At 48.1% G+C, this 72,089-nt stretch overlaps 1 protein-coding gene across 1 annotated transcript; it reads left to right on the forward strand.

Annotated features, from left to right (window-relative positions):
* Positions 1 to 38,562: 38,562 nt before the first annotated feature.
* Positions 38,563 to 43,859, forward strand: LOC117191391 (segmentation polarity homeobox protein engrailed-like). The gene is made up of 3 exons (XM_033396274.1): positions 38,563 to 40,447; positions 42,581 to 42,678; positions 43,030 to 43,859. The coding sequence occupies exons 1-3, from the start codon at positions 38,785 to 38,787 to the stop codon at positions 43,276 to 43,278; spliced, it is 2,010 nt and encodes a 669-aa protein (XP_033252165.1). The 5' UTR covers positions 38,563 to 38,784; the 3' UTR covers positions 43,279 to 43,859.
* Positions 43,860 to 72,089: the final 28,230 nt, after the last annotated feature.

Raw genomic sequence — 72,089 nt, forward strand, 5'->3', positions numbered from 1 at the left:
CTGTTCGGGCTTATTAGCGTGCACAAATCAATTCTCAAAGGATTTGCACAACAAATCCCTGTATCCCTTTGATTTATGTCACGCGTCCTGGGAAAGTCATCGCCGAAGGGGCGTGGCGGCGGTGTTGCTATCTATTGTGTAACAGACAGCGGGGAGAGAGCGAAAGGGTTCCGTTCCGCTAACGGGATTGTGTTTGACTTTGTCTGGTCCGCGATAATGGCCTCGAAACAACGGGCAAACGATATCGAGATTCGTCAGGGCTCGAGTGGCTCGTGAAAGGAGCAAAATTGTCAGCCCCTCACGTACGGGGAGAGGCCTGGGAAGGGACCTTCCCGAAACCGCAGCAAACGAATGCCGCCGCTCCAAGAAGCGGTAAGGCAGCTTTGACCAGTAGCCTAAAAATTCAATTAAATATAATTAACTAAATTATGCGGGCCATATCTCTGAATCATAGCCAACGATCCAGCCATCCATCAATCGGTGGGGAGCGGCGAAAACCGAAACTTGAAACAGGCCTAATAGCTTACTTAGTCGGTCCAGAGAGGGACAGAGAGAGAGAGAGAGAGAAACACGCACTTAATCAGCGATCTACGCAGAAGAAGCAACCACAAAAAGCGATCTTCACTTGATTGAAAAGCAAAGCAACCTCCACCTCACCTCAAGACCGAACTAGGCGAGGGGGAACGTTGTGAGTTGCTGCGGACACCGCAACTCTACGGTTATACCCGTTACTAAGTCAGTATGGCTCTCCTCCGGCAGACGCCGCTAATATTAAACGACACGACAAAGAGTGCGTGCGAGAGAGACAGAAAATCAGTCTGAGCGTGACGTCGGGCGCTGCGTAGCCACTGCACATTGATTTGTTCCTACTGGCTATAAAAATGGTCTGATCTGATCCAGATTCAGCAATCTGATAGATATGGTCATTATCTATGTTTCTGCGTTTTTAGTTTTCTCGAATGTGCAATATTGTGGATGCAACAGATTTTCGTCCTTTGTGTGGGCGGAAGGGGGTGGGGCGAAATGCTGAGATATACGTTTTATAGTAAGATCTAACAGGAGTGCGGATACCAAATTTGATTACTCTAGTCTTAATAGTCTCTGAGATTTTTGAATATCCCCAGATTTTCGTCCTTTGCGGGGGCGGAAGGGGGTGTGGCGAAATTTTGAAACAAACTCGTCTCGGTCCGATATATTAGGAGTGTGGATACCAAATTTGGTTGCTCTAGCTTTTGTAGTCTCTGAGATCTAGGCGCTAATGTTTTACTCTAAGCAAAGCGGCCTATGCTACGTGTGTGTTAGAGAGAGACAGGGCGAGAAAAAATGAAATTGTTTTCTTGATGCTGGCTATAATAATAATACGATCCAATTCAGATTCTGCAGTCTTAAAGATATGGTCATTCTCTACAATTCTACGTTTTTGGTTTTCTTATATCTTTTAAATTGTGGATGCCACAGATTTTCGTCCTTTGTGGGGGCGGAAGTGGGCGGGGCGAAATTTTGAAATATTTTTGTAGCAGTGACATATCACAGAAGTCTGGGTCCAAAACATCGTTGCTCTAGCTCTTATAGTCTTTGAGCACTAGGCGCTGAAGGGGACGGACAGACGGACAGACAGACAGGGCTCAATCGACTCGGCTATTGATGCTGATCAAGAATATATATACTTTATGGGGGCGGAAACGATTCCTTCTGGACGTTACACACATCCACTTTTACCACAAATCTAATATACCCCAATACTCATTTTGAGTATCGGGTATAAAAAACCATTTAAAAATGTTGCTCTGATTGTAGCTGGAGCTTGGGGTTGGGGTTGGGGTTGGGGGCTTGGCTGCTGTGGAGGCTGATCATTATGCGATCAATGTTGATCAGTTTATCCCGCAGGCTGTTGACAGCCCCAGCGCATGGACCTGACAGCGCGAGTCAAGCGATCGGCGGAACAGCACCAGCACCAGCATCACCAGAGAGTACCAGAAACTGAGGCTGAGACTTATACTGAAATGATCCTCATCTTCATCATGGTGGACAGCAGAGCAGTAGGAGAAGGCAGCAGAAATGTATATAATAATTACCAGAGGAGAGCCAGAGATCAGAGCCCAGAGCCCATTCCAAAAAGACGGATCCAGTAACAATCCAGAAAAAAGTGCTTAATTTTCTTGTATCCGATGTGTCATGATCGGGGTTCGGGGCTCGGGGTTCGGCTTTGGGTCTGCCTGTCGTCTTGCATTTAAATGGGTTTGGTCCGTAACCGACATTTTGTTTCGCTGCAGAGCCCCCGTCCCTCCACTCGCACCCTTCCCTCTCCTGACTCGTAGCTCGTATAAAAATGCAAAATTATGTACAATCTCAAAACGACGTTGTTGTATATTGATCCTGTCTGGGTTTCGGGCCTGGTCTTGGGCCTGGGCCTGGGCCCCTGCCTGCCAGCTCCTTTTGGGCTTCTTTATATAGTTGTAGCTATCGGTGGCATGGCTGCACTTCGTAATATCCTCATGCCTCATCCTTACCCTCCTTTGAAGCTTCCACTCCAGCTGCTGGGGCTGCCTTCCTCATTTTTTATTTTACTTTACTTTTTTCGCATATTTAAGCACGATCGCCGTTCGCCCGTTTTTAAATAATTTCTGTATGTTTTTTTTTGTGTGCTGCTGCTGCTGCTCCTTTTCTTATGAACCAATCAACACACACTGTTGCAGATACAGATACTGCCACAGCGAGACGCAGAGACACGGACTCCGACCCCGACTTCGACTACGAATCGGTCTCCCACAGACATCGATGTTCGGGATGCTTGGGCTCCTTGTACGGTGATCTTCCGCAAATTGGCGGCCATAAGCATTGCAAAATTATCTCGTCGCTGTCTCTGTTCGATTTGGACAGACGACCAACGACCGACATCGGCTCGGGTCCCAAAAATATTCAGTAAAATGTCAGCCAGTCGCCGTGGCCGAGGCCGGGATCGAGGCCCAGACTCAGGTCCAGTTCCGAGATCCACTGCCAGATCCAGACCCTTAGCGAGCGATCTGCGCTTGAAGCCTGTTTACTTACTTTTTAATTGCTTCTTTTTGTTTCAAAATAAAGTGGAAAACAAGGGGCAAAGCTAAATTTCCGGCGAATCTTTGGTGAAAGCTCGGACTTGGGACAGGAAGGAGAAGGAGATCTTATTGTGAAAGCGGGCCCTCCGATGCGATGGGGAATGAAGAGCTTAGAATGACAGCTCAAACAGTGCAACATGGAACACAATGCTGCCAGGGTTTTCCATTAAAATGAAGTTGAAACTAAGGCAGTATTTGGCGTGAAATATTTCGAATGTGTATAGTATCCATTTTAGTTTATTTTTCTAAAGTCTTTGCCCTTGACTCTTGACTCTTTCTCTCTTTGATGTTTATTCTTATAACATAATCTAGGGATTCTTCTTTTACTAGAATGTACCTTCTTCCACTAACATCTTCCAAACACTTTGAGCTCTTGTGCAAACATCCCATTTCATTGCCATTGCCATTGCCCCCCATTCAAGTGCTATTCCCATTGCTGCCCATTCGATGGGGCAGCACTCTTGAGGGGCTCGCTGGAAACTCATTTCGGTATTTATGACTGGACATTACCAATAGTTTACCAATATTTTACTGAAATTGCAATGAGCGCGGCTCTCGGATGGCCATTAGCATTAATAGCGTTTCGCTTAGGGATAGTTCCGGTAGAGTCCAGCTGTGGGTCCGGGTTCGAGTCAGGCCATTGTAAGCGGCTTAGTGTACGCGGCAAAGGGGTGGCCATCAAAGGGAATTGCGGTGGACTGAGGCGAATGTAATAAAAGGCTTATGAGCAGCCGCAGAGAGGCCAATGGCTGTGCTTAGTGTCAAAATATTTGTGGCAGCCCAGCAAGACTTCCTGTAGGATCCATCGATCTAGCGATTGATCGAGCACCGATGACTTAACGCTTTAACCATGGGATGCCGCTGGGCAGTCAGTGTATCTTTGAGCATCGTTTGATGCAATTCATCTCTGCCGACAAAACACTTTCTCCCCCAGGGGCATATCATTGCCGATCTTCGAGTCAGAGTCCGAGTCCGAATCCGAGTCCGAGTCCGATTCCTGCCTCATTTTCCGAGAGCCGCTTGTGTAAGCGATCGCTTACCGCATTGAGGTCCTGGGCCCATTAATTTTTCGGCTGTTGTCAGGGTCCTGTATACAAGGCCTGCCCTCTGCCTGTGCCTGTGCCTGTGGCTGTGTCTCCCTTCCAGCATCCCCTTCGATTGTTTGTGTGCCTGGCTGTCACAACAATTAGGTCGGCATTTGGTCAAACGATCCAGAAGGGACACCAAATGTCAAAAGGATTTTTATTGACTTTTTATGCTGTTAACTGACCGACATAATGCCCTAATGTTTTGTGGGTGATTACCCGCAATGGCAGGGCAGGGCGGAGCATGGCAGGTCCTGTTCGCCTGGGTGGTCCCCTGTGCCCGGGAACAAGTGCAGGCTCCGACTCCGTCTCCGGTTCCCTCTTTCCCTCCGACTGTCGGCATCTTGGCCTCTGATGTTGCAGCACACATGTGTCCTGCGTCCAGTGTCCTGGCCATGATGATATATTACTTGTAATTGCCGAGTCAGTGGGTGACGTGACCTGACCCTCTCCCCCGACTCTCTTCCCAAGAGGATCTGGCGAAAGTGTCACTGGAACAGCAACAACGATATTCCCCCCTCCTCCACAAGCTGCGTTCCTTTCTCTGCCGTTAAGCGATCATTAATCGATAGAGCGCGTTGAAAGGCGATCGCGAAGAAACATCGACGACAACGACAATCAGCAGCAACAAACAACTGCAGCAGCAACAACCAACCAACAACAAGGGGCAGCAGGAGCAGGAGCAGGAGATGGCCGCGCAGGCGAAGGAGCAGCAATGGCAACGTCAACGGCAGCCAAAGTAGCAGAAAACAAATGCAACAATACAGTAAATATCCACCAAACAGTCGATAGCAGGACAAGATGGCTAAAGGAATGGGCTTTGAAGCCACGACCAAGGGATACTCTTCAGAAAAACGTAAAGATTGGAGATGAACTAATGGAAAAGGTGAAAGTAAGTGGTTCTGTGGTACAGGGAATGGTACGGTCATTCTTTGCCAACATGAATGCATCTGCCACTTATAGGTAGGCTTATCGATAATGTTCTATGTACCTTCCAACTGGTTGAATATTTAATGTCAATCTCTTCGCTTCGTAGAGTATATTGAGGACAACAACGGCCGGCAGTCGATTGCTGATCGTTTCTGATCGTTTCTCTTCCACTTCGACTTGCAATACCATTCCCGTTTCCCCCCGTACCCCTCCTGCCACCAGTGACAGTCCGGCTTCTGGGACAATCCTCAGCCGCGGAAGGGTTCTGGGCTCTGGGCTCTGGCGATGGCCCGATGCTATCAACGCATTGAGCATTGAATTACAGTCACACATAAACTGCAGTCCGCGAGGAAAGGAGTGGAGTGGATTCGAGTGGTTTCTGTGTGGTGTGGTGTGGTGTGGAGTGGAGTGGCCAGGCCCAGTTCCTTGGAGTTCCTTCGTATCGAGATCGGTGTCTTCGCTTTGCTTAAATACTCATTTAAAGAGATTTACAATGTATGCCACTTAAGTACAAGCCAACGGCGGCTATTAAGTCTCTTCCATACCCCTGCCCCTGCTCCTCCTGCTGCTGCTGCTGCTCCTGATAAGAAGGCATTGTTGCATTAATTTTGCTGTCCATATAGAAACACGTACACACGTCGGCATAAGTATTTTGACAAAGCTCTACGCAACGTTTAGCGTTGAATTTTGACGAATTGCTACGTGTTACAGCTCTCTTATCTGATTTACCGCTAACTACATGAATGCATAAAGTATATTGCAAATTATCTTCGTAGTTGCATTTTGCGTTTTGTTAATATGCTTCTTATTCTCATTCGTAATCTGATCTTGGCTGGACAAAAGTATTTTGTCAGAAATTCAATTAATTTGCATTGATCTGCTGTTGATAGAAAGCGAAACCATTATTACGGATTATCTCAGTTTAGAGATTGTAAATGCTGATAAAAATTGTTTTCGTTTAATAATTTGTGAAATATGAGTAACCGAAAGGAATTCAGTGAATCTCTTAAAAATGAAATAATAGTGAAGTTCAACTCTTTTATTTCAGTGCAAAATATCAGTAGATTATAGTATATTTCACGTCAGACAAACTGCTATAAAAAAACAAATTTAAAAAAACCAACACTGCAAAAAACGCTACACGTTGTGGCAGACCACGAAAGACAACTGCCAAGGTAGACCCTTTTAGTTTGCGGCAATTTAAGCAGGATGTCTTAAAAACTCCTCGATCGGTTGCCAATGACTTGAAGGGAACAGGAAATTTTGATGTCAGCGAACGGACAATACGTAGACGTCTTAAGGAAACTGATTTTGGAACATATATTACTAGAGCTATACTGCAAATAACACAGCGCAATAAGTCAAAGCGCCTTGAATTTGCCAAAAAATTGATCGGCAAATAATTTTAATTTTGGAAAAATTTTTTATGGAGCGATGCAAGTGCTTTTCAGTTTCATGGCTCAAAAAAAAAAAGTTTTCGTAAGAAACCTAAAATAACGTCGCAAAAAAGTAGCACCCATATGTGAAAGAGCGAGCCATGGAGGTGGGACCGTAATGTTTTGGGGATGCGTCGCCTACAATGGCTTGGGAAATTTAGTTCCTGTAGATGGCAGCATGAATAAAGAGAAATATTTGGAAGTGCTAAACCATCACGCTTTCCCCTCTGGAGATAATTTGATTGGGGAGTCCTTTACATTCCAACAGGACAACGCCCCGTGCCATAAAGCTAAAGTCGTTACCCAATTCTTGAAGGACATTGGGGTTAATACTTTGGACTAGCCGGCCCAGAGCCCAGACTTACACATTATCGAGAATCTCTGGTCTTATATAAAAAGAAACCGGACTCCAAATTTGACAAGGAACCGTGAGGATACAATCTCAGAGGTGAAATCACTCTGGAGAGAAATTCCATTGTCTTATATCCACAGCTTAGTGGAATCAGTTCCAAGACGTCTGCAAAAGGTGATAGAGGCAAAGGGAGGGTATATATTTTACTGATTCATTATGAAAAGTTACTTCGTTCCATTCGTTTTTGTGTTTTTTCACATTTTATAAAATGTCAAAATACTTATGCCACCGTCTGTTTACGAATAATTAATTTTCATTTCAGAATAAACGCACTTATCATACTTTTTGTACATATTTTTATAAGCTTAATATAATACCTATCTACGATAAATAAAAATACTTTCTACTTAAGAAAAACAAAAAGTTACAACCAAATATGCAGTGCATAATTTTTGTCAAAATACTTATGCCGACGTGTGTATGTACGACTGGAGGAGGAGAATAGATAGGGACAGGGACAGGGACTGAGAGACTGAGAGAGTCTTAGATTAATTGCTGCACTCATTAAAAGCGGACACCAGGCGATGGCATCTAATGCACGATCCGTCGATCGACGCACGTACATCAACATCAGCCTTGGTGCCTCTCCCTCTCCCTCACCCTCACCCTCACCCTCTCTTGGTTCTGTTCGTGGTCCTACTACGGGTCCTATTTGGGGTGCTGCACCTTTTGAGGGCGTCGGCGAATATCTTGTTATCCCGATTGCTCTCAATACAAAAGACCGCAGGCAGGCAGGCAGACAGGCAGACAGGCAGAAAGGCAGACAGGCCGCCAGGCGGCCAGGCCGAGGGAATGGCACATTGTAGGGGAGGGACGAGTGGCAGCTCCTGTTCACAGACCAGGCCCACACACACACAAACACAGACAAGAGCCAGGTTACAGGGAGAGGGACAGGGATCGGAATCGCAATCGGACCTTGTCGTCGAGTACATGGGCCTCCTGGCTCCGACTCCTTTGACTTTGACCGAAACTAATCATTGTTGCGCCAACAAGAAGTCAACTGCTTTGTGCCCCGGTGTCCTTTTGGGTGTCCTGCTGTGTCCGCCGGCCATGTGTTCCTCCTGCCTCCTTTCTTTACTAATTTTTTCTCTTTTTGGCCATCGCCAGGTGTCCTGATCCCGATCCCGTTCCCGATCCGATCCGTGTCCTGCCTTTTGGCAAATTAAATTCTCTGCGGCTTGCAACATAGCGTCTGCGGCTACAATTGCGGTTGTCCAAATGTTTAGCTAACCAGCAGCTCATTGTTAGTACGAGCCACAGCCAAAAAAAGGCTCTCACGTTCTGCTTTCCGTCCCCCGCAGCCACTGCACCCCCCTTGGTGGCAGCCAGGCCGCGCTTTTCGGCCAGCTTTCTCGGGCATCCCAAGTACTCTAATTGCCATTGGCTTTAATTAAAAAGCCTAAAGCAAATCCAGAGCCAAAGCTAGAGCTAGAGCCAGAGCAGACCCAACACTAATTAGATTGCCAACTCTCGAGCTCTGTCTAAATAAGGCAGCTCTCATTTGCAGTGGCAGTGGCAGTGTCTTTGGCTGTGGCTGTGGCAGTTGCAACTGCAATTGCCATTGCATTTGCCACTCGCATCGTTTGTTTAATGGTGTAGATTGTTGCACGCTAACAATTTGCTGCCTCAAACTGTGCAACAGCAACTGCATCTCGACAATTGCAACATCGACTGCGACTACGACTGGCAATTGGCAGCTGCATTTGGTCCACAGAATGTCGCGCCTATATTAAATAGATGGCAAATGGTTGTAAGTTGGGGCCTCTTGCCTCTTGCCCCTTGCCTCGGCATTCTCTTGTCAGTTTGCTAAAGGTTAGAAGGCGCCAAAGTGAAACGCCCGAATGCTGTGCGGAATGTGGAAGCCATAAATTGGGTCTACATTTGGGGGCATCTAAGCAAAAAGGAAGGCCTCTTTTTTCGGCGAGTGCTTATATGGTTAATCAGAGCTGAGTTTTGGCTTAATCGATGGTCGATATAGATAGCGCCTATCTATATAGCAAGTGGTGTATATTCAGCTAGAGATTCCCCAGGGAGCGGAGAGTTATGTCTGATTTGTACATGAACACAGCGAAAATCATTTCTTTTGAGAACTACTTGTACCAGAATTATTATCTATCAAAATAAAACCACATCTCTCTGGCAATATCCACTGGCATTCTTGTATTTGCACCTTATTGACTGAGTTTTGCTTTAATTAATACTAAAGTTGAGCACAAAAGATACAGTATTTAGCACATGTCGAAATGAAGCCAGGAAGAATTTAGTATATAAAATGCAATGCTACGACTACCAAGAGTAAAAACTAAAGCAGCCCCCAAACTATGTTTCACACTTGAGGAAAAACAAGAAAAACTATTAATGGACAAGGAAAAAATACGAGAAAATTTATATATATGAAATAAAAACGAGGGGGAAAGTTGTGAGTTGCTGCGGAGACCGCAACTCTACATTTATACCCAATACTAAGTCAGTATGGCTCTCCTCCGGCAGACGCCGCTAATATTAAACGACACGACAAAGAGTGCGTGCGAGAGAGACAGAAAATCAGTCTGAGCGTGACGGCGGGCGCTGCGTGGCCCCTGCAAATTGATTTCTTGCTTTTGGCTACAGAAATGATCCGATCTGATCAGCAATCTGATAGATATGGTCATTATCTTTGATTCTGCGTTTTTAGTTTTCTCGAATGTGCAATATTGTGGATGCAACAGATTTTCGTCCTTTGTGGGGGCGGAAAGGGGTGGGGCTAAATTCTGAGATATACGTTTTATAGTGAGATCTAACAGAAGTGCGGATACCAAATTTGGTTACTCTAGCCTTAATAGTCTCTGAGATTTGTGGATGCCCCAGATTTTCGTCCTTTGTGGGGGCGGAAGGGGGTGTGGCGAAATTTGGACACGAAACAGTCAAGGTCCGATATCACAGGAGTGTGGATACCAAATTTGGTTGCTCTGGCTCTTATAGGTTCTGAGATCCTTGAACTGATATTTTGCAATTGGTAAAACCGACCATGAAACCTGTGTGTTAGAGAGAGACAGAGCGAGAAAGAATGAAATTGTTTTCTTGATTCTGGCTGTAATAATTATACGATCTGGTTCAGATTTTACACTCTAAAACATATAGTCATCCTTTACGATTCTGCGTTTTCAGTTTTCTCGTATCTTTGAATTTGTGGATGCCACAGATTTTCGCTCTTTGTGGGGGCGGAAGTGGGCGGGGCAAAGTTTTGAAATTTACTTGTAGCAGTGACGTATCACAGAAATCCGGATATAAAACGTCGTTGCTCTAGCTCTTATAGTCTTTGAGCACTAGGCGCTGAAGGGGACGGACAGACGGACAGACAGACATGGCTCAATCGACTCGGCTATTGATGCTGATCAAGAATATATATACTTTATGGGGTCGGAAACGATTCCTTCTGGACGTTACACACATCCACTTTTACCACAAATCTAATATACCCCAATACTCATTTTGAGTATCGGGTATAAAAATGCACAAAATATATGTATGTATGTACATATATCGAAAGCACACACATACATATAAGCATCTCAAGAACCAAGCGATTGGAAACAGTAACTAATTGAATCACTTATCACTGATTTCCGCGATCTGCATTTTAGGCACGCGTACTATACCGAGGCTTTAATCGACCGCTTAAAATGATGGGCGGGGGGGAACTGAAGCTGCGATAAGAATGCAGCTGCGTGGGCGGCTCAAAGCTCGATCTAGAAATCTGCTCTCGGCGCTTTTCTTTTGTCTTTTGTCTCTCCCCATCTCACAGCAAAGAACAAGAGCGAAAGTTTGTGGCCGAACAAGAGCATAGTGTACATGTTTGTGTGTACGTGAGCTGTGATAAGAGTGCAGTAACGTGGGCATCTCAACTTCGTTTCTGCACGCCTATCTCTCCCTCTCCCTCTCCAAAAGGAACGAGAGCGAAAGTTTGCGACCAAATCGTCTCGAAATGTATGTATAGATCACATAGAACCGATGAGGCTAAGGCCTCTCTCACTCGCTTGCTCTCTCTCTCGCTATGTATTTAGTAACTCCGGTCTCTGCCCGGTAGCTTTCAGTGACGTCACATACATATTATACATATTGCAATAATAATTTGCCCGCTGGTGGCTGCTACAACAATAAAAGCTGGCTGCTATAAAATCATAAAAAGGTGACCACTATGACACTATCAATTGGTCTCTTTGAACTAGTCGTCAAATGGGACGGCCAGACAGACATGGCTATATCGACTCGGCTATTGATTAAAAGGTATATATTTTAGTATATTTTTAAGAGTAAAACGGTATACATATTTTATCAATAAGTCCGTAGCCTCACTGCAGGGCATGGGGGCACCAGCTGCTGCCATGGACACCGTTGATGAGGATCACTTAATCGATTTTAAGCGCCTGCAAACATAATTTCCTTTGCTGCCAGAGCAAAAAAAAAAAGCAGCAACAACAGCAATTGCATGGCTATCAGCGGCAATCAAACCGAAGTTAAGACACATGGCCATGGCCAGCTCTTGTACTCCTCGGACTGGTGCTGGTGCTGGTCCTGGTGCTGGTACTTCCTCCCGATGCTGAGGGATGGGGCTGGTAAATGCAAAATTAAAACATAAATTGTGCGCGCCATTATGGTTATGGCAAAGCAGCATGCCAGCATGGTTGCAGAACGGGGCAGGGGCAGGGGCAGGAGGCACGATTTAGTGGGGAAAGCACATGGTGGTGGAGAGGGACGGGCTGAAAAATTGCACTCAAAGTGCGCTCATAATGATCGTTCGATCAAGTGAAAGATGGCAGCAGGAGGGGCAGGGACAGGGCAGCCTCCCCAGTTGCCACTCGGAGGCAAGAGCGAAGCCATCAAGTGTAGAATTATATGTATGAAGGCAGTCGAGACCTGGTCCTGGACCATCCCCATGGCCCCTCGGCCATGTAACAGCTATGGCGGCTCATTGCGCATTGTTATTATAAATCCAGGCTCCGACCCCGACCCCGAACCCACTCTGCCCCACAGCCATGCCACATCTGCATCTGTGGCTGTGGCCAAATTGCCAATGATTTAATAATACGCAAGCCACCAACTGCAAAATGAAGACTCACTCACACCAGAGCCCCGGCTCGGGCGTGGCCAGCCAGTTGCTGGCCCTTGGCCCTGGAATAAAATATGGAAAATAAAACAGCTTCACAAAAAAAATTAATATATAAAAACGACAGAGAAAAATTGCCTAAGCTGCGTAGATCACGTGCTTGTTAAATAATTTATTTAAGCACCCAATTCAATTTAATAATAAAAATGTAGCCACGACAACAAGAGTTCCGTCACCCCGCACCAACAACCGCCAGCATAACCAGCACCCAGCACCCAGCCACCATCGCATCGTCTTGGCCAAGTTACCATCAAAGTGGTTAATTGCTAAGAGATTTTGTTGTTGTTGTTGCCAATATGCAATTTCCTTGTCGTCTGTGTGTGCCTCTTCTGCTGCTCCTGCACTCTGCTGCTCGTTGCAATTAAATGGGTGGCAGCCACATGGGGGGCGTGGCTGGCTGCATACGCGCCTTTCAGTTAACTCCTGACTGGTTTCCCTGGTGGATTCGTGACCCACAGCCGATTTTGGGCCTACGTACGTGACTCAGTTGCTGAAAATGCAGCTCATAAAAGAGAGAATTTGTAAGCGTTAAGGATCGGATCGGATCGGCAATCGAATGCCAGAGACAACCCCATAATTCAGTGATATTTCTCAAACAAATAATAATAATAACAATTTCCTGCTGCAGTGCAGCAAAGTACAGCAACAACCACCACGCAGTTTCAATCAATATCGTAAAATGCAATTTATGATTTGTGGCTTCGATTCGCCAAACAAATAGCAAAGGCTATTCCCAGCGAGGCAAAAAAAAGCCAAGGCACGAGAGGATTGAACAACAACGGCAACAAACGAGCAACATGCCGCATGCAACACCATGGAGACAGAGACTATTAGCAGCAGCAGCCACCAAAAGTTATGGCACAATTTTCACATCATTTTCCCCCTCTTTGCCGATATCTGAGTTATGGGATGAGATGGAGAGCCAGAGCCACAGCGGAGTCCAGGCCGGAGACTGGGTCCGAGTGCGGCACGTTTAACCTTAGTTTTTCGCCACTCGGGCCGGGCGGTGTCTGGGGGATCGCATTGTTGTTGTTGTTGTTGTTGTGTTTGTTGTGGTACTGTGGCTTGCAACTGTCCGAGCGTTGATTATGATGAAGTTGTGCGCAATTTGTTGGCCGTCTGGTTGCCCATGAGGACAACGGAAATTGGCGATGCGAGATGGTGGATGGAGGACGAAAGATGCAGGCCCCAAGATGGTAGATCCACCATGGAGAGCCGCACACTCAGAAGGGAAAGCCAGAGTGCTTTAGCCATGGCCAGATCGCTTAATTGGCCACCAACTGGAACTGGAACTGGAACCGAACGAAGCATTCATTCTAGACCAAACTAAAGTACGAACACGGATGGGAAGATGAGTCCGAGTTCCTCTTTCTTCACAGTTCGCGTTTCGTTGCGCCCAAGTACACGAGACTAATTAAATTGCGAACGTTTTAAGTTTGGGCCATAAATACAGAGGGGAACGGATCCCCCAAATGCTGGGGCGGGTGTTGGGTTTGAGCGCTTGTTTCATCCTTCAGATGAACATCTGCGTGTGGCTCCGCCCCAGCAATTTGACGGCAGCAGCCACCACCGGAGCTAAGGAGCTCTCGCGCTCTTGCTCCTTGGAGACTGTGGAGTGGAGACTTGGAGAGAGAGAGAGAGAGAGAGTCGCCGACTGTCGCTCTAGCCGTCTCTGTCGCGCCGGAAACTGGTTTTCGAAGTTTCGGATTTCGAGCTACCCCAACTTCGAAATGTATCTGACAGATACAGATGCGGCCCCTGGCGCAATTATGACTAAATGTTTGGCATTCGATCAAGAGCGGCAGAATGCGCAATTTCCTGTTAAATGATACGTGCTATGAACGTTTAATTTATGCCACCTTTGGTTTAATATTAGCTCTGTTCTGCCCCGCTGGCTCTCCGCTCTAGTGGCTGCTCCCCCCTCTCGGGTGCTCCTCCCAAATGTCCCGATAAGTCCCCACATTTCTTGGTTGCGGTGGGGGAGGTGGGGAGGTACTTTTAATGCGAGTGCTACGCATGCGCAGACCATAAATTATGTGCAACGTTTTCATTTCATTCCATTGCCACATGTGCCGCCCAAATGGGATCATGATTAAAGCGGATGATACCCTCCTCCATCTCGTGGCTTCCCTTGTCTAATTATGCTTAGACTCCAAGGTAACCAGGTCCAAGCCAAAGCCCCCCACCACCGCCGACTCTGCATCCGTATCAGCCGGCGGAAGAGCTTTTGCGGTACGCTGAACACCCAAATTGCCGTCTCAATCTGACAATCCCTCAGAGCTGTTGTGGGTGCCGCTGCGGGGTGGTGCGGGGTGTATCTGTGGGGGAACGCTTAACGCTTTTTAGTCGCTCGTTGGTCGCTGGCTTCTCTCTGTTTCTCTGGCAATTTAGGCGATAAAACAAATAATACATTCCACCTACTACTTATTTGTTCAGACTTCTTTACCTAACCCCCTCAGCACTCCCCTCCCCTCCCCACCTCTCTTCTCGTTTATCTGTTTTCATTGTTCTTCAGTTGTTTGCTGCTATTCTGCCTCGTTGTTGCCTGTTGTTTCTGTTGTTGATTTGTTTGCCAGTTTTCCGGCTGCGATAATGAAAAGGTGTAATATGTCAGTTTTGTTTGCTTTGCCCCCATTTTGTAAGTGGTTGTTGTAAGCGATGTTGCAGGTTGCAACTTGTTTGCAAGTGGCGCCAAGTGCTTGTTAGAGTGCTTAAGGAACAGATTCAGAACGTAATAGACACTAATAGATTGATAGAATTAGCCTTGAGTTGATTCCTTCCATTAGTATATCCATTATCGATCATCTAGCCCTCTAAACAGAAGGGTTTCTTATATGTATGAGCTATAATTAAATAAATTAATTATTTCTTACAAATTTTAGCCTGTTTACTCTTCCAGAAACCCCGTTTTTCCCGGGGCCCAGTTCTGACAACTTCCTCTAGGATATTCCTCATTCCTTTCGGCTCTACGTGCCGTCATGGGGTAGCTGCAAATTATCCATAGCCGGCTTTGCTTAGAGTAAAACATTAGCGCCTAGATCTCAGAGACTATAAAAGCTAGAGCAACCAAATTTGGTATCCACACTCCTAATATATCGGACCGAGACGAGTTTGTTTCAAAATTTCGCCACACCCCCTTCCGCCCCCGCAAAGGACGAAAATCTGGGGAGATTCAAAAATCTCAGAGACTATTAAGACTAGAGTAATCAAATTTGGTATCCGCACTCCTGTTAGATCTTACTATAAAACGTATATCTCAGCATTTCGCCCCACCCCCTTCCGCCCACACAAAGAACGAAAATCTGTTGCATCCACAATATTGAGGATACGAGAAAACTAAAAACGCAGAATCATAGATAATGACCATATCTATCAGATTGCTGAATCTGGATCAGATCAGATCATTTTTATAGCCAAAAGGAACAAATCAATTTGCACTGGCTACGCAGCACCCGACGTCACGCTCAGACTGATTTTCTGTCTCTCTCGCACGCACTCCTTGTCGTGTCGTTTAATATTAGCGGCGTCTGCCGGAGGAGAGCCATACTGACTTAGTATCGGGTATAACTGTAGAGTTGCGGTGTCCGCAGCAACTCACAACGTTCCCCTCGTTTTTATACCCGATACTCAAAATGAGTATTGGGGTATATTAGATTTGTGGTAAAAGTGGATGTGTGTAACGTCCAGAAGGAATCGTTTCCGACCCCATAAAGTATATATATTCTTGATCAGCATCAATAGCCGAGTCGATTGAGCCCTGTCTGTCTCTCCGTCTGTCCGTCTGTCCGTCCGTCCGTCTGTCCGTCCCCTTCAGCGCCTAGTGCTCAAAGACTATAAGAGCTAGAGCAACGATGTTTTGGACCCAGACTTCTGTGATATGTCACTGCTGCAAAAATGTTTCAAAACTTCGCCCCGCCCACTTCCGCCCCCACAAAGGACGAAAATCTGTGGCATCCACATTTTTAAAGATACGATAAAACCAAAAGCGCAGAATCGTAGAAGATGACTTTATCTTCTACAGTGCAAAATCTGAACCAGATCGAATAATGATTATAGCCAGAATCGAGAAAACAATTTCATTCTTTCTCGCTCCTTCTCTCTCTAACACACAGGTTTCATGGTCGGTTTTGTCAATTGCAAAATATGAGTTCAAGGATCTCAGAACCTATAAGAGCCATAGCAACCAAATTTGGTATTCACACTCCTGTGATATCGGACCTTGACCGTTTCGTGTCCAAATTTCGCCACACCCCCTTCCGCCCCCGCAAAGGACGAAAATCTGGGGCATCCACAAATCTCAGAGACTATTAAGGCTAGAGTAACCAAATTTGGTATCCGCACTTCTGTTAGATTTCACTATAAAACGTATATCTCAGAATTTCGCCCCACCCCCTTCCGCCCCCACAAAAGACGAAAATCTGTTACATCCACAATATTGCACATTCGAGAAAACTAAAAACGCAGAATCATAGATAATGACCATATCTATCAGATTGCTGAATCTGGATCAGATCGGATCATTTTTGTAGCCAAAAGCAAGAAATCAATTTTCCGTGGCTACGCAGCACCCGACGTCACGCTCAGACTGATTTTCTGTCTCTCTCGCACGCACTCTTTGTCGTGTCGTTTAATATTAGCGGCGTCTGCCGGAGGAGAGTTATACTGACTTAGTATCGGGTATAACCGTAGAGTTGCGGTGTCCGCAGCAACTCACAACGTTCCCCCTCGTTTTTTTCTTACTTCTGCTCGCGGAACACCTCCGTGCGTGTGGCCGACATCGCAATGCGGTACCGGGTACCCCGCTCGCTTACCAGCTTCTTCACCCTCCCACCCACGAGGCGAATCTGGGTCTGCGCGCGGACCACCGCCGCCGGCCACTCCTCCCGCGGGATCGCCGTACAGTGGACCGTGGCTGCTGGTGCCGAGCTCTGCCGTTGCAGGGCCGGTCGCTTCGGTCCTGCACAGGGCTCCGGGCAGGAGGCCTGCCGCTTCAGAGCCGGGCGCTCGGCCGCCGTCGACCTCTCCGGTGCGGGCCACACCCACGGTCCGCGCTCCCACTCCTCGAGTTCCACCTCCGTCGGTGCTGTCGCCGCCGTCGCCGTTTCCGCGGCCCGCGTCTCTGCTTCTGCCGCTGCCTCGGCCGTCACCGTCTGGGCCGCCGTCGCCGTTTCCGCGGTCTGCGTCCCTGCTGCCGCCGTCGCCGCATCTGCCGCTGCCTCGGCCGTCGCTGTCTGGACCGCCGTCGCCGTTTCCGCGGTCTGCGTCCCTGCTGCCGTCGTCGCCTCCACTGCCTTTCGCATCGCCGCCTCCGCCGTCGCCGCGGCTGCCGCTGCTTCGGCCGTCGCCGTCGGGACCGCCGTCGCCGTCTGGGCCGCCGTCGCCATTTCCGCGGCCTGCGTCTCTGCTGTCACCTTCGTCGCTTCTGCAGTCCGCATCACTGCCTCCGCCGTCGCCATTGCTGCCGCTGAGGTCGTGGGGGCGGGTCCGGGGTCCCTCCTCCGCGGGTCCCTGTTGTTGCTGCCACGTGGACTCTCCTCCCACACCCGGGCGCCGGCCTCTGGCTGGGCTTCGCTCGGGGCGGGCCCCGAGGCCCACGTGATGTGCAGGGTCTGGTGGTGCCACACCATCCCCTGGCGCACGGCGGTCCGCACCTCCTGCGATACATACGGACCCATTACGGCCGCCTCCGGTCCCCTCCACTGTGGTTGCTGCTGCCACTGCTCCTGCCCCTGCTGCTGGTGATGCGGCTGCTGGTGCTGCTGGTGCTGCTGCTGCTGGTGCTGCTGCTGCTGGTGCTGCTGTTGCTGTTGCTGCTGGTGCTGCTGCTGTTCTGGTGCTGGTGCTGCTGGTGCTGCTCCTCCTCGGCCTGCGGCTGCCGCCTCTCGGGGCCCTCGTCATCCTCGGCCGGTGGCGTAGGTTGCCACAGCTCGCCTTCCTCCTCCTCGGCCTGCTGCAGCCGCCGCTGCCACTCGGCCTCTGGGTTTGTAGCCTGCTTGCCCGTGGCCTGGGGCGGCGTTCCCTCGGTCTCCGCCTCGTCGGTCCGGGGCTGCATCGGCGGCAGCACCACCCGGAATGGTGGGGGTGGCGGCGCTTCGTCGCTCTCTTGGCCGTGCTCCTCCGTACTGGCGGCTCTTTCCGCCTGTCGCCGCCGCGCCTCCATCCGCTCGTCCCTCCGCCGCCTGATCGCCCGCGCCCTCTTCAGCACTTGGTGCATCCGGCGCTTCTCCTCCGGCGTCGCCTCCTGAAACCTCCGCCTCACCGCCTCGATTTTGTCGCGCAGGGTCAGCGGCCTTCCATCCCTCGCCTCCGGCTCCGCCCCTTGCTGCCGTCTCCATCTGGCCTTCTCCTGAGCGGTTGGCGCGCGCGGGCCGTCGGTGCATATGACCTCGTCGTCGTCCTCCTCCTCCTCATCCGATGACACCGTCGGCGACACCGAGTCGTGCCCCGATGGCGCCGGTGACACCAACGGCGAGGCCAGCAGTTGAAGGAACTGGGAGCCATCGCACCAATCCTCCTCGTCGCTACGCGAGAGCAGAGACGCCCGTCGCTGACGAGAAGTACCGGCGCGATAGCCCCCTTCTCCCACGATCGCCTGTTGCTCCTCAAGGAAGGGCCGCATATCATCCATCTTCTTCCTGCCATCCTCGTGGTTGAGCCCGCGTTTCATCTCCATTTTTTTTTTCTTGCTGCTTTTCTTGCGTTCTTTCTGGTGATATTTACCTTCAAGTGTTCGCTGTTCCGTTTTCCACCCGCCTATATACACGCGTTGCATTGCCAATTGTTCCCTATACCGGTGCCGGTGCTCCGTGTTTCGGTCTCTCCCGCCTGGTTCTAACGGTTGTTGCGTTTGTACTCATGGCCCTCAGCCTCGTCTCTCTGCCGGCCGCGCTCTCTAACGGCATCTTTCCCCTGATTGTGTGAGTGCCGTCGCGCTCTCCGCTCTCTATCCGATTTCGCCTTATCCCCTTTTTTTGGATACTGTTGTGTTCTCGCCGCGTTTCTCTGTTGGCTCATGGATAAAACCTTTCCATCTTTGATGGACCCACCCCCTTCCCGTTCATGATTATTTTGCTTTTTATTCCCCCATTTTATTTTTGCTTATTCACAACTTTTATTTAGCCCTTTATTCTTGTTTATTTTAATTGCTAATTGGATTGCTAATTATTTACTTTTAATTGTTATAAAAAATTGCTATTTATTCTTACATGCCACCGCCGACCTGTCTTCTTCATCCCGTGCTGCTTGGACCCTCCTTGGCCTGGGTGAGTTCTCCCGACCCGGATGGCTTTTACTCCATCCTTTCATCCTTTCCAGCTCGCCCTCTGCCCTCAATGCGGGCCGCTTGCCGCGATTCCGCTCGTGAACAATGGGTCCTCCGACCCTCCGCCCGGGCTGGAATCTTGGGCTCACATCCCAGGGCAACTCCTATGCGCCACCGGCCGGACTCTTTTGACAGGTGTCTCCCTCACACAGTGGCTCGGACCCGAGGATCATCCGACTCCTCGCCCGGTAGTCCACGCATGAGCGGCACCCGTCGTTCCGGCCCGACGCTCGTAGTTGCCCCGTGAGTCCGCGTTGAGGCGTGAGCCTGGCCCCTGGGTTTTTCCTGGTCATCCGCTGTCTGAGATTACACTCCCCGACCCTGGATTCGCCTCCCAGCTTTGGGTGACGCGTTTCCTGTTCAGGTTTGCTGAGCTTTTCCTCTTCTTGTTTTATTTTCCTTTCTTTTTACTAATTTTCGCTTTTTTTCAGATTTTTCCAACCACAGTCTTCCAGTTCGCCTTTTTTTTTTTGTAATCTAAGTGCACAAGTCCATCACCCTGCGTGCTGACGAGTCTCCTGCGTGTCCTGCGCGGCACCCTTCCCCAGTGTCCTGCGTGGCACTCTACCGTGCCTGGTCCTGCGTGACCCTTTAGGGCGACCTATTACAGCCATTCTCCTTCACCCCTGTGTCTCTCGCTCCTCGGGTTGGGGTTTCAGATCTCGTATGTGTGCCGTTCTCTTCTTCCTGTCGCCCTCCTTTCTTAGGTTGCAGATAACCGGGGATATAAAGTCCTCTATCCGGTATGGCCCATCGTACCTTGGTGCCAGCTTCGCGGCGAATCCCTCCGCTGCATTGGAAAGGTGGTGCTGTTTGGCCCACACGACCTCTCCCACTTTGGGTCTCCACGGTCTTCTTCTCAGGTTGTAATGCCTGGCCTGATCCTGGGCTGCCCTTTCCAAGTTGCGTCGAACCAACTGAAACAGCTCCTTTAATTTCTTCGCATTTTCATCCGGCGTCTCTATGCCTTGTCCCGTGCCTACCGTCTCCTCGTCATATAGGGCCTTTGGCATCCGGGGTTCTCTTCCTTGCACCACGAACGCCGGTGAATATCCCGTTGTATCCGACACTCCCGAATTCATGGCCAGCATCAGCTCCGGCCATTTTTCATCCCAACACCTTTGATCACCCTCGGTGAACTGAGCTATCATGGTCTTTACCGTTCTGTTCGTTCGCTCTGTCGGATTCTCTTGCGGCGTGTATGGCGCCGTAAACTGGTGGCGAACTCCTAGCTGCTCCAGGAATTTAAAACCCTTTCTCGGGCATATTTCGGCACACATAACTTCCACGAGGCGACTTCTTCGCTCCCTGCCCGGTGAGGAATGTGCCGGTACAAGTTTCCCCCCTTCTCCACATAGTCGGGGTACTTCGGGGATTCTTTTCTGATCTTTTCTACCATGCCCTCTAACCACTTGCAGGGCGGCTCGCCTACTGGTTGTGTTCCCTCCTCACTTCTTATCCGACGGCCTCGCTCCTCCACCGGTTGTCGGGAGAGTGCGTCGGCTACCACGTTGAGCTGGCCTTTCCTGTACGCGACTTCAAAGTCGTACTGCTGTAGCTCTAATGCCCATCTCGCCACTCTTCCCGACGGACTTTCTATGCTATTTAGCCATTTCAGAGCCATGTGGTCCGTGACCACCTTGAAGCGATATCCTTCCAAGTATGGCCTCAACCGGCGGATGGCCCATACAATGGCCAGACATTCTTTCTCGGTCGCCGAATAGTTCCTTTAGGGTCCATTCAGCGTCCTGCTAGCATATGATATTACCCGTTCGCCCCTTTCCGTCTCCTGCGTGAGAATCGCACCCAGCCCGTAATCACTGGCGTCTGTCTGCAGAATGAACTGCTTCGAGAAGTCGGGGCACGCCAGCACGGGGTCCGCCACTAGTCGTCTTTTCACCTCCTCGAACGCTTCTTGCCGTTCTTGTGTCCAGACCCATTCCGTCATCTTCTTGAGGAGCACGAGGGTGGCGAAGTCGGGCACGAACCTCCGGTACCATGAGGCCACTCCCAAGTACTGTCTCAGCTCCTTGACATTTGTCGGCGGTTTCAATTCGGCTATGGCTGCGACTTTCTCGGGGTCTGTACATATCCCCTTGCCGGTCACCTTGTGGCCTAGATACCGCAGCTCTTTCCTAAAGAACTCGCACTTGTCTGCGTTCAGCCGCAGGTTCGCCAAGCGCAGCCGTCGAAACACCTCTATCAGGTTTCTTCGGTGTTCTTCCTCTGTTCGCCCGATGACCACTATGTCATCCTGGTACGCGAACGCGTGCGGTATCATTTCTGGCCCAATCACTTGGTCTAACGCCCGTTGAAAGGTGGCCGACGCGGAGTGTAACCCAAACGGCATCACCTTCCTTGGTATAGCCCCTTTCCGGGCACCGTGAACGCCGTGATCGGCCGGCTGCTCTCGGCCCGGGGGATCTGCCAATATCCATCCTTCAGATCTAGGCTACTTATGAATTTCGCTTCCCGCAGTTGATCGAGGATGTAATCGATCCTGGGCATTGGGTACGCGTCCTTTACTGATCTCGCGTTAACTTGACGAAAGTCCACGCACAATCTCCATTTGCCATTTTTCTTCTTTACCATCACTATAGGCGAACTGTAGGGGCTCTTTGACGGCTCTATGCATCCCATTTCTAATAATTCGTCCACTTTCTGGTTAATCTCGGCCTGCATTTTGGGGTTCTTCGGGTAATACCTTTGCTTAATCGGTTGCGGGTCACTCATGGTGATTGTGTGCACCGCCACATTAGACACCCCCTCGATCTTGGAAAATGCCTCTAACTCTCGGGCTAAGAATTCCTCCACTGGCTCTTCCCTCGCCCCCTCATTCTGCTTCATGCCCGCTGACACCCCTCTGGCGGCCACTCTTAGGGTCGTGTCCGTTTCGTTGTCGGACTCCGGAGCCGTGTCTCCAGCTTCGGCCTTCGCCACGGACAGTCTTTCCTCCTGGTCTCCTCGTTCCCGATCTTGGGCAGGGATCACCACCCTGTGCCCTGCACAGGTCACCACTGCCCCGACCGCGCGGAGAAAATCCCATCCCAACCCTAACTCATCAATCACACCCGGCAATACGAGTAGCACCATTGGGATCTCCTTGTTCCCAAAGCATACCTTCGTTTCAATCTGGCACGTGACCTCCTGGCTATGGCCATCCGCCAACCTCACCCTTTTCCTTGCCGCCGCCTCCCGGCCTTCACCCTTTAGTCGGTCCGCCAGCTCGCGGCTCACGAAACTGCTGGTAGCTCCTGTATCCACCGTGGCTTGCAGCTCCATGCCCGCGACCTCCACTACTGCGGATAACTGTTCCTCCTCGCTGGTCAGCCTGCCGACTAGGCTTGAGGGACCGTTTCTTGCGACCCTGGCACGGCCCTCCGCGGCGTGGGTCGCGGGGCGTTTCCCGTCTTCCTGCAGCATTGCCATGCCGAGATGCCCACTTCTCCGCATCTCCAGCAGTAGGTGAGAGGTCGGCCGTTGCACTCCCGGCTCCAATGATCCGCGCTCCCACAACTTCGGCACGCCTGGGCCGGATTCTTGACATATCCGTTCTCGATATTGCCGTTGGTCGGTGTCGGCATAATGACACGCGCTCCCCTCTCCTCCCGTGCCGCTCCGTCCAGCGGGCCGTCCTTGCATCGCCGACATGCCGTCGTCTCGGCTGGCTTGTGGAAGGGATTCGCTGCCCGGGCTTTCACGGTTGGATTCTCCCGTTGGAACTCTAGGCGGTCCCTCTCCAACGCCTCGAACTCGTCTGCCAGTTCCATCATGGTGTCGAGGTCCTTGCACCGGTGCGGCCTCATATACGCTCTCAGATCGGGCATGCTATTCTCACGAATCAGCTCCGTCTGATCCTCTTGGGGACATTTCAGGGGTCGCATGAGTGTCTGCATCTCTACCATATACTCTTTGAATGGCTCGCCCCATTTCTGTTTCCGCATCCTCACTTCCTGCAGCAACTTCTCAAAGTATCCCCGCGGCAGAAAGTAAGCCTGGAAGCTCGACGAGAACTCTTTCCACGTTCTCCACTGTCGATTGTTCGCCACGAACCACATCAGCGCCCGCCCTTTTAGCAGCTCCGTCATCGCCCTTGGGATCAGATCCGGATCCAGACCGTACGTCTCGGCGGACCACTCGACCTGCTCCAAGAACTCGAGAGGCTTCGTCGTCCCGTCGAACCGGAACGACCACTCTCTCACCTGTTTCGCCACTCTAGCGTTGTCCAGGTGTGCTGGCCGTATTGTGGCTGGTTCGGTTCTCCCTCTTTCGGTCTCTCGGCTTCGATTCCTTCCTTGGTGGCGGGGCCTGCTAGGCGTCCCCGTGTGCGAGCGTTCCGGTATTGGCACTGAGAGACTCGCTATCAATTCTCTCTGTATGTCGACTGGGGACCTCCACAGCGCCGCCGCGGTTGCGCCGGGTGGGGGTGCCAGGGGCTCGTACGCGGCTTGTTTGTAGTCCGCCCGGGGTGTCGGCGAGGACCTGTCCGCCCGACACTCCCATACCTCAATCAGATCGGCCCACTCCGACTCATCTTCGTGTTCCCTTATCCACTCCTTAAATGTTCTTCTCATTTCGTCCACTGTGCCCTCCAGCCGCACGCCGAAGGCGTGGCCGCATTGGACAAGCTCCTCCTTTCTCAACCGGTGGATCCATTGTCCCTTCCCCATTCTCTCGTCTATATTTCTCCTCCCTTTGTCCTACTATTTGTCGTTGTAGGCCCCACGTTGGGCGCCAGTTGTAACGGACCTGCTTCTTGGTTCGCTTGAGTTTGCTGGGCTCGCTCAGCGGTCGGCCGATTCGTCGCAACGTATTTTTATTGTTGCCCCCAACGACAAATGATCAGACCTTCCTTTTCTTTGATCGAATCTCTCTTTATTCGTACTTATATTAGGACTTAGGGCTAGATGCTACAATTCAGCTTATCTATGGATCTCCACCACGCGTGGGCTCTCGTCGGGTGTGGCAGCGTTGAGGCTATTGATTGGGGCAGTTTGACCTCCGCTATTGCTTTGGCCCGCCACGCAAATCCGCACTCTACGTCTCGCACTCCCCTCTTAGCTTCCGCCGGCAACTGTGGATCACCTCTTAAGTTAGACTCACTCTGGGGGCAGGCGGGGCCTGTCTTCCTGTTGCTATTCACTTCACTGCACTTCTTCGAACCGTACCGGGTATTACTCTTACGTTTCGGCGGGGTTTCAACGTGCGCGCGCGATCACTTCTCCACGGAAAAAAAACTCCGCTTCGTTGCCGCAGCCTCCTTTTATAGCCCCTTGACGGGCCCCGGCTCGGCGTTGGTAGGTTTCCATCGCCGTCTCCTGGTTTCCACGGCCTTCGTAACGGGGCCTGGCCGGTGGCGTGATCCCATATTTGGTCATGCGTCGGATCGCTGCCGGCCCGATCCCGCCGTCTCCTCTGCCTCTCGCGTTTCTCTTGCCCCGAGAGCGGAACACTTCTCCTCTCGGGGCCCTTGGCCTCTTCGCCGCATCCGGATATCCGTGGGTATCTGGGCTGACCTTCGCCTTATCCAGCCAGCCATCAGCCTTTATCCGACCGTCCCACCGCCTTTATCCGGCTATGCTTTGGTCGAATTCGGCCTGTGGGAACCACGGTTCCTCACAACCAAAAACGCAGAATCGGTGAGGATGACCATATCTTCTACAGTGCAAAATCTGAACCAGATCGTATTATGATTATAGCCAGAATCAAGAAAACAATTTCATTCTTTCTCGCTCTGTCTCTCTCTAACACACAGGTTTCATGGTCGGTTTTGTCAATTGCAAAATATGAGTTCAAGGATCTCAGAACCTATAAGAGCCAGAGCAACCAAATTTGGTATCCACACTCCTGTGATATTCCTCCTTCCGCCCCCACAAAAGACGAAAATCTGTTGCATCCACAATATTGCACATTCGAGAAAACTAAAAACGCAGAATCATAGATAATGACCATATCTATCAGATTGCTGAATCTGGATCACATCGGATCATTTTTGTAGCCAAAAGCAAGAAATCAATTTTCATTGGCTACGCAGCGCCCGACGTCACGCTCAGACTGATTTTCTGTCTCTCTCGCACGCACTCTTTGTCGTGTGGTTCAATATTAGCGGCGTCTGCCGCAGGAGAGCCATACTGACTTAGTATCGGGTATAACTGTAGAGTTGCGGTGTCCGCAGCAACTCACATCGTTCCACCTCGTTTTTAATTCCATTTAATTGCTCGTATTTACAACTTATTTTATACTTAAAGCAAACTTTATTAAAGGTTAGGCTATGCAAGCCCAACATGTGTGGTACGGCCGTGAAGCAATGCTTCGCACATGTGCAGCTCGTCGCCTCCCAGTTTTCCGGGGACAGGAGCATGCACGGCACCAAGCTCTGCTTGACTACGGCTCCACCCAGCGCTTCTTCTAGCCGCTGGCGCTGCGCTGCGAACCTGCCACTCGAAAATATCGCATGCTCGGCATCCTCCTCCACGTAGTGCCCGCACCAAGATCATTCTGCGGAGTCCGCGTGCCCGAAGCGATGAAGGTAGCTTCGGAAGCAGCCGTGACCACTGAGGAGCTGAGTCAGGTAAAAGTTGACCTGCCTGTGCTTCCTGCTTACCCACGCGTCGATGGACGGGATAAGCTGGTGGGTCCAACGCCCCTTAGTGGTCGTGTCCCAGCGCTGTTGCCACCTTCTGAGACTCTCCTGTTTGCACGCCATGCGTACCTGCCTTTTCGCCGCTGCGTCCATTCCTCTGCCATGTGTTTCCTGGTAGTATGTGGACCGTTCCTCCGATAGGAATTCCAGGGGTGCTATGCCCGCGATCACGTGTGATGCCTCGTCCGAGACCGTTCCGAAGGCACTGGTGATCCGAATCAAAGAGAGGCGGTGCGTGGCCGCATATAGCATCACCGATCTCGTGACACTCGTTAGCAGTTGTCGCCGCCATTGCTTTGGTCCTCGGGTGTTCAGAATTAGCCTCGAGAGCGCACCGTTGGTGGTCGCCGCCTTCGTGCCCATGTAGGCCAAGTGCTCCCGATAGCAGAGACGTGTGTCCACCAGGACACCAAGGTATTTGATAGCGCGCTTAGACGAAACCAGGGTACCTGCCACTGAGATGTTGGCCGTCTCGACTTTCTTCCGGCTGGATACCAGCACTGCCTCTGTTTTGTGGGGTGCGAGTTCGAGCCCGACCAGGTCCAGCCACTGTTGAATGCGCGCTATCGTTTGGTTGCAGGTCGTTTCCACGACGGACAGGTCTTTTGCCACCACTAGGACAGCCACATCGTCTGCAAAACCCACCATGTGTACTCCGTGGGGGAGGCCAAGTGGCCAAGAGTGGGGCCAAGCACTGAACCCTGCGGGACGCCTGCCGATACCTCGTATTCCTCCGTGCCAGCCTGCGTGTCGTACAAAAGCAGCCTTCTCTCAAAGTAGCTTTGTACCATCCGCTGCAGTTACCTGGGTGTGTCGAAACTCTCCAGCGCCCTTAGGATGCAGCTCCACCTCGCCGTGTTGAACGCGTTCTTAATGTCTAGAGTGACCACTAGGCAATACTCTTTCCCGTCGCGCGCAAACCAACTTCTCAAGCAGCTTACCCGCGGTGTCGATCAGGCAGATAGGCCTATACGACGACGCTGTCCCCGGCGGCTTGCCTGGCTTGGGAATAAGCACTAGCTTCTGTATTTTCCACCTCACAGGGAACACTCCTTCCCGAAGGCGGTCTTCAGATCCTTCCTCGCCGCTTTGTAGGTCTTGCTGCATCGGGCCAAGCGCGGTGTGCCTCTGGGTCGCTGGAGCAGCCTTCTGGCCCGGTGGCAGGTTCTACGGAGAACCGCAATCGCTTCGCTCCACCAGAAAACTGGATCCTTGTGCTTCCGGAACGTCCCTCTCGGTAGCATGCTCTGGTCGCAGGCGCCTTCAAGTGCGTCCGCCAATTTGGTCGCCATATCGTTGGCTCCGTCTGCATCGTTTGCAGAGTAGCTCTCAAGGGCGCTTGTGAAGGCTTGGGCCCTCAGCGTGTCCTGGCGGTACGCCTTCCCATGCCGGAACGGGGTACCTCTCGATCGGGCAAGGGTGCCCAGGGTGCATAGTATGGCCTCGTGGTCGCTGGCAGTATATACGTCGCTGATCCTCCATCAGGCGTGCCGGGCCAGCGTGCTGCTGGCATAGGTGAGATCGATGATCGACCCTACACCTGCCCTGCTGAAAGTTTGTTGGGACCCTTCGTTCAGAAGGACGACGTCCAGAGAGGCAAAAGACTCCAACACCGTGCGGCCTCTGGCGTTTGTACGGGAGGACCATATGTAGAACCATATGCCGCCTACATACCCTCGGACGAACCCGTCTGCCGACTTGGTGTCGCGCAATTGTGGCGCGTTGACGCCACAGAGCCACAGGGCCGCTTTGCCAGTAAGGTCCGTGGCCCAATCGCTGCTGCTGCCCACCGTATGTGGTTCGCTGAGGAGTGCCACCTCAGAGCCAAGCTCGCGCACCGTCTGCGTCAGGAGATCCTGTGCGGCACTGCAAGTGTGGGCCTCTGTGCGAGTATCTGTGTGCAATAAATGCGCAAATAAAGTCACAATTAGAGTTGAACTGGTGGGAACGCTGGCCAGCAGCGACAACGACAGCAACAGCAACAGAAACGACAACGACAACGACAAGGAGATTCTTTTGGCATACACTTTTGATTAATATTTTCGACTCTTGAGTGGGTCCAGGCCTCCCCCTGCCCCTTGGCTGGGGTGCCTGCTCCTGAGGCATATTTTGAGATGCGTGAAGAATGCCTCCATCTGCAGATCTGCAGATCTCCTTGGTGCTAAAGTAGAAATTCTTGTAGATTCCATCGATTCGTATTATTCTTTGGGATCTGGGGAGGTCTCTTCTGTTTCCCTGGACGGGGTCATTGATTTGTTACGAATTTATTAGCCAGAAGCCCAAAACTCAAATAGAAGGAGTATCTCTTGATGGGTACTCCTTTTCTGGTGCCTACTTTTGGGCTACCAACCCGACCCGACCGGACCGGACCGGACCGGCTCCCATCTTGTCATAGCTTGTCCACTCATTTTCCACTATCTAAACTGTTTCACACGCTCCCATCCATCGATACATCGGTCCATCATCCATCGCCCATCGTTGGCTGTTCCGCAATTAAGCCAAATGTATCTAGATAATTGCAGCCATGTTCTCTCACTATCGCCACCTTGGTGGAACCGTTGGAGAAGCAATTAACCAGAGCCCCTGCTCATCCCCAGGCCCATCCCAACGTCATTCCGATTGCAATTCGACTGCTCCATTGATCTGGAGCTGGGGGATGGAACGGACCAGACCGGACCGGATCGGATCTGATCGGATCCCCGTTATCATCTGGCTGGCGATAATTGCCTTAGCCAATTTGTAAGATACTCGTATGACAGATGCACGGGGTATTATATTGGAAAGATCTATGGCTCGTACCGCAATTGCAAGTGAATAATGCAAGCCAAATGCATTTATTTTCAGTTAATACGATTTGCCGTCAACGATGCCAGTCTTGGCCTGGCCGAAACATCCATTACAAATCACCGTTAATGAAGTTGACTCCATCGGATCGGAGTCCACGATATGATCTGGCAAAACATGGAAGCTGCTGGTTGCTGAAGTCGTGGAATGTCCGGTGGATGAGCAGAGATGGAGAAGCTGTTGATTGGACTGCCGCCGCCGCTGCCGCTGCCCCTGCTGATGGTGCAGATTTTCTTCTTTCGATCCAAGGCTTTGACGCCGTCTGAAGGTTGTCAACGCAATTGACTTGAGTTTATGAGCAATTAGAAGGAGATCGTACTGCCACGCGTTCGACACAAAGGACACTCGACCTGCGACCTCGCTCCAGGACCTGCCTGATTCCCTGCCACGCGTGGCACGCGCATCAGCCCAAGGACTAACAGTAGGCAACAGTCGCGTTGTTGCCCATTGCCTTGAGTAGGATTCCATGGATTTTTATGGGTTTACGAACTGGCCTTGCCTGCCCCGTGGGGGAGTCTTGGGAGCGGGTCTCACCTTGGACCCAGACAAAGAGATGCTATAGGAACATGCTCGAATATTCAGAGGGAAATCAATAAGTCACAGTAGTAGCATGTGAGTAGTTGTTCCTCTTCCAGGAAGACTCACTGTAGAGTCCCCTAAAACACTACTGAACACTGAGGATAAAGATGGATAAGGCAATCTTAGGGGAGCGATCTGAAAACGATTTACAAACGGAAAAACAATCACATTTCGATGTTATTTCCTTCGACTTTATATATGAATTTTTTACGTTTCGAAAAGCTTCTGCTGTTCGCTTTTCTTCAGTGTACTCCCCCCAATCTCCATTTGTTTGCTGTGCTGTCATTGTTTGTCTCAATTCGTTGGCCTGGGACGACACTAATCCAGCTTATAATTTTTTTGTATTATGCCTTCGAGAGGCACTCTGTGTGGGTATCCGCATCTGGCCCCCGGCCCCCTCTCGTGCTCCAGCCACAGTAGCGAAATGCTCTGACACGAGGCTTTTGACAAACGTAATTCATCATCGCCACGAGTGGCGTTGGGGCTTGGATTGCGCCCCAGATGGAGTCCGAGCCTCGGCTTAGTGTCTGGCTGTGATGCCTGATCGTTTAATTAGATGTCGACTACTTGTACTGGTGCCCTTTCCCTTAGCGGGGAGGCGGGAACACAACTCAATTGCTTGCTAGCTTCCCCTGGAAACCCCCGGGAACCCCTGGGAAAATTAAGTTTTCATTCGCGGAATAGCTTTTCTAAAATTGAATTTTCGCCTGGCTCAGGTGTGCATTCCTTCTGGCTTTATCGGGGCATGCGATATACTTTATGACTCAACAATCGAATCGCAGTCGAAGGGAGGGAAGAGGCGGTTCGGTTCGGGCCCGGGCCTGGGCCTCCAAGTAGAACATTTCCAAGGAAATATCCACGGGAGCCGTCGGTTGTCGGCTGTTGGCTTTTGGGGTGTTCGTTTTAATAATTTAGTTGCTTATCGCTTGTGTTTACGTTCAAAATGGTTTTGGCCTGGCCCGTACAGTGGGCAGGGGCACGGAGGAGGGCAGGGCAGTGTGTGTGTGTGTGTGCTATCCTCTTGTCTGTCAGCGCTCTGATAGCGAAATAGTTGCCGTCTCTGGCCAATTAGCGGGCACTTGGCACTCGGGAGTGGGCAGTCGGTACTCCAGTTAGGCATTAGATAGGCATTGCCGCCTAATTGGCAGGCGTTGAAATGGACTGGGGCTTATCAACCAGCAGTTCGATAACTTCCAGCAGACAATGGCAGGATGGTCAGAGGGGGCAGAGGTGGCGGGAGGCAAGCGGAACGAAACGAAACGGCCCTGGGACGAGACCACACACGACGCATGCGCAAACGAGATTTAATTGAGTAGCAACTCTCTCACGATTCTGAATTTCAGCGAAATTCAGCCAGTGGCAGGGGCAGTGGCAGTGGCGGTGGCGGTGGCAGCATCAGCAGTTGCAGCAGTTGGAGGAGTTGGCTCTGTGGGCGCATGGAATGCCACGCATTTCAGAGATACTTTTGGCACCTCAGCGACGATTAAATGCACACGCACGAACCCACAAAAGGCGCGAGAGAGAGAGAGAAAGAGAGAGGGGGCGGGGGAGAACGATCGATGGCTGAGGTAAGCGGCTTTACAGGCCCCTTTTCTGTCCTGCTCCAGCATCCACTCCCTTTTAATTGCCAAGTACAAGGACCACACAGGCCGATACGGGAACCGATTAGAAGGCATTTTAAATGTAAATCGACAGCAGCAGCAGCGGCAGCGGCAGCGGGACAACCATTTGTTGTCACAACAGAAACAGAACCCATGAAAAATGACCCAAACAGTCAACAGGTTGAGGCACGCCGATAAGATGACCTGACCGCAAAGTGCCCCCAAAATGCAACCGCAGCAGCAGCAGCAGCATCATCGGAATCAAAATCAGGGAGAGCCCCTGGTCCCTTATCCCCAGCCCCTGCCACTGCCACTGCCCCTGCCCCCGTCCCTGCCACTGCCACTGCCCTCGTCCCTTGTTCGATGTGACACTAGTGTCCTGTCCAGCATTTGTCGGCGGTGTCGGCGGCATCTCGTTTGTCCACTCGCCGCCTTATCGGATCTTTCCACAACAAATGGAAAAGAAGAGAAGAAAACCTCTCCTTCCCCTCATAATTTACGATTAACCAGCAGGGGGAAAAATCCCGGTGGGGGGAAAAACTCCAAGCAGAGAGGGGGCCCAGTGCGGAGAGCACAAAGTGCTACCGTTTCCTTTCTTCTGATTGTAATAACAATATTTTGCTTTCGGCTTTCGCCGCATGATTAACAGAAAACTCGATCGGTGGCTTGTCGGCCCGGACCCCAAGCCGATCCTATTCGAGATCCTAACCAAAGAGATTCAATCCGAGACGAATCGAACCGCATCGATGCCGTGCTGAAGTCGAAATGAAAGCGCGAAATTCGTTAATTTTGCAGTGTTTCAATGCTCGTTGGTAGGCCTTCCGGCTGCTCGTTCGACTGTCCACGGAGTCCATTCGACTGTCCGCTCTGGCCGCTGATTGAGCAAAGTGCGCCGAGAGTGGACATGCCAGAGAGCTTGTCTATCGTGTTGCTGGCGTTGCCTGTTGGTTTCTGCTGTTGGTTTTAGCCGCTAATCAGCGTTTGCTGCTTGACTGAATCAATTGACTTGGCCGGGATTGGGGCTGGGTCTGGCACTGGCACTGAGGAGCCTTCCCGTGTGGCCCCCAACCTGCTGTTCACTTTATGCTTGATTTGATAAATCAATAGGAGGAAGATAGAGAAAAACCGTGCACGGCCTGCTGCCAGTAAATATTTGCACTGCACTTAGCACTCGGGCCCCTTCCCCCCTGCCTCCCCTCCACCACCCAGCCAACTGAGACGGCATTTTGAAAGCTTCAATCAAGCTGGAGCTGTGGCAGCCACAGCCACAGTCCGAGCCGCCTCAGCGGTTGCAATTATGTGGAATGAGGTGCTAATTTATGGATTTGAAAACTTTTTCCTCCGAGCCCAGCAATTTTTATACCCGATACTCAAAATGAGTATTGGGGTATATTAGATTTGTGGTAAAAGTGGATGTGTGTAACGTCCGGAAGGAATCGTTTCCGACCCCATAAAGTATATATATTCTTGATCAGCATCAATAGCCGAGTCGATTGAGCCCTGTCTGTCTGTCCGTCTGTCCGTCCGTCCGTCCGTCCGTCCGTCCGTCTCTTCAGCGCCTAGTGCTCAAAGACTATAAGAGCTAGAGCAACGATGTTTTGGATCCAGACTTCTGTGATATGTCACTGCTACAAAAATATTTCAAAACTTCGCCCCGCCCACTTCCGCCCCCACAAAGGACGAAAATCGTAGAGGATGACTATATGTTCTAGAGTGTAAAATCTCAACCAGATCGTATAATTATTATAGCCAGAATCAAGAAAACAATTTCATTCTTTCTCGCTCTGTCTCTCTCTAACACACAGGTTTCATAGTCGGTTTTGCCAATTGCAAAATATGAGTTCAAGGATCTCAGAACCTATAAGAGCCAGAGCAACCAAATTTGGTATTCACACTCCTGTGATATCGGACCTTGACCGTTTCGTGTCCAAATTTCGCCACACCCCCTTCCGCCCCCGCAAAAGACGAAAATCTGGGGCATCCACAAATCTCAGAGACTATTAAGGCTAGAGTAACCAAATTTGGTATCCGCACTCCTGTTAGATCTTACTATAAAACGTGTGTCTCAAAATTTCGCCCCACCCCTTTCCGTCCCCACAAAGAACGAAAATCTGTTGAGTCCGCAATATTGCAGATTCGAGAAAACTAAAAGCGCAGAATCATAGATAATGACCATATCTATCCGGTTGCTAAATCTGGATCAGATCAGATAATTTTTATAGCCGAAAGGAACAACTCAATTTGCAGTGGCTACGCAGCGCCCGACGTCACGCTCAGACTGATTTTCTGTCTCTCTCGCACGCACTCTTTGTCGTGTGGTTCAATATTAGCGGCGTCTGCCGGAGGAAAGCCATACTGACTTAGTATCGGGTATAACCGTAGAGTTGCGGTGTCCGCAGCAACTCACAACGTTCCCCTCGTTTTCATTTCGGACGTTTTCAGGTGTCGGAGGGAATGTTCTCCCAACCAAAAATGGCCGCTGGAATTTGGCTCCTTTAAGACGAGTGCGAGGGAAAGCAATTTGCAGCCAAGGACAAGCCACCCAGGAGGCTTCGGAGGCTTCTCCATTCTGTAGCTGCTGCCGCTGGTCGTGTGACTCTGGTGTCCTTGACTGAAATCAATGCTTCATTAGCAGCCCGAAAGCACTGCCATTAGACCAAGGACCGAGGAGTCAAGGCCGCTGTCGGGATCGGTGGGCACCCATTTGCAGTTGCTGCCGTTCGCAGCTTCCGTAGCCTTCGTCCTCGTTTTCGTCTTCGTCCTGCCAACCACACAATCATTTGGCAGCCTGAAAGGGCCGACCTCCTGTCGAGTGCGTTGCCAATTGCCAATGCACTTGCCTCGCTGTGAGTCCTTGGCCAACATCTGTGCCTGCCTGTGTCTGTGTCAAATGGGATATCCTTAGTCTTGAGTCCTGCCTTTCATGCTTTGCTGTTTAATCGAATTTAGAGATTTGCCAGCAGTTATCCCTCGGACTGTTTGCAAACACCGGCCTAAGACGTTGCTTAGGTTTTTATTGGATTAACCGCACACAAAGCAAACACCCAAAAGTGTCTTAAGTCTATCCTGGCTGCTTATGCAATTGGGCTACGGGGATTTTCTTGGAAAATCCCAGCAACTATTGCCCAATTAAGGGGGCGTCGAACAACAGACTTAGGACACCAGCAAAGGTCAAGACTGCCATCAAAAAACTTTCAACAGCCGCGGGAGAAAATGGCAGACAATTTTCGATTTAAACAAAAGTGAAATTTAGACAGACGCAGCAGACATTAATTGCAGTGAAACCGCGCCAAATTGTTTAAACAATAAAATAAGATATTAAACACTTATGGCCAATTAGAGAGAAGAGTCAAATGCCACAACAGCGTAGGCAAATTAACAAATTAGCTGAGAAAACCCATTTGCGGCGAGTGGCAAATTAGATTTTCTTCGATGGCCAGGCCCAGGCCTAGGCCCCTCCGAAACGGGCAAATAAAGTAGTCAAATTTGTAATCAACAAGTTCATTAACATTTAACCCTAAACGTGGTCCACTCCACAAAAACAACCAAAGGCGACAACTCAGCGAATGAGCAGCGGCAAGCAGCCAACCAACAAAAAAAATGTATTTTTAACAATTTAAAAATTGTTTTAGGTCCCGAGGCATTGTGCGTGCTGTGGCAGGGAGGGCGGCAGAGTGGAGAGTGGATCTGGGGGCCAACAGGAGGTGGTAGTGCGATGGTGGACGGGTGATAGGAGGGCATCCCCATCACTGACAAACGATTTACGAACAGAGTTAAATTTTAATTAAAGCCAACGCTCAGAGCTGGAAGATGGAAGGATGAACGGAATGCCACAGCCTTGGAATACCCTATCCACCTAACCTGATGGCTCAAAAGAATGTTTCCCACTAAGAAAATACTAATAATAAATTAGAAAGGAAACTAAATCGGATTCCTTCTAAATCTAGATAAATGTTCCTCATAAATCATGCTAAATATATCAAATATCCGGAAACCGTTCATCTTCCTAAGTGGAGGCACTTGCGCCATCGGTAACCCTGCTGCTTTAGATAGTATATCTTTTTCGTCTCGTCAAAGTTTCCGATTACACCGTTAGACCGTATAGTCCCGTAGTTCCCAGAAGCAGCAGCGCAGTGCAGCTTCCCGGAATTTGTAGGGTATGCAAATGACGGAGAGAGACCCACTCATTAGTCTCGCGAGTGGCCAGGGGGGCAATGGAATACCCCATATTATATGCGGACTCGCATGTGTGTCCATTAATAACTCTTACCCGCCACTCGCCGCCACTCAGCACAAGCGCACATCGCACGGATTTAGGCATTAACGCATTTTGCTGTGTAAAATATGAATTTTAAATTACCACAGTCCCAGTCCCAGTCCCAGTTGCAGACCCAGACCCCGAACAGTCCGCCAGAGTCAGTTCCAGTTCGAAGTCTGAGAGAAAGAGGGAAAACTGTAAAGCGGAGATAAACCATTTCGTTTGGGCTGAATGTCCGACGTGAGGGAAGGGAGATGAAGCGCAGACAGACATGTGTTTTCGTCTTGCCTCCAGCTCCAACTCCAGCTCCAGTGGTGACCCCGACAATACATTTACTTAATTACGTGTATGTCCAGTGCCCGTTACGGTCCCAGTTCCACTTCCAATTCAACTTACATTTCCAGTTTTTGAGAGCGACCTGCTACAGATACAATTGAGTTGTACGATGGGAATGAGATGTAATTGCAATCGCACAGGATAAACCACAAAGGAGCAAGGAAGCAGCTTTCGAAGGGAAAACCTATCTAACAGTAGACGAAGATGATTTCCTTTTTTTTCTCTCTGATATGTTTTGGCACTCTATCAAGTTTGTTTCTTCAGTCTTTTGTGTGCCCTGCAGCGCCTAGACGTGGAAAATCATTAGCAGGGGAAAAGAAACAGTAGCCAAAAACGGGTGGATGGATGGGCAAAGCTCATTAGCAGTTACCATTTTATCCAAACAGAGGGACGGACAGACGGACGGCCGGACGGATACGATCATTATCATTAAGGGCAAAGCCAGCCCAAAACTCGAAACACAATCAAAAGCGGCAGCCGTATAGCAGCGGTAAAGAGCAGAAGGCAGTGGCAGTGGCAGAAAACAAGTTGAAAACTTTAATTAAAGCACTTTTACGCAACGCAACGCAACTGTCGGCGGGTCTTAGCCCCCCCCCCCCCTCCCCCCCCTTTCTGCGGTTTGCAGTCGCGTCAAATGCTGAACAAACAAAATCATGGCAATCAAAGGGGAAAGCAGGGCGCTGCAAGGGCGTCGGGTGGGCTGTCAGTTTGGTTGGGCGCGTTGAGCGGAAAAATCAACAGCTGCCGACGGCATTGGAGCGCAACAGAAACAGCAACAACACCACAGTCGAGAAGAGCAGCCATTGATGTCATGCGTGAGAGAGCAAAGCGAGCATGACGGATGTAGTGAGCGAGAGAGACAGAGGGTTCTGTGCAAGCGGGACAGCTAGCCACAGCAGTGTTCGAATTTCGAAAGGGGAAATGAACAGCTCCAGATCGGGAGAGAAAGCGCGAGAGAGCCGCGTTCCAGTTCCAGTTCCGTTCCAGTTTTCCCCAGTTTGAAATTCAAGGGCTCTCGGCTGGAATGTGTGAGAATGAGACACAAACAAAATATTGTAGTATTCGAGTATATTGTTAAATATTTATTTATTTATCTAAAATTTTAATGAAAATGCGCATATTATTGGCATAAATTGTGGCCATTCGAAACAGGTTCGATCGAGCGATTGTCTGCTTCAAATTTGGATAGGATAGCCATTGATTATGTCACCTGGGAATATGGAAAATGGCAACCGGAAACGAGTGGGCTGGCGGGGGAGTGGCTCCACTGATTATTCTATAATTAAATCCTTGCCACTTATCCGAAATACTTGCGCCATAACATGGATAGACCGTAAATCACATGCCCACCACGGATGGCATCGCCATCTCCATCGAATCTCAATCGAGGCTATGCTTTTATTATGCAAAATTAACACCACAAATAATTCAAGTCGCAGCAATCCCAATGGGCAATTCATTAGCGATTTTAGTATTTGAATTGGCTTTTATGTGATTTATGTGCCATATATCAGGGGATAGATACACGAAATCTGGCAGCACATGTTTCGCATTTCGTATATTCGGCGGCTGATTAGAGCCCCGCGACGCGACTCCCATTGTGGCGGCCCGATCCCAATGCCAAATGGCGTTCATTTCTAACACCTTTTCGAGTCGGTTTTGAAGGGTAAGCATAATATAATATGTTCATGTATTTCCGATAGTTTTTGTAGGTTCACGTTGGATTGGTTTTCGAATTGATTTTCAATAGCAGAAAGCTTCAAAATATCAATTAAAATTCAATTAAATACCAATCAATGGCCAAATTGCGTCAGTCGCCTACGATGAATGCCGAGATGGAACATTAAACCGTTTAATTGTTGCCAATCATGATTGTTGCAAGCATACCCAAATTGATAATATTTTTGGCATGTTTTTGTGAGAAATCGCAAGTGATTTGTGGCCTGGCTGGACAGGGAGGGGGTGTGACAGGGCTCCTATTTAAATTATAACAATTAGTGCCTGCCACACCACACCGCATTTCCCCTCTCACGATGCCACTCATGGGTGTCGATAAAGTTGTAGGCCGCCGCCGCTCGTCGACGCAGATTGAACCGTCGCGGCCGAAAACAAAATAAACAAAAACTAAATACTTATGAAAGGTCTCTCTCCCTCTCGCGGAGAACGAGGAACAAGGACAGAACGAGAGAGAGAGATGGAGAGAACAACTGACCAATCAACTAAGAAAACAAACAGTCAGCCATTTTCCTTGGTAAGCAGCACAGCTATACACACGCTCCGTGGCAACGCCCCCGCGGAGAGAGAGCGAGAGAGCAGCGCAGACGCAAACGCTGGCGACACAGTTGTCAACCGCATGACAGCTCCAGCGCGCGCATAATAATAAAGTCATATCGGGGCCTAACAAGGCCTCAGAAAAGCATAGAAGCGGGTGTGTGTGTGTGTGTGGGGGGGGGGGGGGGGGGGTGCTGAGTTGCTGTGGGGCCGAGGGGTGGCGAAGGCGGAGTGAGCGAGCCAGCGAAACCGGTTAGCTTCGCGAGCATTTGCTGTCGGTTTGCTCTGGCAGGTGACAACGGGCCCGTGGCCAGCATCGACATCAGCATACGCCGCTCCGAGAGAGAGGAAAATCGATCAGCAGTCCAGTTCAGAGTCTCTATTCCACCGTGTCTCTTCATCGTCACTGTGACACAGGGGCTGCTGTCTGTCACTCACTCCTGCACCACTCTTCTGCTGCATAGTAGTGCTCGCTCTGTCTCGCGCACGCCATGGCCCGCCTCGGACTGACTCTCTCTCGCTCGCTCCGACCTGCGCTCAGCTGACAGTTCAATCGGTTCGTCGTCGCTCGGCCGCTGCTCGTCGCTGCTTCGTCGCCGAGCCCGGCAGCAGTGATTAGTTAATTTTCTCGTTGCGCTCAAACAGAACAGACGTGCGGTGCGCGTAGCAGAGTGTAGAGAGTGTACGAAAACAACAAAGAGTACGAAACGAAAACAGAGCCAAGTGCATCGCGAATTGTGGCTAAAGCAGTAGACAGTGCGACTAGAGAGACAGTGCAGTGTCCAGTCCAGCGACAGACAAGTGCGTGGCTCCGTGGTTCCCAACAAATGGCCCTTGAGGATCGCTGCAGTCCACAAACAGCGCCCAGCCCACCAGGTTGTCACCCGCACTACGCCGTAACCAGCATCTCAGCCACCGCCCTCGACATGAGTCTGCAGCACCATCCCCAGCAGAGCCCGCCACCAGCGCCGGTGGCCGCGCTCTACCATCAGCAGCAGCAACAGCTGCAGCACCTGCACCAGCTGCAGCAGCTCCAGCAGCTCCACCAGCAGCAGCTTGCTGCCAGCGCCGGTGTCTTCCCCCATCCGGCAGTGGCCTTCGAGGCAGCGGCAGCCGCCGCCCACGCCGTTGCACTGCAGCAGCGCCTGAGTGCCAGCGGATCGCCTGCTTCCTGCTCGACCCCCGCCTCGTCCACGCCGCTGACCATCAAGGAGGAGGAGGGCGACTCCATCATGGGCGACGGTAGCTTCCACAACCAGACCCACACCACCAACGGCACGGCCACCGAGGACGTGGAGGACGACGACATCGATGTGGATGTGGACGATACTGCCGCAGGACGCCTGCCTCCGCCGGCCCACCAGCAGTCCACGGCCAAGCCCTCGCTGGCCTTCTCCATCTCGAACATCCTCAGCGACCGCTTCGGAGACGCAGCACCCAAGCAGCAGACACTAAAGAAGCCAGGATCGCCAAACGCCTCGCTGGAGTCCCAGGCCAGCATTTTCCGGCCCTTCGAGGCCAGACGAGCAGCCGCTGCCACGCCCTCCGCCTTCACGCGGGTGGATCTTCTGGAGTTCAGTAGGCAGCAGCAGGCAGCGGCTGCTGCAGCCACCGCCGCCATGATGATCGAGCGGGCTAACTTCCTCAATTGCTTCAACCCGGCCGCCTACCCTCGCATCCACGAGGAGATTGTCCAGAGCCGTCTGCGCCGGAGCGCCGCCAACACGGTGATCCCTCCGGCCTCCAAGATGAGCGAGTCCTGCGCTGAAAAGTCCGCCCTGGGCTCGCTCTGCAAGACCGTCTCCCAAATCGGCCAGCCCACAACGACCACGACCTTGCCCCCGCAGCTGAGCAGCTCCAGCAGCCTGGCCAACAACCTGGCCAGTCCACCGCCCGCCATGATGATCGAGCGGGCTAACTTCCTCAATTGCTTCAACCCGGCCGCCTACCCTCGCATCCACGAGGAGATTGTCCAGAGCCGTCTGCGCCGGAGCGCCGCCAACACGGTGATCCCTCCGGCCTCCAAGATGAGCGAGTCCTGCGCTGAAAAGTCCGCCCTGGGCTCGCTCTGCAAGACCGTCTCCCAAATCGGCCAGCCCACAACGACCACGACCTTGCCCCCGCAGCTGAGCAGCTCCAGCAGCCTGGCCAACAACCTGGCCAGTCCACCGCCCGCCTCCAATGCCTCCACTATCAGCTCCACCTCGACGGCCACCAGCTTATCATCCTCCAGCTCCTCGGGCTGCTCCTCGGCCCCCAGTTCGCTGAACTCCTCGCCCAGCAGTCGCCTGGGAGGCAGTGCAGCGGCCAACGCCAGCAGTCCACAGCCCCAGCCGATTCCACCACCCTCTGCCGTGAGCCGCGACTCTGGCATGGAGTCCTCGGACGACACCCGCTCCGAGACGGGCTCCACGACCACCGAAGGCGGCAAGAACGAGATGTGGCCCGCCTGGGTCTACTGCCCCCGCTACAGCGATCGTCCCAGCTCAGGTTAGTAGCTATATCTATAAAGTGTGAAGAGGGGGAACTGCATAAAGATGGTTCCGCAGTCCACAAAGGAATATTAGATTCTATGCGACACATAAGAACGGGATCACCCCCAAGGAGCGGCAGTCTTTTATCCAGCATTGTTTTGGGTCATAAATTCGAAGGACACTGCAACAATTAGGAGACACGCGGAGAATGACAATGACTTCAATTTCAACATCGACTTGGACTTGGACTCTGAATCCGAATCCGATTCCGATTCAGGGCCGCACGCAGTGCAGCGCTCCGTTTGAAGAGACGACACTTTATGTGACAACATGGGGCGCAGGCAGCGTTTGCTTATCGCCGACAAGGAAGCGGAGTAAGAGTGGGAGTACACTACCAGAAGATCGTAGTTCGAAGGTCTGCTGACGATTGACGGGGACGGGGGCACACACACACAAAAGAGGGAGAGACGCAGGAAAACTCTACTCACCCTCCATCTCCGCTTTTCCCGATTTTCCATTTTTATACCCGATACCCGATATTGTGGTATATTAGATTTGTGGTAAAAGTGGATGTGTGTAACGTCCAGAAGGAATCGTTTCCGACCCCATAAAGTATATATATTCTTGATCAGCATCAATAGCCGAGTCGATTGAGCCATGTCTGTCTGTCCGTCTGTCCGTCCGTCCGTCTGTCCGTCCCCTTCAGCGCCTAGTGCTCAAAGACTATAAGCGCGAGAGCAACGATGTTTTGGATCCAAACTTCTGTGATATGTCACTGCTACAAAAATATTTCAAAACTTCGCCCCGCCCACTTCCGCCCCCACAAAGGACAAAAATCTGTGGCATCCACAATTTTAAAGATATGAGAAAACCAAAAACGTAGAATTGTAGAGAATGACCATATCTTTGAGACTGCGGAATCTGAATTGGATCGTATTATTACTATAGCCAGCATCAAGAAAACAATTTCATTTTTTCTCGCCCTGTCTCTCTCTAACACACACGTAGCATAGGCGGCTTTGCTTAGAGTAAAACATTAGCGCCTAGATCTCAGAGACTACAAAAGCTGGAGCAACCAAATTTGGTATCCACACTCCTAATATATCGGACCGAGACGAATTTGTTTCAAAATTTCGCCACACCCCCTTCCGCCCCCGCAAAGGACGAAAATCTGGGGATATTCAAAAATCTCAGAGACTGTTGAGGCTAGAGTAACCAAATTTGGTATCCGCACTCCTGTTAGATCTTACTATAAAACGTGTATCTGAAAATTTCGCCTCACCCCCTTCCGCCCACACAAAGGACGAAAATCTGTTGCATCCACAATATTGCACATTCGAGAAAACTAAAAACGCACAATCATAGATAATGACCATATCTATCAGATTGCTGAATCTGGATCAGATCAGATCATTTTTATAGCCAATAGGAACAAATCAATTTGCAGTGGCTACGCAGCGCCCGACGTCACGCTCAGACTGATTTTCTGTCTTTCTCGCACGCACTCTTTGTCGTGTCGTTTAATATTAGCGGCGGCTGCCGGAGGAGAGCCATACTGACTTAGTATCGGGTATAAATGTAGAGTTGCGGTGTCCGCAGCAACTCACAACGTTCCCCCTCGTTTATGAGTGGAAATGGCTTTTTAATTTGGTGTGGATGCAATCGATGGCATCCCATAAACGAGGCGTTGATAGCCAGTCAGATTATCGCAGAGTGGAGTGCCTCTGCCGCTCGAGAGGAATTAATCAAAGCATCATCCCGCTTCGAGTCAATTTAATTATAATTTACAATGTGAGGAAATCTAATAAGCACTTTGACAGTCACTCTCCATATCTATCTATCTATCTATCTATCTATCGTGGATGGTTCGCACTGCCAATTAGATTGAGAACCGAGATCACCACTAATTGGACGGCTGAAAATTTGCCTAAAATATGCCTGCCTGCCTGCCTGGCACATTCCCGGACTCGAGGCCGAGACCCGAGTTCGTTAGACCCGCCCGGGAGCCCTCTGACAGCTGACAAATTGAACACTTCCCCGCCATCACGCAAGAAACTGGGAAATAATATCATTAATATTATTAATCACATGTGAGACATTTATGCAAATGCGTCCAAAAACTAAACTCCGTTTTCTCTTTTACTTAAAGGACCCCGCTACCGCCGCCCCAAACAGCCAAAGGACAAGACCAATGACGAGAAGCGGCCACGCACGGCCTTCTCCAGCGAGCAATTGGCCCGCCTCAAGGTAAGCATCACACACAAGCACACACACAGTCCCATGTGGAAGCCATAGATCCCTTGTTGTGTCATATTTGCACCAAAATATTTACACATATTTTCCGAGACCCCCGCGGCGTTTGCATCCTGGCAAACGCATGTCCTGCCCCGGTCCCCGGTCCGTACTTAACCAATTAGACACGCTCATATCTCACCCGGACTTCCATCTACTGGCAGTCTGTCTTCGGGGTGCCTCTTTCAACTCAAACCGCAAATAATTGATTTGCCTTACCTACCTACCAGCCTCCCATAGTAGATCCCATCCGTATCTGTGCCTCTGTACTCATCCCAGACTCCTCTCTGATCTTTCTACTTGCAGCGGGAGTTCAACGAGAATCGCTATCTGACCGAACGGCGACGCCAGCAGCTGAGCGGAGAGCTGGGCTTGAACGAGGCCCAGATCAAGATCTGGTTCCAGAACAAGCGGGCCAAGATCAAGAAGTCCAACGGCTCCAAGAACCCTCTGGCCCTCCAGCTGATGGCCCAGGGACTGTACAACCACAAGACGGTGCCACTGACCAAAGAGGAGGAGGAGCTCGAGATGCGCATGAACGGCCAGATCCCCTAAAAAGGGGCTGGAATCGGTCGGCCAGCGAACAGAGCGGGAGTGTGTGCAACAAAAATGGCAGGGGGGGCGGAGGAGGGTACAAAAGGTTCTCATGTGATATAATTGTAATATATTATCATCTATTATACATTAGCATATAAACCATAAGTATCTCTAGCGAATTCGATGTGTAAGTTGCTGGCGTATTTATTTAACCATCCGAAGATAGAAATCGGAAAGCGGCTATCGGATATCCCGTATCCGATCGATCCGAAATTTTATATTCTTCTAACACAAAAGCTTCAACTTTCAAGCGTTTATTCCTACACATAGATATAGTGGAAAATTACTTTATATATATGCTATATTCAGTTCTCTATCGCCTATGTAATCTCTGTAAATTAAGTAACTTAACTGTTCCCTAGCTTAAATCCTAGTTTAAACACCACAGCAGTCCCCTGAGGACTGCATTGCTATGAAAGAACAGAGTATTTTTAGTCGTTAAGTCTGCAAAGTGTTATGGATCCAATAAACGCACAGAAAAGATACAAAATACTTAACAAAAAATACATGTGCTAAAATCAAGAAAAAAAATCACAAAAAAACGAAATAAAAAAAGATTTAAAAAATGTTAAAACTGAAAAAAAAACCGATTTATTTTATAGGGGGAGTTTCATCCCAGACCTATTTCCCCCATTCCCAAAGTGTCAGATCAAAGGCCGGCGGTATTTTGAATCATGTAAATCCTGTCACCAGACCAGAGGGGGGGTGACGGGGGGAAGCGCGCGACTAACTAATGCCGCTAATTGCACAATCAGTATCAAAATCGGGGTCTCGTCTGGCTTGAGTGACGGCAACAGCATTGGCCACTGCCATTCCGTTTAATTAAAGACAAAATTTTCATATAAACAAATATCTGCGAGAAGACAACAGAGAACAAGGCCCCGCCGACGCGACGCGACGGACCATCAAAAAGAGGAAAAGCCGCAGGGAGTCGACATCAAATGATTTATTAGACCGCTGTTCTCGCAGTGAGCGGCGTTAATTTGCTGAAAATAAATGCAGAAAACGCGAAAATGTGCATAGATCCCGGGGATCTCGCGGATCTCGGGGATCTCTGGGTAGATGGGCAGCTGACATTTACTGGCAAGCGTTGATGTATATGCCCGTCGATCCGATCATCGCTGCCTGCCTATGCCAAACCAAACGCTAATTGCAGCAACTTAAGGATCGCCCAGAGGAGGGCAAGAGAGGAGCTTGCATGTCTCTCAAGGCGGATTTAAATCAGCCGTATTACAGAGGCGCAAATCCATTTGTGAACGTAATGAACCAATTAGACAATTTACCCATTAGCAATACACACCCCACACACACACACTAGCGCTGCCCCAATCTGTCAGACTTTTTATAGATATTCGTGTGTGCGGCAATCGTTTAGCTGCGAATCGAATCACATAAATGCGGGGATCCATTCAGATTTGGCTTTTACATTGAATACCCTTTTCTTGGGGGAGTTATCAAATTTCAAAGTACTTATTCAATGAATTTTAATAGCCATCCCCTCTAATGAATCATTTAGCCTAAGTATATTGATTCATCGGTTTGATTGTGGGGTAACCGCCGCTCACGACTCTATCTTTCATGGGACGTAGAGTGTTTAAGTGAGTAATCGCATAGGTAATTGAGTGTATTTTAGTTGGGCCATCAAAGCAATGACCAATTATCTGTATAACTTCAATCGATTTCGTATTGTATATAGATATCATAGTACAACGATGGGGTCAACAAATCGCTGGGAAAGGTAGAACTTTCTCTTCTGTCGGATGGGAGCTTAGGCTGAAGGGTATTCGGCTGCCTCTCTCATTAGTTTTTGTTTGTTTCGATATCAAAGCAAACACTTTCAACACTTCTAATTAGCAGAAATTGCCAAGTGACAGACTAAATTTCGCTTTCAGACAGCCAAAAGGAATGGCATTCCAATTGCGCATACAATGTAGGGAGCATTTGGCTCTGGAGTCGCGACTGAAGATGTAGATGGATATATGGAGATGCAGATGGAAGTGGAGTTATGGTAAGGGGATGCGATCGATCGAGCGAGCTATTAACGAGGGGGAACGTTGTGAGTTGCTGCGGAGACCGCAACTCTACAGTTATACCCGATACTTAGTCAGTATGGCTCTCCTCCGGCAGACGCCGCTAATCTTAAACGACACGACAAAGAGTGCGTGCGAGAGAGACAGAAAATCAGTCTGAGCGTGACGTCGGGCGCTGTGTAGCCACTGCAAATTGATTTCTTGCTTTTGGCTACAAAAATTATCTGATCTGATCCAGATTCAGCAATCTGATAGATATGGTCATTATCTATGATTCTGCGTTTTTAGTTTTCTCGAATGTGCAATATTGTGGATGCAACAGATTTTCGTCCTTTGTGGGGGCGGAAGGGGGTGGGGCGAAATTTTGACACAAAATGGTCAAGCTCCGATATCACTGGAGTGTGGATACCAAATTTGGTTGCTCTGGCTCTTAAAGGTTCTGAGATTCTTGAACTCATATTTTGCAATTGGCAAAACAGACCATGAAACCTGTGTGTTAGAGAGAGACAGAGCGAGAAAGAATGAAATTGTTTTCTTGATTCTGGCTATAATAATTATACGATCTGGTTCAGATTTTGCACTTTAAAAGATATAGTAATCTTCTACGATTCTGCGTTTTTCGTTTTCTCGTATCGTCGAAATTGTGGATGCCACAGATTTGCGCCCTTTGTTGGGGCGGAAGTGGGCGGGGCAAAGTTTTGAAATATTCTTGTAGCACTGACATATCACAGAAGTCTGGATCCCAAACATCGTTGCTCTCGCTCTTATAGTCTTTGAGCACTAGGCGCTGAAGGGGACGGACAGAAGGACAGACGGACGGACGGACAGACGGACAGACAGACATGGCTCAATCGACTCGGCTATTGATGCTGATCAAGAATATATATACTTTATGGGGTCGGAAACGATTCCTTCTGGACGTTACACACATCCACTTTTACCACAAATCTAATATACCCAATACTCATTTTGAGTATCGGGTATAAAAAGTCACAAAAAAACACATATGCTCCATAAGTCAGAGGCCTCCCCAGCCGCATGCCCCTGCCCTGCCGTTCCGGCCTGTGTGTGGGCGCATCCCCTGCCGCAGCATCCATGCAGTACGTGATTTATGCGCCTTTGACGTTGACTACATATACAAACGAGGTGGAACGTTGTGAGTTGCTGCGGACACCGCAACTCTACAGTTATACCCGATACTAAGTCAGTATGGCTCTCTCCGGCAGACGCCGCTAATATTGAACGACACGACAAAGAGTGCGTGCGAGAGAGACAGAAAATCAGTCTGAGCGTGACGTCGGGGGCTGCTTAGCCACTGCAAATTGATTTGTTCCTTTTGGCTACAAAAATGATCCGATCTGATCCAGGTTCAGCAATCTGATAGATATGGTCATTATCTATGATTCTGCGTTTTTAGTTTTCTCGAATGTGCAATATTGTGGATGCAACAGATTTTCGTCCTTTGTGGGGGCGGAAGGGGGCGGGGCGAAATTCTGAGATAAACGTTTTGTAGTGAGATCTAACAGAAGTGCGGATACCAAATTTGGTTACTCTAGCCTTAACAGTCTTAGAGATTTTTGAATATCCCCAGATTTTCGTCCTTTGCGGGGGCGGAAGGGGGTGTGGCGAAATTTGGACACAAAACGGTCAAGGTCCGATATCACAGGAGTGTGGATACCAAATTTGGTTGCTCTGGCTCTTATAGGTTCTGAGATCCTTGAACTCATATTTTGCAATTGGCAAAACCGAGCGAGAAAGAATGAAATTGTTTTTTGATTCTGGCTATAATAATTATACGATCTGGTTGAGATTTTACAGTCTAGAACATATAGTCATCCTCTACGATTCTGCGTTTTTGGTTTTATCGTATCTTTAAAAATGTAGTTGCCACAGATTTTCGTCCTTTGTGGGGGCGGAAGTGGGCGGGGCGATGTTTTGAAATATTTTTGTAGCAGTGACATATCACAGAAGTCTGGATCCAAAACATCGTTGCTCTAGCTCTTATAGTCTTTGAGCACTAGGCGCTGAAGGGGACGGACGGACGGACGGACGGACGGACGGACGGACGGACAGACGGACAGACAGACAGGGCTCAATCGACTCGGCTATTGATGCTGATCAAGAATATATATACTTTATGGGGTCGGAAACGATTCCTTCTGGACGTTACACACATCCACTTTTACCACAAATCTAATATACCCCAATACTCATTTTGAGTATCGGGTATAACGAGGGGGAACGTTGTGAGCTGCTGCGGACACCGCAACTCTACATTTATACCCGATACTAAGTCAGTATGGCTCTCCTGCGGCAGACGCCGCTAATATTGAACCACACGACAAAGAGTGCGTGCGAGAGAGACAGAAAATCAGTCTGAGCGTGACGTCGGGCGCTGCGTAGCCACTGAAAATTGATTTCTTGCTTTTGGCTACAAAAATGATCCGATCTGATCCAGATTCATCAATCCGATAGATATGGTCATTATCTATGATTCTGCGTTTTTAGTTTTCTCAAATGTGCAATATTGTGGATGCAACAGATTTTCGTCCTTTGTGGGGGCGGAAGGGGGTGGGGCGAATTCTGAGATATACGTTTTATAGTGAGATCTAACAGAAGTGCGGATACCAAATTTGGTTACTCTAGCCTTAATAGTCTCTGAGATTTGTGGATGCCCCAGATTTTCGGCCTTTGCGTGGGCGGAAGGGGGTGAGGCGAAATTTGGACACGAAACGGTCAAGGTCCGATATCACAGGAGTGTGGATACCAAATTTGGTTGCTCTGGCTCTTATAGGTTCTGAGATCCTTAACTCATATTTTGCAATTGGCAAAACCGACCATGAAACCTGTGTGTTAGAGAGAGACAGAGCGAGAAAGAATGAAATTGTTTTCTTGATTCTGGCTATAATCATTATACGATCTGGTTTAGATTTTGCACTGTAGAAGATATGGTCATCCTCACCGATTCTGCATTTTTGGTTTTATCGTATCTTTAAAAATGTGGATGCCACAGATTTTCGTCCTTTGTGGGGGCGGAAGTGGGCGGGGCGAAGTTTTGAAATATTTTTGTAGCAGTGACATATCACAGAAGTCTGGATCCAAAACATCGTTGCTCTAGCTCTTATAGTCTTTGAGCACTAGGCGCTGAAGGGGACGGACGGACGGACGGACAGACGGACAGACAGACAGGGCTCAATCGACTCGGCTATTGATCCTGATCAAGAATATATATACTTTATGGGGTCGGAAACGATTCCTTCTGGACGTTACACACATCCACTTTTACCACAAATCTAATATACCCCAATACTCATTTTGAGTATCGGGTATAAAAAATACAGAATACAGCATCTGAATCTGAAGGCGCTGTCTGAGATGGGGAGTCCCTCCCCCCCTTGGATATCACGGGACATCGGACACGTGTCATACACATCGCTAATTGCATTTTTGGGGTGGTGTGTGGTGCATTTTGCAGTTTTGTAGTTGTGGAGATAATGTTTTTTATCCCCAATCGGCCGACTAATTATTTCGAATTAAATAAAACTCGGCGCAGAAATAAAATTACGATATGTTCTTTAATGCGTGACATCCAAATTGCAAGTGTGGCTTGCCTGCCCTTTACATTGCTGCTCCGATCGCTAAGCGCAGCTTCGCTCGGCCGACGTCGGTAGGCAGAAGCATAGCGGAGATGGCGAAGAGCGAGCTGGCAGAGAGCGTTTAGCAGGGCAAGCAAGCGCAAAGCTTTAACAAACAAATGAGTGACATAGACATAAGTAACAAACAAAATAAGCGGCTGAGGGCCAAGAATTAGGTGCTATTTGGCAAGCAGCTAATCGGCTGGGTTCTGCTCCGAACATTCCCCCCCCGTTGGAAGGCAAAGGCTTTCAACAGATCCATCCTGAAGGGGCAGAACCGCTATTTTTCCAACGGCCCTCTTGAAGATGCTTGCTTGGGCGCAGCTGGCGGCTACGCTGGGATGATCGTCGAACGCAGCAATCGGCGCTTCTTTACGAAGGCGGCTTGTCGTGATTACGTCTTGATCATCGGGAACCTCTGTAATTGCATAGAATGGCAGGAAATTTGGCAATGTAGGAACTGTTGAAAGTTGAATTTCATTTGGCGTGGATATGTAGGTTTTTAATATATGGAAAAGTTCGCGCTGCAGTTCCTGATTCTCCGATCGCAGTTTTTCCACTTGCACCTGGCACTCGAGCAGCTGCTTCCTGCATTGCTGCTCTAAGTTTTGGTACTCCAGCGTTGTGGGTCGAAAATCGTCGATAGAGATGCACGAGGAATTTTCAAAAGCGGTTAAAGCTGCACGCTTATTCTCCGAGCTATCTATGCTTCCTTATACTATCCAACCAAGTTTTGTCTCCTGCAATGTTGGCAATTGGGCTGATAGTCGAATCTGTCCGACGCACATTAAATCGAAGAACAAACCAGAACCTATCAACAGATCGATACGTTGGGGCTTGGAGAAATTAGGATCAGCTAGTTTTAGATTATTCGGCATTGGCCAATCCTTTGCGTCTACGCCGAAGTTAGGCTGCATTTCCGTAATTGAGTTGGTGACAATTGCAGCGAAGGAAGCTCGATAGCTTGCGTCCTGGGATTGTACAACTATATGTACAGACTTGCTCGAAGGCAGAATGGAATCTCCGATTCCAGAGATGTGAACATAAGACGAGCGATGATCCAACTGCAACTGATCAGCAAGTCTAGATGTTACAAAGTTTGCCTGTGATGCAGAATCCAAAATGGCACGACATGGGATAAGTGCTCCATAACGATCTGTTACATGGACGAGGGCAGTAGGTAGCAACACGTTCTGGCTAGGCTGAGATTTCTGGATCGAGGGGGAGGGCTAGAACACCCGCTTGCTAGAAGCACAGTCGCGGCCTCTTGCTGGATCGATTCCTCGGCCGGTGAAGAGGAAGATGAAGCACCAGTTCCCGATGGAATGTGGAGTAGCGTGTGATGTTTGGCCTGGCAATGCCTGCAAAGTCCTGACCTGCACCTCTGCAATTCATGGCCTTTGTTGAGGCAGTTCAAACACAAGCGGCTCTTCTTTGCTTCTTTGTATCGTTCAAACGCAGAGAGATTCAGGAATGCCTGACATCTAGATATGTAATGCTCGGAGGAATTGCAATGGTTACATATGGGGTTAGGATGGTCGTTACTGGAGGTGATAAGGGTGACAGGTTTGTCTTCTCCCACCTGTTGACTAGGACTTGTTGCCATGGCTGATCCCAAATTCTCCAGCATCCGACATCTCGCTTCCAAAAATGAGGCCATGCTTGACCACCGAGGCAATACTGACGTCGGCAAGCTCTCTTCCCATTTCTCCTTTGTTTTGTGGTCCAGTTTCGTGCCTATGATGAAGATCAGCAACCCATCCGAAATCTCCTGCGGGGTCGCCAAGGTCTGAAGTGCACGCAAGTGCGAATTGATTTTGTCGCTGAGCGCGCGCAAGCCGATAGCTGAGCCCTTCTCCACCCCTTGCAGCCCGAAAATAGCCTTGACGTGTGCCTGAAAATGTAACAGTTTATTATCGAATCGCAACATTAGCAAATTCAACGCCTTGTCGTAATTCTCCTCAGAAAGTTCCAAGGAACGAATCGTATCCAGCGCAGCACCATATAGACATCCACGAAGATATTGGAATTTTTCGATAATTGGTATACGATGGTCTTTGCGCACCATTGTCGAGAACATCGAGTGGAATTCTGGCCAATCCATGTAGCTCCCACCGAATCGCGGAAGCTGCAACTCGGGCATTCGAGAACGGCCTATACTATTATAGGCGAACAACGACGAATTCCCCTCGAGAGTATGCCGAGCCGTTGAATAGGCAACATTTACCGTGCGAGCAGCCATCAACTTCCGCGACAGCCTGGACCTAACCTTCACATAAACATTCGAAAAGTCCAGTCGGGCATCATGGGCTAACTGCAGGAACCCCGCCCTTTCAAGGCTCGTTTGAGCGGCATCGAAATCCGCATTCATTCGCTCGATTTGCTCTAAGCGAGCTTGAAGTTCTGCCTCATCTAACTCGGCAAGCTCTTCCTTGGTGAGAAAGCGATCCATGGCCTTTAATTGGCGCGCGATGGACTCAGCCTTGTGCTTGTAGAAATCTATATCACTCGGCATTGCTGCGTTCGCGACATTGGTAGGCTCAGGTGCTGCCATGTTGAGGTTTTAAAAGAGTCACTCAGCACGACCGAAAAAGACACCCTGTATACGTATAAACGTGGGAACCGAAAGCAAAGGGATTCCAGCTAATGCCTTTAGCTGTGCGGCTGTGCGAGCTGTCCGATTCCGCTTTGTACTCCGCTTGTGTGTACTAGTGAGTTCACTGCACTGCCTACCGCACTGCACTGACCGAATTGTCGCGACAGAGAAATTAATTGCCAGCAATGCGTGTATGTAGGTGTATGTAAGTGTGTTTTAGCACCGAATTGTGCTTAACCGCCGAAAATTTGCTAGGGCTAACAAATGTCGATCGCGAATGATTATTAATTGACACTGCAACTCAGAGATCACGTCGGGGTCACCAAATTTTATGTGGAGATAATGTTTTTTATCCCCAATCGGCCGACTAATTATTTCGAATTAAATAAAACTCGGCGCAGAAATAAAATTACGATATGTTCTTTAATGCGTGACATCCAAATTGCAAGTGTGGCTTGCCTGCCCTTTACATTGCCGCTCCGATCGCTAAGCGCAGCTTCGCTCGGCCGACGTCGGTAGGCAGACGCAAAGCGGAGATAGCGAAGAGCGAGCTGGCAGAGAGCGTTTAGCAGGGCAAGCAAGCGCAAAGCTTTAACAAACAAATGAGTGACATAGACATAAGTAACAAACAAAATAAGCGGCTGAGGGCCAAGAATTAGGTGCTATTTGGCAAGCAGCTAATCGGCTGGGTTCTGCTCCGAACAGTAGTATTAATTGCCGCCGCGAGTCTAGTAAATGTCGAATCTGGATATGTGTTTGGTGGCGGCATTCGCTAGATTTATTCCCCGGCAATTGGAGCTGCCACTTGTTTCCGCTTCGCTTTATCAATTGATTTACGATCCCCGATGCGAATGTGACTGCGAAAACTGAGATGGAAACTGAAGTCGATGCCCCAGCCCCAGCCCGCTACCCCATCAAATGGAATATAAAATACTTAAACATTACGATTACGAGCCTCTGATGTACGCCATTTGCAGCGGCAGTCCCAGTCGCAGTCGCAGTCCGCAGTCACAGTTACAGAGAGTTGTCAGTGGTGCTCTGTGGCTGTTGGCATTTCATAATCGCTGCTGCCAGTTCCATGGAAAGTGCACTCAATTATGGCCAACAGACAGGCGCTCCAAGTGCTGCTCTCTCGCTCTCCCGCTCTGGCTCCCGCTCTGGCGCTACCAATGGCATGAGGAGTATCTCGCAAGAGTATCTCATCTCACATTATGGGCTGCCTGCCAAGTCTTCGTCTCCATCTCCATCTCAGCCCGAGTCTCAGGCACAGCCTAAACAAACATTCAAATGCCCAGCACACTTGGCTTGGATTTTCAGCAGAAGCCAACGCCAACATGGCCAGAAAGAGGAAGTGGAGACCCATACCAGAGTCCCAGAGCCAAGCATAGGCCTCGGCATCATCATCATCATCAGCCGCGAAGCCGTCAACTCGAGACGTCAATGCTTTATTGACTCAACGCATTTGATCGGCCTGCGTATTCCCCATCCGATCCGATCCCATCCCATCCGATAGAGACCCCTTTCCCAGCGCACATCCCTGGCGCTTATATCTGGCCAAATATTTGCGACTCCCATTGTGACCAAGTCCGCGAGTGTGTGTTCAATTTGTTGCCTGCTAATTGCCACGCTGCTTGCGCCTTTGTTTGGCCGGCGATTTGCACCTTTTTAGCTGTTAGTTGGCCATCCGCTAACTGCTCTCAATGCTCCGCTAATTGAGTTGGTCAACACGGGCTTCTCTCTCCCTCTACCTCTCCCTCTCCCGCTGGCCATCAATGGCTCATAAACCTGGCAGTTGAATAACCAGAGATCGAACCCCCAGCTAATGGGCAATGTCGCACGTCTATGACAAATATCTGAGGCTCCGACTCCGACTGCGGCTCTGGCCCTGGCTCTAAGGTCCTCCCAAGCTGCGGCGCCTTTTCGGTTGGGGTCCGGTCTCCGGATGCAATTGCCGCCATTAAAACTTTAATTTGTTAACAGGCAAATGAATTGAAATTTCGTTTATGACCAATATCCAAAAGATCATAAATATATTATTGTTATTATGGAAATTATGCCATGAATGGGAGAGCCGGTGAGAGCTAGGACTCCTCGCAGCGGTAGGTCTTTCTCCGCCTCCGCCCCCACCTCTGCCTCAGTCTCTGCCTCATTGATGATATTATTAACATTATTTTGTGCTTATTAATGCCTATGTGCCCGACCATAAAACGAGCATTATTTTTATGTAAATGTCATTGAGGTGTCTCTACAGCCGGCTGAGAGTCGATAGGAAAAACAATTATTAATTTGAACCGCGGGTCAAGACACCGCAAGGCTGTTAAGCAACCAATGCCCAAAGACACCGACGACGACCCGACCCGCCTTGATTGCGGATTCCGTCTAATTGAAATGCAACAACAACCACAAGCGTGTAGCTGGAGCGAAAGAGCGGCCAGAAATGCATTAGCCAAAAGATACAAACGGCGGCCACCCCGGAGTACGGAGTACGCGTACGCGTACGAGAGTCAATGCCGAAGACAAATGATCGCAAACAATGGGCCGGCGAAAAATGTCAGATAATGACAATATTTTGGCATTTGAATATGACAGACAATACAAGCCAAAAGCTCCTTGTGGAGAGTGCAGCAGCAAGAAACTTTTCATTTATCATGCGATGAAATGCCAGACCCAAGCAAATTGATCGCCAAACGATCTCGCTCTCCCTCCGGCACGGTGCCCGATGCCCGATGCGCGATGCCCAAATCATATATCAAAATCTCACGTACTCGCACAGATGCGCGCTATGTTGGTGGGTGGCCCGTGGCCGCCAAAGGATTCTCTGCTCGTTTAATTAATCAAGCCGTGCAAACAGTGTCCTGTGTCCACATGAAAAAACAAAAAAAAACGAGGGGGAACGTTGTGAGTTGCTGCGGACACCGCAACTCTACAGTTTGTAGTGGCCAGTTGTGACTCTAAAACTCCAGAGAACAGCTTGGGAAGTACGGCCCTCGCGTTTAACATTAACTCTGCTCTTTACAAAAACAAGATAAGAGATCAATTACAAGAGAGCAGTAGTTAAAGCTTCCATTGAAGAGCTTAATGTCTAATTTAGAGAAGCAGCGTGGATTTGTGGGAGTTATGTTTTAAAGCTTTACTAGAAATCATACGATTACTCCGTTAGTCGTGGAAGCTATGTGTAAGCTTTGCTTAGCGTCGTACGATTACTCCGTTATCTAGGGAAGCAAGGTGTAAGCTTTGTCTAAAATCGTACGATTACCCCGTTGGTTGTGGAAGGTAAAGTTCCGATCGTAAGGGCTAAGGCAAGTAATAGAACTTCTGGCTAGATCATTGCTATAGTGAAGCTGTGCGAATTCGGATGTGTCTTTTTATACAAATATATATATACAAGTGAATTTGAAAACGTTGTGCAATCAAACACGTGCCAAGTAAATTGAAGTTCTGGTGGACTACATTATTCCTTTTGGATTAAGAAAAATAAAAGGGCTGGAAATCTTACTACGTTCGACACCTCCAAGAACGAGGTCGTCAAAGCCCATCGATTTCTTAGTAGATCTGGGAAAGACCTCGGATTTCCCAGGAACCAGCATCTACATAAACCAACGATAACTACAACCAAATAAACCAGAAAGAGCCGTTGAAAGATATATTAGAGTGAAACCCGAAGTTATGTGGATGCATACTTGAGCTGAAGTACATTTTGGAGTAAGACGAGAAGAATGGTTTTCTTGCGAGTTCGGAGAAACTAATATGCCGCCCTCGTCACCCTTCTCGCTTATGAATCAAGCGCGCGGCTAAGGCTTTCGCATGTAGTTCTTCGCAATGTGTGGAGTGGCTCTCAAACTGTGAAAATAAAACATTATTCTGCGGCGATCCACACTGCCGTTTAATAGTCGTCGTGTGAAAATGTACCAAAGTATTAGTTTTTAATCTCGTCATGAGATTTTCCATTTATTAAAGATTAGGCTACGCACTAACTATTTTTGTATTGTCTAGATTTAAAAAGAAAAAAAAAAAACCAATAATGTATATAATTACCCATAATTAGAAATTAGCGCAAATGAAAACCACATTTTTTTAAGATCCGCCGTTGAGTGGCAAATCGTCGTCGTACGGGTATGGAAATGGAAAGAAAATCGGTGTTTCATCCGAATTAGAAGTGAAGACCTGTATATTCATAATTTTTCTCCCTTCCTCAGAATATGTTCCTACGTCGCCCCTTGAGCTCAACGGACACGCCGGATAATTCGTATAAAGTATGAGTGAGTTACGAAACTTCCTTAAACGGAATTCTTGAGTATTTTCGAAATATATATCTGTCTTATAAAACTTCTATTCCGGTATATAAAACAACCATATCCGTGCCATAATTTAAAGCGGATCGGCTACTAATTTTTCTTTCACGTTTGCCTTCTAGTTATATAATTATCATATTTTTCTCTTCTTTCCAATTTAATTTCTTTTACGCCATATTCTCTACACATAAGTCCTATATACATATACACATATAACAAGGTATAACTGGATACTATTTCCTCCTTCTTTATTTAATTACTTTATGCTAAGTTTATACTTATCTGGAAAACCATGAAGTCCAAACCCTTAAATTTTGAATTATTAAATAATAATTAGTAGATAATAATGGAACATTAAACCTTTCGTGTTTGTCCTGAGTAGAGCCTGAGGAAGTCCGATGATCAAATAGAGATGCGCTCGATTAGGGTTATGCTGTCGATTAAACGGCATACAAAGGTAGGGAGGGTAGAGAAGGGGTCAAAGTCATCTGAGTTCCCCAAGAGCGACGGAATATAGCCTGACTATTTGTCGGTAGTCGATTAACCAGTTAGTTAAAATTCACATTCTTTTCTTTTTGATTTCTTTTGTAGAGTTCCTTTTGAACATTAAATCAAGTGTACCTAAAACATCTTTGCGAATGTGTTCGTATAGCAGCTTCCGGCGAGCTAGTTAGAGCATAGCTAAAGGTACACGTTCCGAAATCCTGCTATACTATTGGTGTCTGACCGTCAAAAAAAGTATGTACAACCTCCATCCGTACATACAATCTCACACCTCTACGAATATGAATTTCTGGCACATTACATAGATTGGCGCCCAACGTGGGGCACGAGTACGAGTTACTACTGGTTAAAACCCCCAAAAACTTTGCTCGTTGCAATTTTAAATTCCACATTAAAATTAATACTTCCCGTCCAACTACTGTAACGGAGGATATTGATGGAATTTTGGGTTTAAGATTCTGAGTTTCGGAATACCTAAACAAATAGAATCCGCCAGGTAGCAAGGGATGGAAACTGATATTTTTTTTTGTTACCAGAATTAATTTGCGAATATACGACAGCTATTTACAAAGGCGGATAGGTCGGCCAAATTATAATAGGATAACCCCAAAAGAGTTTATGAGGGAAGAGTATCGATGGCTTTCGGAAGTCTAATTTTCTAGATATAGATTTGGAAATTAGCCATTGCCAAGGTTACTGACCACATAAACATACCATAGACCAAATTAGATTTCATTGAGGTTATATTCCGGCGACAAGAGAAAGCGTATATCGGACGGAGTCAAGCCCGAAAAGGACAAATATTGGGTATTTAGGAAAATTTTGTAGAATTTATTGAAGCTTTGGTCCTATAATTAGGGATTTCCACATTTAGTGATCAGAACTCGTATTACTGGGTTACCTTAACATGTCACCAGTACAACGTACCCCAGGGGGCAAGGCGTCGGGTGACGTGGACGCCCAGATCTGTGGTATATGTCAAGAAGCCATAAGAAGAAGTCAACTAATATGTACTGCATCTTGTGGGCACAGGTATCGTGATACTTGCATGAAAGAATTCGTGAAAAATAACAGAAATTGCCCCGTATGTAGGGCGGAGTTGAATCCGGAGGAACTTTCGTTTGATGAGAATACTCTAGCAGCCGAATTACCACCCGAAATGGGTTCGGGTATAGTGCCGTTAGAAGGGGGATCCAACCCGGAGTCAAACGCTTCAGAGAGAGGACGTCAAAAGTCAAGAGGGACTAGGCCTAAACAGGGACGGGGAACTACATCGCGCAGAGGGATGCATACTAGGTTGCAGTCTCAACAATTTCGGGATAATTCTTTGGGCAGTATCAGCCATAGGTCGGGCGAAGGAGATATGCCGGAAAGAACCATTGAGGTTATACAAGCCCTGATAAAAGGTGAGCAGAAAGATATGATGGTGGAGCTAAGTTCATTCGTTAAGAATTTGATCGAAGAAAACCTACGCGGACAATTAGGTAGGATGGCTATAGATTCAGATAGCACGCCTGTGCAAGCGACAAGGCAAAATCACGAGCCTAATATAACAGGAAACTCATTGTCTTCAGAAAATGGAAGGGAAAGGGGATTACCACATCCAAATGTCTCTAACAGGGCAATAGCTCCTGGGAAGGCCGCTAATATCTTAGCCAGTTGGCGACTAAAGTTTGACGGATCCAAAGACGCTATGCACGTCGACGAATTCCTGTACAGGGTTCGTTCACTTACATCCTCCACTTTAAATAACGATTACGAATTACTCTGTGACAATATGCATCTGCTTTTCTCGTCTAAAGCCAGCGATTGGTTTTGGAACTTTCATAGAAAGAACCCACAGTTTTCTTGGCAAACTTTTTCTGCCTCGTTCAGACAACGATTCGATGATGCTAAAGATGATTTCGATTTGTGGGAGTTGATTAGAAAACGCCGTCAGAGAGAGGGTGAATCGTTTGACGATTACCAGACGGCCGTCGAAGAATTAGTGTCCAGGCTCTCACACGAGGTTAGCGAAAATAAGTTAGTAGACATTTTAAAAAGTAACGCAAAAACGGCCCTCAGATATGAACTCTTGCAGCTCAAAATCAGCGATCGAACTGGCCTTAGAGAAGAAGTTCGCAAGCATGAAAACTTCTGTAAAGACAACCATAACCCTTTTCCACGAGGTAAATTCAGCAAACCGAATGTAGCAGAAATACTTACGGACCATGAAGATATGGAGGAAGAAGACGTTTCGCAGATTTATAGTAAGAAACTAGCATGCTGGAACTGCGACCAGGAAGGGCATCGTTTTGATGATTGTTTAGGAGAAAGGCGAATTTTCTGCTATGGGTGTGGTGCTAAGGATATTTATAAACCTCGATGCGTCAAATGTAACCCAGCGAAAAACTTGAAACGGGATGTACCGACCGGAGCCCAGTCAGTACATCCGACCAAGAACAGCAACTAAACGAAAGCAAACCAACTACCTTAAGAGGGCTTTCCGAAGGGGTAGTTGACGTAAAACCGGATATGATACTACACCAAATTTGTACAGGTATAGATGTAGCGACTCAAACGATGGAGAGCAAAGAGTTAGATTCAGAAAATGTGAATACGTGGTTTAAATTGATAGTTAAGCCCAAACGATCGACGGTCCGGAGACGAGCGTTCTGGAAAAAGGTCCAATCTGTTCGAAAACGTTTAGTCCCAGCAGTTATTCTGAGTTCAGATAACCGAGTGTACCCGGAGGTAATGATCGAAGGGCAAACTTATAAGGCTTTGCTGGATTCAGGAGCAACCATTAGTTGTTTGGGTGGGAGAGCAGCAACCTTTTTAGCACATCACCCACAATCTCAGAAGTGTTTGGGAACCATACGCACTGCCAGCAACGAAGCTTGTACCGTAGTGTCCAAATTGGTGGTTCCGATTGAATTCCGTAAAATAGTTAAGGAAGTAGAGTTCTTTATCATACCAGATTTAAAGCAAGATGTTTATTTAGGAGTTGACTTTTGGAAAGATTTCGGTCTTCTATCCCAATTATTATGACCCGAGAAGGAACTGTGAGCTGTTTGGAGAATAGAGACGACACGATTATGAAGGAAACGCCTAAAATGCATTCCCTAAATGAAGAACAAAGGAACCAATTAGAGGCGGTAATAAGAACCTTTCCGTCATATGAATGCGACGGACTAGGTCGTACACACCTAATACAACATTCTATGGTAATCAATGCCGAAGTACCCGTCAAACAACGACATTGGCCCATTTCCCCGCGAAAGAGAAAGTGATGTTCGAAGAAGTAGAGAAGATGATTAAGCTGGGCGTGATAGAACCTTCAAATAGTCCATGGAGTAGCAATTGCGTCCTAGTAAAGAAAGGGAACAAGAATAGGTTATGCCTTGATTCTCGAGAGATCAATAAATATACCCGAAAAGATGCATACCCCCATCCCCATATAGATGGGATACTCAGTCGATTGCCACCTGCCAAATACATAACGGGACTCGATATGAAGCATGCTTATTGGCAAATTCCCCTAGAGGAGTCTTCACGCCAATACACCGCGTTTACCATACCTAACCGACCGCTGTATCAATACAAAGTTATGCCTTTTGGTCTAACCAATGCCTCACAAACCCTCTGTCGTTTAATGGATTAGGTAATACCTGCTAACTTGCGTACGAGAGTGTTTGTTTACCTCGATGACTTACTAATTTTATCAGACGATTTCGAATCCCATTTAATGTTACTGAGAGAAGTTGCAGTACACCTACGAAAGGCTAATCTTACGATAAACATTGCCAAGTCGCACTTTTGCATGCGTGAGATTAAGTATCTGGGGTTCATCATTGGATACGGACAGGTAAAGACGGATCCGAGTAAAATTGAAGCTATTAAAGAATTCCCCGTTCCCAAGACGGTAAAACAATTGCGACGATTCCTTGGTCTTGCTGGGTGGTACCGTCGTTTCGTCGTCAATTATGCAACGGTAAGTTGCGCCATCACAGAACTATTAAAGAAACCGAAAGCGTATGCGTGGAACCCTTTGACCAATCAGGCATTTGAAAAACTTAAACAGTGCTTGACGTCAGCTCCCATTTTGTCTACTCCTGATTTCTCAAAACCCTTTTTGCTGTTATGTGATGCTAGTACTGTAGGAATTGGTTGTGTGATAGCTCAGAAAAACGAAGAAGGAGAAGAATTACCCGTAGCCTTCATGTCCGAGAAGCTATCTAAAGCTCAGAAAAACTACTCAGTCACGGAATTAGAATGTTTAGCGGTGATAAAGGGAATTAAAAAGTTTCGTGCTTATGTAAAAGGTCAGGCATTCGAGGTGATAACCGATCATGCCTCATTACAATGGCTTATGCGTCAGAAGGAGTTGTCTGGTAGATTAGCTCGATGGGCCATAAAACTACAGGGATTCTCTTTTGAGATAACGCACCGGAAGGGCTCACTAAACGTGGTAGCGGATGCCCTATCGCGTAAAGAGGAAATTACTGTTTCTGAAATGGAAGAGCAGGGTCCGATAGTTGATCTATCTGCCGCAGAATTTAAATCACCAGAATATATGACTTTAATTGATAATATTCGCGTTAAGTAAGTCAAATTACCAGACTTGAAGTTTCTCAATGATTTTGTCTACAAAAGAACCGAACCTGATCAGGGAAATAATGGTGTAGATAATCTATCTTGGAAATTGTGGATTCCTAGGGAACTCACCCAAGGTGTAATCTCGCGGGCCGCCCAATGCCGCTCACAGTGGAGTAGGGAAAACCATCGAAAAGATTAAAAGATATTTGTTTTGGCCAAAAATGAACAAGCAAATACGTGAGTATGTAACTCATTGTGAAGTGTGTCGTCACACCAAACACCCGAACACCGTGTTGAAACCACCCATGGGAAAACCAATGGTGTCTGATCGTCCGTTTCAAAAGCTTTATATGGATTTGCTGGGTCCATATCCCCGATCCAAGAAAGAGCATATTGGTTTACTTATTATCGTAGATCACTTCACAAAATTTCATTTCCTATGCCCCCTTAGGGTGTTTACTTCCAATCGGGTGTGCGATTACCTCGAAAATTATTTGTTCTGTACATTTGGAGTCCCCGAGGTGATATTAACAGATAACGGATCTCAATTCGTTTCTGGAGCCTTTCAGGCTTTTCTAACCCGCTTTGGGATACAACATATTCGTACGGCGATATATTCACCACAGGCGAATGCCAGTGAGAGACTCAATAGATCGGTGTTAGCAGCTATGAGAGCTTACATAAGCCGGGATCATTCCACTTGGGATACCAAATTACCGGAAATCAGTGCTGCTCTCAGATCCAACATTCACCAAAGCACCGGGTACTCGCCCTATTTCCTAACCTTTGGACAAAATATGATTCTGAATGGCAAAGACTATGAGTTGCTTCGCCGCTTAAGACTCTTATCGGAGGATAGCCGCATTAGTTATCCGGAAGCACTACAAATTATTCGCGAATCGGCAAAGAAAAAGGTGAAAGAGTCACATGAACAAAATGCTAGGCGATATAATCTACGCTGTCGGAAAGTAGAGTTTAAGGTTGGAGAGCCAGTACTTGCCCGCAATTTCTGCCAAAGCAATGCTATTAAAAAGTTCAATGCAAAGTTAGCGCCGGTTTTTATTTCAGCCGTGGTATCTAGACGAGTTGGCTCATCCTATTATCAACTGAAGAACGAACAGGGTAAAAACTTAGGAATATTTCACCTCAAAGACATACAAGTGAAACACTAGGCAACTGTCCTTTTTCCGTTTAGGCTTCGCCAGTTAAAACTAGCGCTTCCTCAACTGTGGTGTAGTGGCCAGTTGTGACTCTAAAACTCCAGAGAACAGCTTGGGAAGTACGGCCCTCGCGTTTAACATTAACTCTGCTCTTTACAAAAACAAGCTTTACTAGAAATCATACGATTACTCCGTTAGTCTTGGAAGCTATGTGTAAGCTTTGCTTAGCATCGTACGATTACTCCGTTATCTAGGGAAGCAAGGTGTAAGCTTTGTCTAAAATCGTACGATTACCCCGTTGGTTGTGGAAGGTAAAGTTCCGATCGTAAGGGCTAAGGCAAGTAATAGAACTTCTGGCTAGATCATTGCTATAGTGAAGCTGTGCGAATTCGGATGTGTCTTTTTATACAAATATATATATACAAGTGAATTTGAAAACGTTGTGCAATCAAACACGTGCCAAGTAAATTGAAGTTCTGGTGGACTACATTTTTCCTTTTGGATTAAGAAAAATAAAAGGGCTGGAAATCTTACTACGTTCGACACCTCCAAGAACGAGGTCGTCAAAGCCCATCGATTTCTTAGTAGATCTGGGAAAGACCTCGGATTTCCCAGGAACCAGCATCTACATAAACCAACGATAACTACAACCAAATAAACCAGAAAGAGCCGTTGAAAGATATACTAGAGTGAAACCCGAAGTTATGTGGATGCATACTTGAGCTGAAGTACATTTTGGAGTAAGACGAGAAGAATGGTTTTCTTGCGAGTTCGGAGAAACTAATATGCCGCCCTCGTCACCCTTCTCGCTTATGAATCAAGCGCGCGGCTAAGGCTTTCGCATAAAGTTCTTCGCAATGTGTGGAGTGGCTCTCAAACTGTGAAAATAAAACATTATTCTGCGGCGATCCACACTGCCGTTTAATAGTCGTCGTGTGAAAATGTACCAAAGTATTAGTTTTTAATCTCGTCATGAGATTTTCCATTTATTAAAGATTAGGCTACGCACTAACTATTTTTGTATTGTCTAGATTTAAAAAGAAAAAAAAAAAACCAATAATGTATATAATTACCCATAATTAGAAATTAGCGCAAATGAAAACCACATTTTTTTAAGATCCGCCGTTGAGTGGCAAATCGTCGTCGTACGGGTATGGAAATGGAAAGAAAATCGGTGTTTCATCCGAATTAGAAGTGAAGACCTGTATATTCATGTTCCTGTATGTTCCTACGTCGCCCCTTGAGCTCAACGGACACGCCGGATAATTCGTATAAAGTATGAGTGAGTTACAAAACTTCCTTAAACGGAATTCTCGAGTATTTTCGAAATATATATCTGTCTTATAAAACTTCTATTCCGGTATATAAAACAACCATATCCGTGCCATAATTTAAAGCGGATCGGCTACTAATTTTTCTTTCACGTTTGCCTTCTAGTTATATAATTATCATATTTTTCTCTTCTTTCCAATTTAATTTCTTTTACGCCATATTCTCTACACATAAGTCCTATATACATATACACATATAACTAGGTATAACTGGACACTATTTCCTCCTTCTTTATTTAATTATTTTATGCTAAGTTTATACTTATCTGGAAAACCATGAAGTCCAAACCGTTAAATTTTGAATTATTAAATAATAATTAGTAGATAATAATGGAACATTAAACCTTTCGTGTTTGTCCTGAGTAGAGCCTGGGGAAGCCCGATGATCAAATAGAGATGCGCTCGATTAGGGTTATGCTGTCGATTAAACGGCATACAAAGGTAAGGAGGGTAGAGAAGGGGTCAATGTCATCTGAGTTCCCCAAGAGCGACGGAATATAGCCTGACTATTTGTCGGTAGTCGATTAACCAGTTAGTTAAAATTCACATTCTTTTCTTTTTGATTTCTTTTGTAGAGTTCCTTTTGAACATTAAATCAAGTGTACCTAAAACATCCTTGCGAATGTGTTCGTATAGCAGATAGGAGAGTAGGAAAGATCCCACGACATTCCGGTGAGCTAGTTAGAGCATAGCTAAAGGTACACGTTCCGAAATCCTGCTATACTATTGGTGTCTGACCGTCAAAAAAAGTATGTACAACCACCATCCGTACATACAATCTCACACCTCTACGAATATGAATTTCTGGCACATTACAAGTTATACCCGATACTTAGTCAGTATGGCTCTCCTCCGGCAGACGCCGCTAATATTGAACGACACGACAAAAAATGCGTGCGAGAGAGACAGAAAATCAGTCTGAGCGTGACGTCGGGCGCTGCGTAGCCACTGCAAATTGATTTGTTCCTTTTGGCTATAAAAATTATCTGATCTGATCCAGATTCAGCAATCTGATAGATATAGTCATTATCTATGATTCTGCGTTTTTAGATTTCTCGATTGTGCAATATTGTGGATGCAACAGATTTTCGTTCTTTGTGGGGCGGAAGGGGGTGGGGCGAAATTTTGAGATATACGTTTTATAGTGAGATCTAACAGAAGTGTGGATACTAAATTTGGTTACTCTAGCGTTAATAGTCTCTGAGATTTGTGGATGCCCCAGATTTTCGTCCTTTGCGGGGGCGGAAAGAGGTGTGGCGAAATTTTGACACAAAACGGTCAAGGTCCGATATCACAGGAGTGTGGATACCAAATTAGGTTGCTCTAGCTCTTATAGGTTCTGAGATCCTTGAACTCATATTTTGCAATTGGTAAAAAAGACCATTAAACATGTGTGTTAGAGAGAGACAGAGCGAGAAAGAATGAAATTGTTTTCTTGATTCTGGCTATAATAATTATACGATCCGGTTCAGATTTTGCACTTTAGAAGATATAGTCATCCTCTACGATTCGGCGTTTTTGGTTTTATCATATCTTTAAAAATGTGGATGCCACAGATTTTCGTCCTTTGTGGGAGCGGAAGTGGCCGGGGCGAAGTTTTGAAATATTTTTGTAGCAGTGACATATCACAGAAGTCTGGATCCAAAACATCGTTGCTCTAGCTCTTATAGTCTTTGAGCACTAGGCGCTGAAGGGGACGGACAGACGGATGGACGGACGGACGGACGGACGGACGGACGGACAGACGGACAGACAGACAGGGCTCAATCGACTCGGCTATTGATGCTGATCAAGAATATATATACTTTATGGGGTCGGAAACGATTCCTTCTGGACGTTACACACATCCACTTTTACCACAAATCTAATATACCCCAATATTCTTTTTATACCCGATACTCAAATTGTGGTAAAAGTGGATGTGTGTAACGTCCAGAAGGAATCGTTTCCGACCCCATAAAGTATATATATTCTTGATCAGCATCAATAGCCGAGTCGATTGAGCCCTGTCTGTCTGTCCGTCTGTCCGTCCGTCCGTCCGTCCGTCCGTCCGTCCGTCCGTCCGTCCGTCCCCTTCAGCGCCTAGTGCTCAAAGACTATAAGAGCTAGAGCAACGATGTTTAGGATCCAGACATCTGTGATATGTCACTGCTACAAAAATATTTCAAAACTTTGCCCCGCCCACTTCCGCCCCACAAAGGACGAAAATCTGTGGCATCCACATTTTTAAAGATACGATAAAACCAAAAATGCAGAATCGTAGCGGATGACTATATGTTCTAGAGTGTAAGATCTCAACCAGATCGTATAATTATTATAGCAAGAATCAAGAAAACAATTTCATTCTTTCTCGCTCTGTCTCTCTCTAACACACAGGTTTCATGGTCGGCTTTGCCAATTGCAAAATATGAGTTCAAGGACCTCAGAACCTATAAAAGCCAGAGCAACCAAATTTGGTATCCACACTACTGTGATATCTGACCTTGACCGTTTCGTGTCCAAATTTCGCCACACCCCCTTCCGCCCCCGCAAAGGACGAAAATCTGGGGCATCCACAAATCTCAGAGACTATTAAGGCTAGAGTAACCAAATTTGGTATCCGCACTTCTGTTAGATCTCACTATAAAACGTATATCTCAGAATTCGCCCCACCCCCTTCCGCCCCCACAAAGGACGAAAATCTGTTGCATCCACAATATTGCACATTTTAGAAAACTAAAAACGCAGAATCATAGATAATGACCATATCTATCAGATTGCTGAATCTGGATCAGATCGGATCATTTTTGTAGCCAAAAGCAAGAAATCAATTTTCAGTGGCTACGCAGCGCCCGACGTCACGCTCAGACTGATTTTCTGTCTCTCTCGCACGCACTCTTTGTCGTGTGGTTCAATATTAGCGGCGTCTGCCGCAGGAGAGCCATACTGACTTAGTATCGGGTATAACTGTAGAGTTGCGGTGTACGCAGCAACTCACAACGTTCCCCCTCGTTTAGTATCGGGTATAAAAAAAGAAACGCCCACAAATTACGGACAAAAATGTTTGCACAATGAAACATATTTGTTTCGTATTCGATTTGAGACTAAAGGAATGAAAGGGTACATTCTGGGGGTATACCCAACGAAGCTGAAGATATGGCAAATATATTAAATATATTTTACTAAAAAAAGAGTATTTCCAAGCCGAAAATTATATGAAATAAGTAGCACAGCGCTTAGAAAAATTGGGGATAGTATTTGTTTATCTAAAGGGAAACTTCATTGGATTGATTGCAGAATTTCTATGTCCGAAATACAATCAGTCTGTTCAGACTCCTTATTGTTTTCCAAATCTTTCAAAAAACTCTAAGAAGAGTTCATATCGACTGGTTCTAAGATAAACCACACAGTAAATGTCCTTTAGTTCCCTGGAATTGCCATTCAACCCCCATATTATTCGGATAAATCTTTTAAGTGTATCTCATCGTCTCCAGAGCTGACACCTCCGCCAAGTGCTGAATTTTTTGCAGCCAGAACTGGTTGGAAAGCTCTCCCCGAATGCCAAAACAAATTGTTTTCCATATGCAAAGTGGGGAAAACGAGACACACACACACACAAGGGTTAATTGGTGGCACAGCGAGCGCTTCGTAAACAAATTCAACGCTGATTCTGCGAGGAGATGAGAAAGCGAACGAGAACGAGGAGCTACCCCAACACTTGGAATTGGATTCGCTTACCTCACAGCCTGCCACACCCCACCTACGCCGCTCCTGCCCCCGCCCCCGCTCCTCTTATGGCAGTGTAAAAATAAACATTGTTCGCGCAAGTTGTAAAATTTTCAAATTAAAAACGTGATCTCAGCGCGAATTGGAAAGTAAATTATTTGATTCTGCACTTTTCACAGCCAACGGTAACCCCAGCGCCAGCGCCGGAACTGGAGCTGGGAGCCACACCCCAAAACCTCCCAAACCGCCCAAAGCTGTTGCTGAAGCTGAAGCGAAAGTGCTGAAAGCTCAATAAAGCAAACAACACAAAAAAAGGAAGAGAGCTGGCGCGAAAAAGGGAAGGGAAAGAAGAAAACAAAGGAAAACAGGGCCAAATGCAGCCTGAACATTGGCGCAATAAAACCGGGGAGCCGGGTGGTGGGCTGGGGGCTGGGGGCGGCCAGGGGGTCGAACGCAGCAGAAAAAGGATGTATCCTGCCCGAATGTGTTGAAAATCGCGCGCCGCCGTTGGTTATCTCTCCATTCAGGAGCCAGAGCCCAAGAGTCCGAGAGACCAACAGCCAGGACGTAGGACGCAGGACGCAGGACCCGGTGAAACGGTTTTTATCTGTGTTCGTGCAGCGCTTCTGAGCACGAACCGAGGCCATAACTCAGACATGCCCCCAGGAGTGGTGCGGGGGTGGGGCAGTGTGTGGCGCAGTGTGTGGCGCGGAAGCGGAAATGCGCCACAAGCAGTCCCCCTGGGTTCCACAGAGTTCTTGTGCTCAGCTTTTTGCCCCACTGTGCCATGGACGACGCCTTAATTGAGGTACAAATTGAGCTTTTGTTGCCACTGAGCTTCTTTTGCCATTTTTTTTAATGTTTTTTTTCTGCTCTAAAGAAGAACAATGGCCCTTGCCCCCAAAAAGGGGGTGGCGCTGGGTGGATTCGCACTGGGGCGAGATTTAACGCGCGTTTCATGCGATAAAGCCCCCCTTTTATATACATATATACTATTCTCCTCTTTTGATGGCAAGTGCCATTCGAGTGCTGCTGCTTCTGCTGGTGCGAGTGAAGCGTTTTAGTGTATGCCGGGTAATTGCAGTTTTATAGCAACTAGTTTTCGAAACGGATGCGACTTTGATGTGATTTTTATGGCACTCAGCCCCGGAGAACGCGAAGATTCAAAATCCCAGAGCCAGAGACAGGCCGAAATGTAATTAGTGCGATAAAAGGGAGAAATGGAGAATTAAGCTCGAATTTCTAATTAAATCACACTCAATATTCGAATAGAACTCAAGAATAAGCGTAGATACAAGGAACACAGGGAAAAATATGCCAGATACATTGGTATCTGTCAGAGAAAGACGGCTAAGATATAATTATTTTATAACTGAACGAAGAATAAACAAAAGTATATACTCAAAAGTTTCCTTGGAAGTGTATTATATAATTTTAAACACATTTTGTTACTGACCGTAATGAAATGACACCTAATTTACGTATCTATAAGATACATAGCAGCATGCGAGCAGCTAAAAAAATAATGAAAATGTGAAGGCACGAATGTATTCCACAGATACTTGAGTATCTTTGTGATGAATGTACCCTCAAAAGACTATCTTTTGTTACCTCCGTGGCAGCATTGCTATATAGTTTCAGATAGCTGGAAAAACTGATATTCCGTCCCTAAAGCTTCATTAAAATATATATCAAATGCATTTATCATTTAAATCCAATTTGTGCATCTCAAAAGATACTTGAAGATGCAGCCTCCGACTCTGTCTCCGTCTCAGTTTCAGTTTCAGTCTGCGACTTGCGGCCTAATCAAAATACATAAATTATTACACCCTTTTCCAATGCGCTAACTCAGGGAACGAGTCTCTCTCTCTCTGTCTCCTCCTTTTTGGCATTCTCTTAAGCTCTGTGCTGTATCTTTGGGGCTCGCTCTCTTCCGTTTCGCTGGATGTGCCATTCGAGAAGATTGCAGTCTGCGGACTGCCTGACCAAGATCATTGCAAGTACAATGCTAAACGCTGTTTTACTTTGCTGCAATTTGGCGCCGCAGCACCACCAGACACAAGACCAGACCCGTCGAGGAGCATGATGTGGATGTGGCTGTGGATGATGATGATGACCACCACGATGATGATGATCAGCGAGGAGTCAACGCAGCAAACGAGCCGCAAAACTACTGTCGATGTTGCCGCCTTCCGTTGCCCCCAGCCACAGCTTCATCCTCAGCGCCCAGCCTCCACAGCAGCCTGCGCTGACTGTGGCGCAGCTTCAGACTTCGTGTGTGGTCCGCTGTGTCCTCCCTTTGGCCGGCGCACTGGCGCTCTTAGCCGCGCTCTTAGGCTGCAGCCGAGCCCCACAGTAGCCGACTCACATAGCCGTGGCCCCGATGCGCCTCGATCGTCAAAGTGTCAATAATTTTAAGTGCATTGTATTTTTGCGGGATCCGCTCTTCGGATGGAGACGCTCGCTCTTCGAAGTGGAGGCTGGAGCTGCTGCTGCTGACTCTGATGCTGCAGTGGCCTCTGCCTCGAATCGCATACATATTAATCACTCCTAATGGACTGCAATTGAATTTCAAGTAATCATCGAGTGCCTCGAGTCGGGGCCAGAGCTTAATAGCCGCCGCATTGCCGTCCACTCGCTCGCTCGCCAATGGGTATACAGATACTCCTCAGATACTCAGATACTCGTACCGTCAGAGCCCGAGTCGTAGGCGACTTGGGTGGTCCAGATGCCGTCTCCGAGACGCCTTGAGGTTCGGGTATGTAGAGAATCGTTGTTGTGACTGTGTTTCTGCCGCATTTTGCAGCAACAAGGCCAAAGGTTTTTGCAAGCCCAAATCGCGGAAAAGCATTTTACACGCTCCACGCTGTTTCTGTTGTTGTTTCTGTTTGCTTTTACTGTTGCCTCTTCTCTTCTGCAGATGATGATGATGATGATCCTCACATCATCAGGCGACCATCCCCATCCTCATCCTCTTCGCCAGGTATTTTATTCGGAAAATCCGATTTTGATAGCCCCAACCGAAAACATTAATGACTGCAATTTTTCATAATGGGTAATTAAATGCCGGTCTGCAAATTGATTTTCGTTCCTCGCCGATCTTCCATGGAAATTCCAAATGTATCGCTGATCGCTCTCTCCCGATACCTCGATACGGTAGCCGCGATTGCTGATGATTAGTTAAGCGTCGAATTCCAGGTAAATCGAGAGAGTCCCAGTCGGAGTCGGACTTGGAGTCACCTGCAGCCGATCTTCTCTGGGGACAAACCTCAATCGATCGTCTCGCTCACTGTTTTTGAGAAATTGAAAAATTTGAATCGACAGCCACGGCAGCCATATAATTTCTCCCGATCCATGTATTCGCATCGATCATTGACCACACTCGTAGTCAGAGCCCACAAAAAATGAACAACAGGCTCGAACACAATTTCGGTAAAAACTCCAGAGACATCTTGACATGGTTTCTGTTTCAGTTGCAGTTGCAGTTGCGGTTCGGTTCGGTTCGGTTCCCCCTGGTGGCTTGCTGCTGGTCTCCAGGCTGCTCCCCTGGCTCTGGGACTGGGCTAACACACCAGGCCAGGCCGGCGGGGAAAGGAGACGACACGGAAGAAATGGAGACGCCGCGTCGTCGAGTGTGGCCCGACTCGGGGTCTGCGTGTCCGCGTGCTGCTGGCGATAAATTATGGCTTAATTAAACCAAACAAAACCAAACGAGGGGGAACGTTATGAGTTGCTGCGGACACCGCAACTCTACATTTATACCCGATACTTAGTCAGTATAGCTCTCCTCCGGCAGACGCCGCTAATATTAAACGACACGACAAAGAATGCGTGCGAGAGAGGCGCTGCGTAGCCACTGCAAATTGATTTCTTGCTTTTGGCTATACAAATTATCCGATCTGATCCCGATACAGCAGCCGGATAGATATGGTCATTCTCTATGATTCTGCGTTTTTAGTTTTCTCGAATCTGCAATATTGTGGACGCAACAGATTTTCGTTTATTGTGGGGGCGGAAGGGGGTGGGGCGAAATTGTGAGATATGCGTTTTATAGTGAGAAGTGCGGATACCAAATTTGGTTACTCTAGCCTTAATAATCTCTGAGATTTGTGGATGCCCCAGATTTTCATCCTTTGCGAGGGCGGAAGGGGGTGTGGCGAAATTGTGTCACAAAACGGTCAAGGTCCGATATCACAGTAGTGTGGATACCAAATTTGGTTGCTCTGGCTCTTATAGGTTCTGAGATCCTTGAACTCATATTTTGCAATTGGCAAAACCGACCATGAAACCTGTGTGTTAGAGAGAGAGACAGAGCGAGAAAGAATGAAATTGTTTTCTTGATTCTGGCTACATTAATTATACGATCTGGTTCAGATTTTACACTCTAGAACATATAGTCATCCTCTACGATTCTGCGTTTTCAGTTTTCTCGTATCTTTGAATTTTTGGGTGCCACAGATTTTCGCCTTTTGTGGAGGCAGAAGTGGGCGGGCCAAAGTTTTGAAATATACTTGTAGCAGTGACATATCACAGAAGTCCGGATATAAAACGTCGTTGCTCTAGCTCTTATAGTCTTTGAGCACTAGGCGCTGAAGGGGACGGACAGACGGACGGACGCACGGACGGACGGACGGACGGACGGACAGACGGACAGACGGACGGACGGACAGACGGACAGACAGACAGGGCTCAATCGACTCGGCTATTGATGCTGATCAAGAATATATATACTTTATGGGGTCGGAAACGATTCCTTCTGCACGTTACACACATCCACTTTTACCACAAATCTAATATACCCCAATACTCATTTTGAGTATCGGGTATAAAAAGACCCAACAAAGATATATGCATACACGGAGTGTAGTTCTCTGGCACTCGGCCATGCATAATTAAAATTCAAGTTGGTCTTTGGGTAATTATGGCCGCACATTTTTC

This window comes from Drosophila miranda (genome assembly GCF_003369915.1).
Source record: "Drosophila miranda strain MSH22 chromosome Y unlocalized genomic scaffold, D.miranda_PacBio2.1 Contig_Y1_pilon, whole genome shotgun sequence".
In the NCBI taxonomy this organism is placed as follows: domain Eukaryota; kingdom Metazoa; phylum Arthropoda; class Insecta; order Diptera; family Drosophilidae; genus Drosophila; species Drosophila miranda.

Excerpts from the sequence above, each read along its gene's own strand:
- LOC117191391 (XM_033396274.1), top strand. The coding sequence starts at position 38,785 with ATGGCCCTTGAGGATCGCTGCAGTCCACAAACAGCGCCCAGCCCACCA. Across the intron at positions 40,448-42,580 it reads CAGCGATCGTCCCAGCTCAG|GACCCCGCTACCGCCGCCCC; the intron begins GTTAGTAGCTAT and ends TTTTACTTAAAG. Across the intron at positions 42,679-43,029 it reads AGCAATTGGCCCGCCTCAAG|CGGGAGTTCAACGAGAATCG; the intron begins GTAAGCATCACA and ends TTCTACTTGCAG.